Raw genomic sequence first — 72,089 nt, 5'->3', positions numbered from 1 at the left:
TATTACATTGAAAATAGTATTTTTTTCGTTCCAGCAATCTTACTTATAAGGTTTTGCATACGCAAATTTTACGAAATGCATAAACATGGTTAAAGGGGCCCGATGGTGTATTCAAAATAAAATAAAAATAGGACTTCTCTATTTTTTTCTATCAATGAACTTTATCATATACTTAATAGAAGAAAAAAAATAAAAATATGGAGTCACCGTTCATTTAAGCTCACAATCTGCCTTCGAAAGAAGCATGCATTTTTGATAAGGTCAATGTTAAACTAATAAGAGAAATAAAGGTATTATCGAAATATAATAAGAAATTAATTACAAAAACCACTTAAATTTTACAAATGTTAGTTAATAAACTGCTTTTAAAAAAATATAGGTCACACACCGATGAGTTAAAAAATAAAATTCAATTTAAATAATTTTTTTCACCAAAGGGAGATAATTTGGAGCTGTTCAATGATATAAGAAAAAAAGTCATCTGGGTCTTAAATGAAATGATTTTTTTGTTGATTTTTGTACCATATCGCATAGTAACAACTAATTGTATAATTATAAAATTTTAATGATAAAAAATGTTTAAATTTTTGCTGATTTTATTTGTACCCTCGAACTTCCTTAAGAATCAAAACTCACATACAGATTTTCAATTTGGACAATGAGTCACCTACTGTTCTAGAATTATGCAACTTTGTTACTTTGAAAATTGCTATATTTTTTCGTTTCTGCACTCCAAACTAAGTTTGCCTAGTGCAAAGGATTTTGAGTTCGAATTTGTCATTATGTTAGTTTGTGAGAAATACTCTTTATAAATTTAAAAATTGCAAAATTTATAAATGGACAATTTTAGAATTGTTTGTTAGATATTATGTCAGTTCCGATGTAATGATCACTAAGCTGATGATACCTTTATGAACTGATACTCTACAAACTAAGTACTATAAAAACAGAAAACAACACGTTAATTATTTCATGCGTCTGTGTTTACCTTTACCAGGAAAGCTTAAAGCCGAATATATGAAATCAAAGGATGTATGAGACCCTAAACAGTTGAATAGTTATATAATAAAAAAAACTTATGATATTGCCAAATCTATTCAAGGTAATTTTTGCTATATAAGGGAAATATTTTGACTTAGAAATTAAATAGAAGCGAGTGGGGTGGCCGCAACAGTCTTACATCAATTTGCAATTTCAATCAAGAGACAAATTCTGAAAAAAATGATTTCGAAATTGCCGAACCGTAAAACATTTGTCTTGTAAACATTCGCCTTAAAAAAAAACTTAAATAAATAAAGAAAGAAAGAGTTTCAATCGGACCATCAGATAACAAAAAAAAATTATGAGCATTTCATCTTCAAAGCATGGTGAAAAATTAAGTTTCATAATTAGCAAAACCATGAAAAGTAACTCGAATCGATCTAATTAAATAACAGGTAAACAGTCAAATAACATAAATACAAAACTCCAAGGAAAAATCAAAACGGAATGGATATCAACTGTGATAATTACGACTTTGGTACAGACATTCGTGTTTTTACGTGATCTCAAATTCATTGAAAATTAAGGCCAAAATCTGTACGAAAAAAGACCTTATTTTTTTCATCTTTCATCACGTTCAATTCAGATTATTACCACAATATTCTTGGATAATTTAGGATATAAACTTGAGCGACATATATATTTAATAAAATTCAATTGTTGGCAATCACGAGTCCCATTAGGTAAGTATGTCGTATTACGTACGTATTTCTTTTGATTGGAAATCTCTGTATACATATGGCCATTTTTAAGGTCCTTTTTGGTCAAACAGCTCTTCACCTGTTAATGTCATTATACATTCTTGGCATTCAAATAATCGGTTTTGAGCGCTCCTGTTGAAGGTAAATCCAGAAAAGGGCTTAAGACGTATGTAAGTTTGAGATTGATATGTTTGTGTTAACTCTGAAGAAAAAAATAATGGGGTCTGTTTTTTTTATGCCCCACCTACGATAGTAGAGGGGCATTATGTTTTTTCTTGTCTGTGGGTCCGTTAGTTCGTTCGTCTTTTCTTCCGTCCGTCCGTCTGTCCCGCTCAAGGTTAAAGTGTTTGGTCGAAGTAGTTTTTGATGAAGTTGAAGTTCAATCAAATTGAAACTTAGTACACAAGTTCCCTTTGATATGATCTTTCTAATTTTAATTCCAAATTTGAGTTTTGACCCAAATTTCACGGTCCACTGAACATAGAAAATGATAGTGCGAGTGGGTCATCCGTGTACTTGGGACGCATTCTTGTTATACAGGAAAAGGCAGAGACTAGTTTGCAAAACAGACCGTGGTAATTGTTTATAAACATAGAATATAACAATCCATTATATATCAAATCACAGGATTCAGAGGATGTATAATATTTAGAACTAATTTTCGTCGACTGACCTAATACCATCTGTTAAATATAAAAGGAGAATTAAAATAATGAAATAGGGTCAACATCATTTACAAAAAATAGGAAATATTGTTTTATATATGTATCTTCATGAAATATTTCCTTTAATAAGATATATTTTGTCCATAGATATTAAAAAAAATGAAAAAGAGAAAACATGATTTCTTTTTAGCATTTTGGATTTTTATTTACGCTGGTCTTTTGTACCAAGACACTGAAGGAAGACGTTGCCATACACCGAACGGGTATGTTACCTATACTTACTTACCGTTTTGTTTTATTGTACCATCGTTATTCAAATACTTCTTTCATAATTCACTGAAGTATTCCCATTGTTTTGTTTTCTTTTTTTTTAATGTGTCTCCCATAATAAATTACTAATACCTGATATTATCCTTTAAAGTTACGTTAAGTTATACGAGATTCACATTCAAAATGGTTTTGTTAGACACTAAAACATTTTCATTGAAACATAGTGTTATGTATTAAAGTTTACAGTTTGCTGAACCAAATTTTAGGTTTTAGGAATGCTATGCTTCTTTGCGTTGTTACTATTATTATTTTTTGCATCAAAATAAACAAAACAAGCAGAAACAGGACAAACAAATGTTTTTTTTAAATCAATTTTTCTTTAAGACCAGCTGATTTTTTTTTATAGAGGAAAATGATATTTTCATTTCGGGATATTTTGATGGGAGGTCTAAAACCGTACGGGAAGCTCAACACAAGGGTAATTTGGATAAGGAATTTTCTGATCCAACAATACACTTTGTCTGCTCCATGCTAATTTTCTTTTTTACTCAAAGTAAAGCAATTAGATCAGATGTCTTCTAATAAAATTGAGAATGGAAATGGGGAATGTGTCAAAGAGACGACAGCCGAAGGCTACCAATGGGTCTGCCTGCAGCGACAATATGCTGATAATATGAGATTTAAGCAACAAAAATTCATAAAAAAAACGTCTAAAATCCGCCAATCTCCAGCACATTCACAGGGAAGTCATGTCTCAATAAACATCGGTTTTAAGGGAAACAGCTTATGATGTAAAGTCGCCCATGTAAACAAAAATTACACCTAATTGACAAGGGAAATATAAAATTTCGATGTGACCAAGTACTAATACTGTCGATGGTGTAGTGGTTAGTGCATCGGACTACTAACACAAAGGTTCCTGGTTCGATTCCCGTCTGGGATGAACATTTCAGGGACTGAATTTTCGGCTCTCCCTTGACACCGTTTGCAAGTATGGTCTTGAGGAAACGATGATAGTCCATCGGAAGGGGACGATAAATGGCTGACCCGTGTTAAGAGAGAGCCATATCTCTTGCACGTTAAAGGCACCCTTGTAGATTTCGAAAAATAGCAGGCTAATGCCGCTACAAGGCAGCACTCGCACCCGCAAAGTGGAAAGGGATTAATATAAGTTGCAAAAATTGTTTCCCAATCCACTTCAAATAAATATGTTTAAACTAATACTGTCGATGATTCAACGAAATGAATAGAGCAGCGACTCTGTTCTTCCTGGGATTTAAAACACAGAACTATTTACACAGGAAACCGAACTATTGATCGAGTTTTTTTTAACGATGATTTGTGTCATCGGGATGATATACATCTACCGTCGGTAGGTTATGGAAAGGAATATATGGCGGATTTCTTGCCATTCTATTTCTCAAAATTTAAATATAAAAAGTAAGAAACAGCTGATGAATAATTTGATTTCAAGTTAACATACGACGCGTGGTCAGCTTTGGATTAGCAACTTGTTCTGTTTCCAGGAACAAATTTGAAATACAAATGTAGAAGAGACATCATTTATATAAAAATACTAAGCACTAACTATTTATTTGTTACTATTGAAGTTGATATGATGTAGACAGATATCTTAATAATTTACAATGTTTACGATGTACACAAATGGAAACTCAATATATTTTTTTTTATTACAACATTATGAAAATTTTATGTGTTGATATGAATCAAAGAAAAAAGTAAAATCACAAAAATACTGAACTCGGAGAGGAAATTTCAAAAAGGAAAGCCCCTTGTAAATGGCAAAATTAAAAGCTCAAACACATCAAACGAATAGATGACAGCTGTCATATTCCTGACTTGGTACAGTCATTTTCTGATGTGTAAAAATGTTGGATTGAATCTTGTTTTATAGCAAGCTAAACTTCTCACTTACAGTCGCATCAAATTCCATTATATTGACAACGATGCGTGAACAAAATAAACAGACATAATAGGCTAAACTGTCAAAAATAGGGGTACAATAGTCAACATTGTGTTATCACTTTAATCACTATAAAAACAAACAAATGTAACAAAGAAGCACAAAAAGGCAAACATCAAATTTAACAACCTCATTTTGCTTCTTTATTATACGATTTTATTTATCTATGTAAAATCAATTGTCCCGTTTAGCGCTACTTTTACAGAATTTCTTGATCTAACAGCAAATCATTTGATTCATTATGCGAATACATTTTTCTTGACATAAAACAAATAATTTGAGGTATATGCACACGAGTTTAATGCATATTCAATACCAGTAACACATTTTATTTAATCTTCATTTAAAATTGACAGTACAAAGTATAAATAAATTAAAAAAAACCCAATAAAAACCCTGTACCTTGTCGAAACTATAAAGCACAGTATCATATACAAAAACTGCAGACAGGTATAATTGCATGTAAAACACTTTCATGTATATGTCATAGATCAATTACACCAAGTGGTAATGATATTCCACTTCTCCCTACTCTCTCTCTTGAAAGGATAAGTTACTTTTCGTTCTCCAAAATCATACATTATGCCTTTAACTTGTAGACCTAGAAATATACATATTTCAAGTGTATTTCGTTTGGAGGTTATGTTTTTCAACAAAAAATCAGCATTCCTAAAAACACAGAATGTGACCCTGTTCTTCCCGACTTGTTCATATATTTACAGGAGACAGAGTTTCTGCATAAGCTTCTTAAAAGAAAGTTCACGTTTCGATATATAAATGATGATGGTTCAATAAATATTCCAAAATCCTGTTGGCTGTTATGAACTCATGTACTTCATTCAACTTGATAAGTCTATTACATTAAAGTATTTCTCATATTTTGACCTGCATCTCGAAATTGACCATGAATGTATGGTATACTTTACGACAAAAACGTTCATTTTAGTTGCTTTTCATTTCTTTGTGACACTATATTAATAGTACGTGTATATGGAGTAAACTTCCCAGTTGAAACACTATTCAAGAGCACCAATGTCCAATCATGATTTCCCTGATGGAGGTTGCTGTTTACAAGAAATCGACTGAACGAAGTATTCTTGATGGTAAAAGAAAAGTGATCTCTTCGAAAATTACGGACGCCAAGAGTTAATTGACCAAAATATCATACAATGATTACAGATGACGGCGGATAGGTTTTAAATGTCGTTTCCACATCCCCGTCTTCTATTTCAACATGTATTTATTCTCCCTTTGGTATCTTCCACACTATGTGTTATGGAAACAAACTATGTTTGACATGTTTTCTCTCACAACGTAGTTATAGCCCTCTTAATTAAAAAAATAAATTTAGATTTACACATTTGAATGAAAAAAGAACAACTGAATATCTGCCATTTTAACCAATTTTTTTTTATATTAATTGAACATCATCAAGATAGTCTTACGACATTATCTGATAAGGTCCTTGACTTGGATTAGTAAGATGAACATTTGACGGGGTTGAATGAGCATTTGCTTCATATTCCCGGTTGAATCTCGATTATTAGATAAAACAAACGTACATTAAAGAGGACACTATTTTAAACCAATACAGCTAATAAATCGATGTATGATAGGTAAAAACAAAAACCCAACAAAATTGCTAATTATACGGTATGAAAAATATGCTCGCAGTCTATTTTAAAGCAAACTAAAAGTATATAACCTTTGCAAAGTACCATAACATAAATACAAACTGTGAATTGGTCAACTTAACATGATTACAAACAATGGTACAAAATATGAATGATGTCTTCCAAACGGCCTCAGAGGGGATTGTGGAATTGAGTTGCATAAGCAAAAAAACCCAAACAATTGTGTAAACCTCGAGTCCTAGAAAATGACGGTTCAGTATGGTCAAAACATAAGATGAATAATAGCGCTATGTACAAAAGAGTTTGAACTGACGGTTTGACTACAAGCATGTATCGGACAGATAGATTGGCTGATACTCAGACGGACGGATACTATTACTAATGTTTCAATTGGACATTTCTCTTGTAGACAGATGTAATCTCTGTTATTTGTATTTCGGTAAAGTCGTTGGATAATAAATTAATGTAGGATTATTTATTTACAATACTAAATTTTATCTTACCTCCTATAAATTTATAAAGATATGATTGGTTAAATGACTTCACGTGGTGACTATGTTTATTTGATATAGTGTGTCCAAAAAATATAGGGTTAGTTACCATACATGGTAAGTCAGCATATGGGGTTAGTAAGGAGTTACTTTCCTTTCAAAAAAAAAAAAATGCCACAACCCTTTATAAAAACAACACGGTGTTAGGAAAAATCTGAAAGGATATTAAAGACGAAGAAATTGATGATGAAAGGTTGAATTTAGTTCATAAAACATAATTGAAGCTTACAAGTTGTTATTGTTGGAATAACGGAGTAACTTCCCTTTCAAAACAAAAAAAAAGAAATCTGAAAGGATTCAAGAAATTGATACATGTAACGAACGACTGAAATAAATTCATAAAACAAATTAAAAGCTAAAAAGTTGTTATTGTTGGCATTTGTTTTCTGTATAGACAAATGGAAGTAGGATTTTAATACTAAGTATTGGAGACTTAATCACTTTGATAGGCCGCTAGTCAAAATACCACATGTGAAGATAGTCGGTAAGATAAATTCGTTACACGGTGTGCTAGTGACCTAATACGATATATATGGGGACATATAATTTACTGACCCCATATATATCGTATTAGGTCACTTACACACCATGTAACTAATGATATTGAATGCATTATTAAAATTCTTTGAAGGAAAATAATTCCACATGATCTTCAGTGTAATTTAAAAAAGAATGTTCGTGTACATTGTAATGTACAAACAATGTGAAAAGAGCTGTTTCCCAGTTGTATGAAGTGTACTTTACAGTTAGTAAGATCTCAGATTTTGTCTGATGCTTGGTCCGTTTCTGTGTGTGTTACATTTTAGTGTTGTGTCGTTGTTCTCCTCTTATATTTTTTATCTCGGTTTTAGTTTGTTACCCCGATTTTGTTTTTTTGTCTATGGATTTATGAGTTTTGAACAGCGGTATACTACTGTTGCCTTTATTTACTCATCCTTGATAAATTGTAAACTATATACAATTGCAAAATTGCACAATTGTTATACGGACTAAATTGTAAGCCATATACAATTGCAAAATTGAATAATTTTTATACGGACTAAAGTAAATAAAACTTGTTATGAAAAATAAACTATACACTAATTGTTACATGAATGGTATTTTTTTATTTGATCGTCGTTTTTTTTAGGGGAGTGCAATAAAAACATGAAACAAATGATAATACAAAAAAAAAGGGGGCGAAAGATACCAGAGGGACAGCCAAACTCATAGATCGAAATTAAACTGACAAAACCATGGCTAAAAAGGAAAAAGACGAAACAGACGGATATCAGAACACACAACATTGACAATTTAAGACTAAGCAACACGAACCCCACCAAAAACTGGAGGTAATCTCAGGTGCTCCGGAAGGGTAAGCGGGTCCTGCTCCACATGTTGCAGCCGTCGTGTTTGGTATGTTATTACAAACCCGGCAAATAGTCTAATTCGGTGGGTTACATTCGTGAAAAGGGAATGGGATTGTAGTAACGACAAAAGGATTATATCCGATATCATCTGTGAAACGGTTATTCCATAACTGTCAACCAACTCGTGATGGCGTCCGTTAAATTTACGGAGAATGGTTTCAACTTCACCATTTGGAACTCTTGGTTTAATAGCTTTCTTGTGAGCAGCAAACCCTCTATAAAGGAAATCGTGATAGGAAATACAAGCCCTGAAAAAGTTTCTGAAAAACTAAAAGCGTTTTAACGTTTTGTTGTAATTTAGTTTTAATGATCATCTATCTACTGCAAGATTTAGATTTTTAAGTGAAAAAAATTGTTCTGATATCGTCGGATTTAAAAAAAAACAACATGACCGTTCATCTATTGTTCACTAGCTGAAATTTTAGGATTTAATTAAAGCCAGTATGTTTTTGTTACTTAAGTATTTTGCTTTTATTAAATAACATTTACTTATTTACAGAATCACCTGCTGTGTCCACTTCTACGAAAATTCAAAAAAAGAATGCAGAGGTGAGAAACATTAAAGGCAAACAGAAGACTCTGCGTAGACCAACCAGTTTATTTTTTGTTTAATTGAAGCACTCTGTCCATTAAATTGAATGATAAAAGCTTTGTAAATCCAGTAAACAACATCCTTCAGATATTAATAAAAAGATTTGATATAAGTGCCAATGAGACAACTCTTGGTCTTGGCTCACACCGAACATCAAGCTATAACGGGCCCCAAAATGATTAGTGTTAGCATTGATCTAATTTGTTATAATATCCCACACCAATGATATCCCAAACGTCATACACATATTCAAGTAACGACCTTATACAATTTCAGTCCGGCGGCTCTTTGTAAATAATTAGTTGTGAACAAGACATTGACAAGTCTTACAGATGCTAATATCGATTTGTTTTAAGTTGAATTTTTTCTTATTTTCTTGAGATGTTCAGATATCTTGTTTATAAAAAAAAAAAATCCTCAATTATCCTATTTTGGCTGTTGTTACAGCGTATGACGCTTCAGATAATATTGGTGTGGGCTATTATAACAAATTCAAGCAACTCCAACTTGAGGCAGCCATAATGGTAACCAGTTTTCCCTTTTCACTAGGAATAAAAATTTCTATAATGAAATTGTGTTAATGACACTGTGCATTTAAGTGATAATTTGTAATGCCCTCGTGCATGACCGTCCTTTCAAAGACCTTCAGTAAGTTTTCATTGAAGTAAGTTCACTCACAAGTACAACTAACTATGATAATTAATTTATTATTTTTGCATAGAACAGTTATAATGTAGCCACGAATTCTTAACTTTACAAAAAGGTTCAATAGGCCTAACGGTAGATAATGGTTCGCCTAATATAAATATAAAAATCATGTCCAGTAGGCGTTTTAAAACGTGCTCTTTTCGGATATTTTGAGTTGTTTTAGTGATGTATTTGTTTTGCGTGGGAATAATTTTAGATATCAATTTGACTTTTACTTAGTTGGTTTAGATGTGGTTTTTTTAACCTTTTTTTAGCTTGGAGTTTCGAACTTCAATCTTAGAATTATCAACATTGATCTTGAAATTATCAATATTAAACTTGGAAATTCCAAATTTTATCTTCCTACCCTCATTAGTCCCAAACTTATTTTTTCGACTTTTGTTAAATAAAGGCAACAGTAGTATACCGCTGTTCGATATTCATAAATCGATCGAGAAGAAAAACCAAATCCGGGTTACAAACTAAAACTAAGGAAAACGCATCTAATATAGGAGAACTACGACACACCATGAAAATGTAGCACACACAGAAACGAACTATAATATAATGAACTAAACTAACCTAGTGAATATCTGGATTGAGAACATCGTGACTTTTTTGAAAACTATTAGCATGTCAAAATGTCCTATTGTAATGTTTATATGTGTATTTCTCTGTCCGTACTGTTCTTGCATTTATTTGTACTGATATACGTAGTCCTGTCATGTTGTGTAATCGTTTTAGTTCTATGTTTAACATTGCCATAAAAGCGCGAGGTTTTGCTAGCCGCACAACCAGGTTCAACCAACCATTTTTTCTTAAAATGTCCTGGACCAAGTCAGGAAATGGCAGTTGCTATCTTATAGTTCCTTCATGTGTGTGTTGCATTGTCGTTTTGGTTGTTTGTGCACTTCAGTGTTCTGTTGTTAGGTTGTTTTCATCTTATAGTTGATTTGTTTATCTCAGTTTTAGTTTTCTCTAAATCGATTGATGACTTTCGAACAGCGGTATTCTACTGTTGCCTTTATTTGCTCACTGGTCTCGCTCTATACAAGTGGGAAATTTCAAAAATAAAATGACCATTCCAAAATTTGGAAACAAAATAAAATTAATCAGGATAGTCCTAATACGCTTCCGTCCACGGATAAAACAGAATGTTTAATACGATGTTTTTGAAAGTTGGGAACATATTATAACTAGAACTTTAACCGACGTTGTAACAATGTTATCCCACAACGTATGTAAAGTTGTGGGATAACGTTATAGTCAGTGCACAATGTCATCTTTTTACGTTGTCATGTCTTTATCATTACGTAATTATATGATACATCTATACGACCTTCAGAATACGTCGTGTGTTAGATGGAAGATGATAAAAAAGATCAAATATTTTTTTAAAATTAAAAATGTAAATGAATGTATAAAAAAGTCAAAACGGTCTCTAATTGTATAACATAGTGTAATAATGTGCAAACACACACTGTGAACAACATTTCACATCATCACAAATAATAATTTTTACATATATATTTTAATTGACTACATAATGTATTTTATTGTTTACATATTGTCTTGGTTAATATCCTATACCTACAAACTCACTGTATCTTAAGTACCCCGTTAAGAAAAATAATGCTTCGTCTTAATATACAGTATCTTGTATCCGATTCATTTAAAGTACAGACACGGATAAAGTAGGATTTATGTTTATGTGTTTGTTATTTTTTATGAAATTGGGGAATATAATGAACACATATATCTATATTCGATTGTAAGATGTAATAATTTCGTTTACCGTTTGGCATGATACATCTACAGGGAAGTAATGACGTTTCTAATGTTAAATGTTTTTTTAGACGTTATCCAAACTGCGACATATTTGGAAAATATGCAGTTTAGGATTGATCTTATCAATTAGCTTGAAAACGTGTACATTGACACATTTGTAAAGCAATGGCTTTTAACTTTATTATGTATGAAGATCTTTTGTTAAAATGTTAATGAACAAATCATCGAAGAGTAAAAAAGGCCAAACAATGCCATTCTTCCCTAAAAATATGAAATTCTATAAATAATATGAAAAAGTAATTTCCAAAGAATTGTTACGTAAATTAAATGCTAACTAATTGAAAGAAGATATCCCAAAGATTGTTGCAAAAAAGCTTTTCTGTTTATATTTTTAAACACGAAAGTGTTGTATGTCTGTCCAAAGTAATGAAATTTCATAGAAATAAATTTGTTGATTGTCTATAATTTCGGCCGCATTCTTCTCTGAGACAGAAGATAAAAAAAAATCAAAATATGTGTAAAAAATACAGTTTATATGCGCATAAATAGAAATACGTCAACAAAATGAAACATCATAATTGTACGTTTTATGAATAAAATATCCCATGTTCATAAAAAAATAAATATTTATGTGTTATCAAAAAAATCATTATTCATGAAAATCCGATATGTCTTCATTGAAATAAAAAAATAAAAATATGTGTTTATATAATAAAATATATGTTAATGTAAAATATATATGATATTTACATAAAAAAAACCTCACAATTCAATTAAAAAATTTATAGTAATTGTTTTATAAAACGCACGCGACAAACACATAATATAGCGTCAAGGTAAAAGAACAGAAGTTAAGAACATTGGTGGTTCGTGTTGTTAGGTGTTTACAGACCATTGTCAATCGGATATATGTCCCTGACGGTTTCATTTTTATCAAATGATAGATGTTTTTATTTTATATATTTATTGATGATTGATAAACAATTTGCATTTTAGAATGCGACATTGGATATACTTCGAAAAATGGTGCAAAGTGTCATAAATGTCCAAAGCCATTCTACGGATTCCACTGTGCTCACATGTGTAGTTGTAATGATGATCAAATGTGAGTAATAAGACACACTCGTAACTTCAAAGGGAGAAAGTCTATTTCTCTGTTTTGAAAATATGCCAACAACAGTAAAAAAGAATAGAAAGAATAAATCACACATGAATTGAGACAGAAGTACTTTCCTTAATCTTCCTATTTCTTATATTAACGACCATGCGCTTATATCATATTTATAAAATAGGAATGATAGACTTTTTCCTTTTTTTTTGTTAATTGTTTTTATTTTGCGGGCGATGTTCTATTGTCTACTTACTAAGAAGTACACAATAATCAATATGCGAGTGTTTGTAATGACATCTCAGATTAAAAAAACGTTACATTTTTATTATCACAAATATTACAGGAGGGATACAGATATCATATTTAGATTATGACAAACGTTTACTTACTGTTGCTATAAAAATAGAGATTTATTGTGGAAGTAGGCTTAACGATGCAAACATTTAATAACAAAAAGGTCATTTTGCATCAAACATCTTACAGTAATATTGTTTATAATTATAGAGTAAACATGTATAAAAAAATTTATTCGAAACTTTCTCCTTGGGATTTATAGACCAACTGTATGAAATAAAGATAAAATATGCTGCCAATGAGACGGCCATCCGCCAGAGATCAATTGAATGCAAGCTTGCAAGGAAACTTATATGTATGGGTGGATTCCTGTTAACTTTTACATCTACAAAATATATATTATATGCATGACTTGTGTTTTTGAGAAAGTTTTGATATTGTTGAACAAAAAGTAAAATCACTAAAATTCTGAACTCCGAGTAAAACTCTAAACGGAAAGTCCCAAATCAATTGGCAAACTCAAAAGCTCAAACTAATCAAACTAATTGATAACAACTGTCATATTCAGGGCTTGATACAGGCATTTGCTTATGAAGAAAATGATAGATTGAACCTGGTTTTATAGCTAGCTAAACCCCTCACTTGTTTGACAGTCGCATCAAATTCCATTATATAACTCTTATATCGGCAACGATGTGTGAACAAAAAACCCAGGACATAACAGGTAAAAATGTCAAAATAGGGGTACATCAGTCAACATTGTGGTATTATATTAATCACTATAAAGACAAATAAGTATATAACAAAGAAGCACAAAAAGGAATATAGACAAAGCACATTCGCAAAAAGCATAACAAGAATACAAAAAGTTACCATGAATCAATAACACAATGACGGGATGTATACAGAGCCACGTCATATGTTTCAAAGAACATAAAAGACTGTAAAAAGCCATACAGACAAAGCACATTAGCTAAAACGAAAGACAAGAATACAAAAATTATCATAGAACAATAACACAATGACGGTCACGTCAAATGGATATAACCAAAAAACAGACTAAACAGTAAAAGTAATATTCATAAAGACAAATGAAATAATACTACAATACGTTATTAAGATGATAAACAATGCCAGTACCCTGAATCTATACTTCAAGACTATCGTGTTTTATTTATGAAGTTGATACGGAATATTTATGAACAAGGTATTGGTACCTTTTTGCTTTTTTTGGCGGATTAATGAAAATTGCGAAACAAAATTCCGTGATAAGATATTAAGACCCTCCTTGAAAATTCAAAGTGACGCCTCTTTCAAAAACGGCAGCCATACAAATAAAAATCAGCATATATCACTTATATCAGATCAAATTTGTGAACTATTGTAAAAGTGTGTCGGTCTAGAACACATTCACATTGCATTAACATGTTCTCCACTCTTTATGTATACATTTAACTTTCAGCTGGAAATTAAACAGACATCCATCTATGAATTCACTGGTTGTTTAATTATTTTTGAAACGTTTTTGACAGAAATATAATCTTTTCTGATATTTTCTTTTTGCTTTCATTTTAAGATAAATATTTATCTTCTTGATCCCCGACATCATGTTATGATTGAAACTAGAGGCTCTCAAGAGCCTGTGTCGCTCACCTGACTCTACTTGGGTTTTTGAAAACATATAAAAAAACAAATTGGTTTAATATTGCATTCCATTCTGTGGTTTTCTAAAAGAAGACTTTTGTATGTATTTTTCATTGGGTCCTATGTTAAACTAGGTCCCCCGCTTGCAGCCATCTTTGAAGATGGATCGGCTACAAAGTAACAACACTTGGTCAGCACTCACAAGGAACATCCATGCTATGTTTGGTTTTCATTCCATTCAGTGGTTATCTAGAAGAAGACTTGTGTATGCATTTCACATAAGGTCCTATTTAAACTAGGTCCCCCGCTGGCAGCCATCTTGGATGATGTATCAGCTACAAAGAACAACACTTGGTCAGCATCTCATAAGGAACATTTATGCTATGTTTTGTTTCATTCCATTCAGTGGTTCTCTAAAAGAAGACATTTGTATGTACATTTTTTGTACTCCCATAGGGTCCTATGTTAAACTAAGTCCCCCGCTGGCGTCAATCTTGGATGATAGATCAGCTACAAAGTAACAACACTTGGTAAGCACCTCATAAGGAACATTCATGCTATGTTTCGTTTCATTCCATTCAGTGGTTCAATTTAAGAAGTCATTTATATGCATTTCCCGTAAGGTCCTATGTTACACTAAGTCCCCCCACTGGCGGCCATCTCGGATGTTGGATCGGCTACAGAGTAACAACACTTGGTCAACACCTCATAAGGAACATTCAAACTATATTAGGTTTCATTCCATTCAGTAGTTCTCTAAAAGAAGACATTTGTAAGTATTTCCAATAGGGTCCTATTTAAACTAAGTCCCTTACTGGCGGCCATCTTGGATGGTGGATCGGCTACAAAGTAACAACACTTGGCCAGCACCTGATAAGGAACATTTATGCTATATTTCGTTTCATTCCATTCAGTGGTTCTCTAAAAGAAGTCATTTGTATTCATTTTCCGTAAAGGTCTATGTTAAACTAGGTCTCCCTACTCACAGCCATCTTGGATGTTGCATCAGCGACAAAGTAGCAACACTTTGTCAGCACCTCATAAGGAACATTCATGCTATGTTTGGTTTCATTCCATTCAGTAGATCTCTAGAAGAAGACTTTTGTATGTATTTCCCATAGGGTCCTATGTTAAACTAAGTCCCTTGCTGGCGGCCATCTTGGATGATGGATCGGCTACAAAGTAACATTACTTGGTCAGTATCTAATAAGGAACATTCATGCCATGGTTAATTCCATTCCATTCAGTGGTTCTCTAACAGAAGTCATTTGTACGCATTTCCCATAGGGTCCTATTTAAACTAAGTCCCTTGCTGGCGCCCATCTTGGATGATGGATCGGCTACAAAGTAACAACACTTGGTCAGCATCTCATAAGGAACATCTAGGCCATGTTTGGTGCTATTCCATTAAGTAGAGCTCTAGAAGAAGTTCAAAATGTAAAAAGTTAACGACGACGACGACGAACGACGACGACGGACGACGACGGACGCCAAATAATGAAAAATGCTCACTTGGCCCTTCGGGCAAGGTGAGCTAAAAAGAATTCGACGAGGCGTTCTCATTATACATGATATTTGATTATCATTCACATCAAAACGCCTATGTTCTTTTAAAAGACAAACACAATTAGAGACCGTAAGAAGATATGTATAATTACCTCTTTCAATGATCGACAGTTTTGGATACGTTTCGAAAATATCTGAATGGCCTATAGAAGCTACTAATACACTGGCGTGAATTCAAGAAGGACGTTAATTCATCGACAAACAAATAATCAGCCAGTACAGCTAATGATAAAAGGTTTAAAGTAATTAATTATCATGAATTTATGTTTTCAGATGCGACCATAAAATCGGTTGTACAATCAAAAGGCATATTGGATCATCGGGTTATGGTGGAGGTAAGTTAACAGTAGATTTGCCGTATCTTCTTCTGCTGGAGACATAATTTTACAGGATGTGTGTGTGCGCCATTGTCTTTCCACTGTTTTTCAATGTTTTTCAATGTTCAACAATGAGTTCCATTCGTTTACAGTTCGTGATTAGAAAGAATTTTCGTAAATGTTAGTATTTGCCGATAATCTTTTCAGTTATACTTGCCTTGCAGTCTTTTGTCTGTTATTAAATTCAATATAATGTTCATTGGGTATGGCTACTAGGTCTTTGACTATTTTGTTCAGTGGTACAAGGCGCTGTTCTCAATTCCATTTTATGTGCTAATGTGGCGTAAAGCAATTTAATTTTACAAGAGGTTTCCATCCATGGTCTTTCATCATGGTATGACACTACTGATACGCTCATAGTCTTTGTATAAGGGTAGCTCTTCGTTGTATGCTCTCTATACGTTTAATATAAAGTAAAATCACAAAAATACTCAACTCCGAGGAAAATCCAAACCGAATGTTCCTAATAAAATGGAAAAAATCAAAAGCTCAGTAGATATAAGAAGATGTGGTATGAGTGCCAATGAGATAACTTGAGCTCTCCATCCAAGTCACAATTTGTAAAAGTAAACCGTTATAGGTCAAAGTACGCTCTTCAACACGGAGCCTTGGCTCACAACGATCAGCAAGTTATAAAGGGCCCCATAAATGACTAGTGTAAAACTACTCAAACGGGAAACCCAACGGTCTAATCTATGTGAAAAAAGAGAAATGAGTAATAATTATCAACCACATCTATAATCAGGAGCTACTTTAATAACATCAGATTCCTGACTTAGGACAGGTACAAACAAATGCAGCGGGTTTAAAAATTTTGATCAATGATGAAATGTAAATACAAAATCAATAAAATAAAGGCAACAGTATTATACCGCTGTGAGTTGATAAACAATTTAAAAAAACCCAACAATAACCTTGATAAAAAAAGCCGTCATATACAATAATATGACAGTAAAAAATGAGTATTTGCTCTATTTTGATTACTCATTTAGATTGTCCTATTGGTACATTTTCTGATGCTGGTCAAACCTGTAAAGAATGTCCGATTGGATTATACGGAAAGAATTGCTTAGAAGAATGTATTTGTCGAGATAACAAGCGGTAAGTTCGTGATACACTCACGTAAGAAATAACAACCGAGAAGATGTAGTTTTTTCTTGAGAATAGATATTACAAAATACTTGTCAATGAAGGAATCAGGTTTTCTGAAAATCAACTATTCAAGCGAATGAAAAGGGTATACATTCAATTCTGCGTCTCGGTGTCAGACCACCAACTTATTTACTTCAATTTAGTAGTCCTTCCCTGACAAAACAGTGCTTTTATGTCGTTTTTTACTTAAAGTAGCATACAAACTTGCAAAAAAAAAATGCTGGTTAAAGAGATATAGGTGTAAACCATTTGAGCTAAACTTATTTTTTCATGATTTTGCATGAAAAATTAAGTACTTGTACGGGTCATAGATTACTTATATAAGATTTCCAGAAAAATAGAAATTATTTTTGGTAGAAAATTACTGCCGAGCATTGGCGTTTCACTTCAAGACTTAAAACCTTAGTTACAAATTGTAAAATAGAAAGAACATACATGTACAATTCATAATATACCTGATTTCAACGACGCTGGGAACATTGAAAAGTTTTGTGGATTATATGCGGGTTTTGAATTGATGGTCTGACACCTTTAAAAGACGTCATACCTGCAATCAAGGAATTTCTTATTGCAACCTCTGTATAAGTGAAAAGTAAAATTACAAAAATACTGAACTCCGAGGAAAATTCAAAACGGAAAGTCCGTTATCAAATGGCAAAATCAAATGATAAAACACATCAAACGAATGGACAACAACTGTCATATTCCTGATTAGAAAATTGGTACCGTTAATTTTATTACTACCACTGGGTCGATGCCTCTGCTGGTGGACTTTTAGTCCCCGAGGGTATCACCAGCCCAGTAGCCAGTACTTCGGTACTGGCATGAAAATACGGATTTTTTGTGTTATTAAAATTTGCTGTTACAAAATATTAGAAATTATTTTAAATTAAGGAATGTATCTCCCTCATGCAAAGCTCTGATCCCTTTCACGGATTTGGCTATACTTTTTGGACCTTTTGGATTATAGCTCTTCATCTTTTATATAAGCTTTGGATTTCAAATATTTTGGCCACGAGCATCACTGAAGAGACATGTATTGTCGAAATGCGCATCTGGTGCAAGAAAATTGGTACCGTTAATTTTATTAATCTTATTCATCTAATTAAAAAAAAAAACATTTAACTCTAGAAATAAGGAAAATAAAGGCATCTCTGAGGTGTGTTAAATGCAGACATGAAAAAATTGTTTAAAGAATTTACATTTAGGTTATGAAATTTTTATAGATATATGGAATCGAATATTGAGACAGATCAATTAAATGTTTGATGTGATGCTTGACAATTTATTCGAAAATCTTTGTCAATGAAACAAAAATTGAAAAACTAACCTGACTTCCAGCATTGCAAATGTTTGTTAAATATAAGATAAGATAAACTAAGATCCGATACTTTTATTTAAGTACAGCATAACTCAAATATACAACACATTTTTGACGGAATATAAAAACATATACATCACATAGAAACAGTCAAAGATATAATCAACCTGTAATACAAAGTTGAAACTCACACATAGCATGTGTAGAAAATCCCGCATTCGGAGGTGGACCAAGGCTGGCCCCTAAAAAAATTGTGCACTGGTTCAGTGAAAATGGACTTCACACTAAAATTCGAAACATCTAAATATATATATGTAGGACTCTAAAGTCCGATGGGAACGCTAAAGTCCGATGGTCTTCGCAAAAGTGCGATGCTTACACAAGCTAAAGTGCGATGGTCCGCGAAAGTATAGACGTACGGAACGTAGTTGGATTATGACGTTAACAGTCGTTTATACTAACTAGAAATTGAACACGCCGGAAAACAAATTACAAATATTTTTAAACTAATTGTCAATGACTTAATTAATTTAAACCTAACCATGCTTTGTCGGCTGAAGCAAAGAGATATATTTTTGTAGCTGGAAGAACTAGTCGACCATTTTACTATAGACCCTTCAAATAAAAACTTATATTCGATATTCGCATGAAATCCGGTATCCTGCTTTTATTGGGAGCGAGCAGATACATTTGAATCATGGTTTATATTGCAGTTTACTTTGCGGTTCCCGTTAAACATATTGTCGCTTTTATTAAAAAGTAACGTCGGCAAAATAAAGGTACATATCTTATGCGTAAATTATAAATTGTCCGCTAAAACATTAGTTTGTACATTGTAGGAAAATACAACAGAACATTGCATTTCTCTCACATTTAAATTAAAAACAATTTGAACAAATGTATATTACACAATGAACAAATTTTGTATTTGTAATTTACAATGACGACTTTCAGGGGAGATGTTCACATTAGTGATAGACTGTGTGAACGGCAATGTACATCAATTATCCAAATATTTGATACGCCCGAATTAAAAAAAAATCATATACAGGAAATGTAGATTTTTATCACACCTAAACTACCATTTTAGCAATTATAATGTAGTCGTTCTTCTTAATTAAGAAACAATCACTAAAGCCTACCGGTAATAATAAAGCCTATCACAAATGTTATTAAACCTTAGCATACTAGCTTTTGCAAAAAGGCTAACTATTTTATCCGTGGTCTTTAAAGTTTTAAGCCCTTTAACATTACCCGTTTGGTCCATCGCACTTTAGCGTGATAAATCATCTTACTTTAGCGAGCAAACAGCCGTCGCACTTTAGCGTAATACACCATCGTACTTTAGCGTAGACCACCGCATTTTAGCGTGACCATCGCACTTTAGAGTTCCATCGCACTTAAGAGTCCTACATATATAAGTCAGAAAATTACACCCAACAGTGTTAAAATTTGATTTTTAGGCTGATTTTTTTTTGTACCGCATAAGCACATCAGACCGTATGGGATAATGATCAAATTCATTCTACAGTCACTAAAACAAGTATATTATACAAACAAGTCTAAACAAGTTACAACCATACACTATATATGCCCACTGCATCTCAGTGTGTTTGAGATACAGAGCTAATACAAATATGTATACATAAGTCTGAAAATTTCCCTTGAGTTCAGTATTTTTGTGATTGTACTTTTTACACCCAACAGTGTAAGAATTAGATTTTTTTACCGACTAATTTTTGTCCCTCAACACATTTGATACAGTACAACACCAATTGCTAAGGCTCATGTCCAGAGCTCTAAACCACACGACCAGATCTGCTATATAAAAATATAAATTCAATAGTCGTAGTGTTCCCATGTCATTTATCTAAAACTTTCAAATTTTATATTTTAGTTGTGATAACATACATGGCTGTATTGAGTCAACATTTGACACTTCAGGCAAAGGTAGGTTCGTTTGCTTTGCACATATTCCATAAGTAAACCCCGTCTAACATTACTCACATTTTTTATCCTATACACAAATACATGTACAGGAATTTGACAGTTGTTATCCATTCGTTTGATGTGTTTGAACTTTTGATTTTGCCTTATGATTACGGACATTCCGTTTTGAATTTTCCTAAGAGTTCAGTATTTTTTTGTGATTTTGATTTTAATTATTTGGTACCAATGCACAGGGTTTATCTTTAAAAACTAATTGTGCAAACCATAAAAAGAAATTACATTTCTGTTGTTCATCATATATATATTTTTCATGAATCCATATTATTAACTGAAATGCTCATGAAGCAGTTTTAGACAATTCACACCTAAAACAAAATTTGAAAAATCTATTTTTTCTAAACTCTAAATATATTTGTGCAAAAGCTTATTTTTTTTTATTTGAGTGAAACCTTTTTTTCCCCTTCAATTTCTTCATTTTTTTGCTGATAAAAGAACTTTGTTCAGTTAAACATTTTGAAACAGTCCTATTTAACTTTTTTTTTATACAACAATTTGTTTGTAATACGTAGATTTAGATTTAGATTTGTTCGTAGATTTAACTTGATACTGAAAGTACGTTTAATGTGGTAAAGCAATCATATCTAAAGTTTCTTTTTTCAATAATCGTTCTTTGAAAAGATTTGAAAAAGATTGAACAAAACATGAACACTACCGAAAGAAATTGTGTCCTCATTTGCTCCGGACGGATAAGAAGTCCCTTCTCACCTAGTGACCACTGTCGTGTTTCACCTGATGGAATTCTATTGATAAGTTGCATTCAGTACTATGTAGTATTATATCGAGCGATGAATTAAAGATTTACAACAGGTGACACATTTCTATAGCATAATGTGCAGAATTGTAAATCGGAAAATTATTAAAGATATTAGGAAATTACTATATCGTTTATCATTATTTTTTTTCAAGGGAAAGATGATATTAATAAAGTCGCATTTTACGCTGGAGGTGCTGGTTTATTAGTAGTAGGTATTTTTATTGGAATGCTTTTTACTGGAGTCAAGAATAAATGTTGTTCCCGTCAACAAAGAGCGTCTGAACAGAAAGGTGACGAAAGACAGTTACCAGCAAAGGGATCAATAGAAATGAACACATACGAATATGTTGACGAGGAACAAATGACAGAGCAACACCATTGTACTGTTCCTCCTAGTTTGCCAGTCCCAAGAAAGTTTGAACAGCATCAGTGTAGGAAAGCTTTTGGTAACAATTACACAGATGTATTAGATGGTCAAAATGGTATTCCAATAGAAGATGAAGGATATCTTAATCCTTATCAAGCGATACAACAAGCGAACATTTACCAACATGAATACAGAGTGATTGTTGCTAATAGTACCAAAAATAAACAAATTGATGAATACTTGAATCCATACAACTCTCTTGTGAAACATGATAAGTCTGAAGGTCATGAATACAAAGATTTGAAAAACGCAAACTTCAAATCGGAGTTGAAAAACTCTTGCAGTAATAAATTTCAATCTTATGTTTAAACAAAAGAAAAAATGGGTTTGAATATGTTTCAGCATGTGCATATTACATTGGTTTGCATTGCAGGAGCAACTGCCTCTGTATGGATTTGTGCCTTCCCTTAACAATTTCCCTGGAGAAGATGATCTCATCAATAACATCTTGACCCAGTAAAATCTTTTAGTCTATTCGAAATGGATTTATCTAAACTCGAATCTTATACATCCTCGGATTTCAAATGTTTGGCTTTGAGCGTTCCTGATATATCTAGAAAAGCGCATCGCACGCATGAAATTATTAAACACGTTGTTTCTTTTTAATTTTTTACATCACTGGGTCGATACCTCTGCTGGTGGACTATCAGTCCCCGAGGTAATCATCAGTTCAGAAGTCAGTACTTTGGTGCTGATATGATTTAACAAACCTTTCTTAAATTGTCCGTTTACAAATTTTAAAATTATTAAGAAACAAAGGTTTTAACTCTCTTAAAAGGCGATCGGCATACATGGTATCAATCACAGGGACTCGTTATGCAAATAAAAATGTTGTTCATCAATTTTTTTCAAATCCTATTTGTAATTACGACAAATAATTATCAACAAAACGTTTTCTTAATTTCGTTAAACCTAGATGCATCTATTTACACAGTGTTATGGTCTCTCATTTGCGTATTTAATGCAATATAATGTTTAGGCTTCAAAGTCAACAAAGTTATTATCTTCATATAGCTAAATTGCCCTTATTTAATTAAAATTGGTCAAAATATAATACAGAAAGACATAGCCACACCATTGAAAAACAATAGTTAGGTAGTATTGTTTTTTTAATGTGTTTAAATGATTCGTCTAATATCCGTCCAATTTCAGACATGTAATTTTATCTTTTTACTTAAGGATTAATATAAGGATTACTCCTATAAATCAGATGTTCAATATTATCACTTAGGGCTTAGCTATTTTCTATGAAAGTCAAAGGACATGTATGTGTCCTAAAAATCTTAAATGAGAACCCAAGAATCTAATTCTAGTATTCTTATTTGAAACATTTATATGTTCCTGTTTTGTTTCTTATGAAATCTTTTTTCTTGGCAGTAAAAGGAAGCTTATATTATCTTATATGATTAGTAAACGGGTGTTAATATGTTAAAAGACGTCTCCTCCTTTCAAGAGTGGTACTGGTATATACCGAACTTGCAGTCGTCGGATACACGGCCTTTCTTCACTATGAGGTATAAAAATAAAGTAAGAAAACGGATAACAACATCTCATCCGTATATTAAATGTTCGTTTTGTATTGTTGTGTCCGCTTTCTTTCATTTACATTAAGGGTTTGAGAATATCGCACACTTTACATTCTTTGATGACTCTAACAGGTAAGTTCTCATTTGAGTTACAACAATGACAGGTATAGGCACTGTCAATGAAAGTGTCCTGGACTTATCAAAAGTGCCTGTAATGTCCGTTGTGCAAAGGTTTGAAAAATTATCCATCAATGCATTTATAGCAATGCTCTCCGGATTATTAAATGTATTACTGTAATAATAAAAAAAACTTATAAACTTTTGATGTTCATGCTGAATGTTTATGTTGTTTCAAGAATAGACGGATAGTGCACCCTGCTGCTTCGTTTATATCATCGAAACATATTTTAATATACCGTTCGTAAGCTGCATATTGCACATTCCGAAATTCATATTTGTATTTTTTTGTTACGTTGACAGTCGGAAACCCGGTAGAAATAGAACAAAAGAATCGAAGCTCTTTGTTAGAGAAGGCGAGAAATGTTTAACGTAATGTTTACCATAGTGACAAAATTTTTAAAAGTTAATAGAAAAAAACAAAATTACAATTTTCTTCTCAATTACGAAGTGTTTTATTTTAAAAACACCATTTGCATAAGTTTTCAATTTATTTAATACATAGTTAAGCAGACAATTAGATATCAAGTCGACGACATGGGTATCTTTCAAGTTGGATGAAGAAAATAGCATAACCTCCGATTTAATTTTTTTTTTACCATGGACGGAAAACAAATCAATCTATTAATTCAGTAATTTTCGTTTCTGCCCTTCCATTATGTGACTCAAGATAAAATTCAAAAAAATGGGTAACAATTGTATCGAAAAGAAAAAATCGAGTGCACCTTTTTATGTTAGGGCGTGTTTGAGTTGAATATTTTGTCTTGACTTAGTACAAAGCAAGAATATTTCATACATCGTCTCGCTTCAGATTCTATCATTTTTATATATCAAGGCTACAGGTTGACTTTACGCCACATCAATTTAATTTCTTGTTCTACGGATTTTTGGACTCCAAAATTAGGGGCGAGCGAGCGATTTGAAAATTTTAATAAAAAAAAAATTTGATTTGCAAATTTTTGAGGCGAAGCTTGAAAAGTAAAGGCGAGCGATTAGAATTTTTTTTTGTAAACATAAAATAATAGGTTTTGTCAATATTAAAACTTGATTTATCACTTGTACTTTGACATTTCTTTAATTTCTGAAGTATTTTTTCCCTGTTCACCAAGAAATAATTAAATCTGGTGTATATAAATATGTGTGACTGACAATGAGACAACTCTCCATCCAAATCATAATCAGTTTGGAGCAACCCCTTAATGTTATAAATATCCCTTTAACATGTTTTATGAGGGATCAATATAAGTTATAATATATTTGCTTGTACAAAAGGGCTCATATTTTCTCATAGAACTATATATCTATCTGGTATTAAATGGTCAAAACATGTCCAAGAATTTAGTAATATTCCTGGACTTTAACCATGTTAACACATTTACTTTAACAGTTTAATATTATTCAAAATAAGTGGACCCCTCTTTTAGAAAAAAATTAAAATATGATGTAACTCTCCTCTTTTTGAGTACAAAATTCTAAGTGTTCAAAGGTTTTGTATAGAAGAACTATACAAATCCTTGGTATTTCTATTTTCTTTTCTACATCAGTAAAATGACCCCTTGTCCGAGGGAGGGTTGTTCTCAACCTGATAATAACAAACACAGGTCAAAGTACGGCCTTTTACACAGGGCTTTGATACAGATCAAACAGCAAGCTATAAAGGACCCCAAAATTATTAGCGTACACAATTCGAACAGGAAAGCCAACGATCTAATTTATATATCCAAACGGGAAAATACTAATGAACAACATCAACAAACGATAACTGCTGAACTCAAACAGGACAGGTGTATACACATGCAGCGGCTATGGATAGTTTTGTTTCGCCAGCATACAATATAATTGCAGTTGAAGGCAAATCCTTCAGAAGTTCTTTGTACTTTATTCTAACAATGAACATTATTGATAGGGAATATAAGTAAGGGGGAAAGAAACCATTTTTTTGTTCTTCACGGAAATACCCGCTGTTATAACTTTTTATCGGAGCACTCCAGGTTTCATGCTGAAACTAATATTCTCACAGATATTTACACAGTGTGGTGGGGTGCTTTTATGTTTAAAATCGTTATATACAGGTTATACTGTGATTTAACAAATGTTGATATCTTTTTATAATAATTACAACAACAACAAAAAAAACGGTGCGGGAAATGGACATGATTTTAATTCCGGATGCGGGAAGCGGGAATATAAAAAAAATAAAAAAAATCTGTTTTGAAAAAAATAGGTGCGGGCGGGTCCGTCGAACAAGGGATCAAATTGGTGTGGCCTTATAACATAAAAAATCACAGTACTAAAAGTTGCAATATATGGGTTAAGTGAAATATCTATCTAATGAATCACACAAATAGAGAAGGTGTGTTCGAATAGCTTTTTTTTTACTGAAAGTACTTGACGACAGTCTTTCAAGTTGGATGATGAAAATGCATATCTTCGAACAATTATAATTTTTTGTGTGTCATAACTAGGGTTTATAGTCTTTAACCACTAAAAAATCTAGTCTGCCCTTCCATGAAATATTTAATTAGAATTTTTTTAAATGTTTATGAATTTTCGAAAATTCCACCTGACAACCGATCAGACAATAGTTTTAAGTTGAATCAATGCAGACAAGATCAGTATCTGATGCTCATTAGCTAGTTGATACATTTGTCTTTTAAAATACAACTGACATTTAAGGATCGTAATGGTGCAATGTGGATAAATTTATCGGTTTCCAAGAGCAAAATTAGGAGCGCGTCATCCCTACAACGGCTTCCATTTCTACGATTGTGAAAATGAACTGGCGTAATGGGGAGATAATTTTGACGAAGTAGAATCGTGACGGTTGATACGAGTCATAACTCATTCATCTGGATTGTCAATCTTCAGGCCAAGGTTTACGCATTAACCCTTTCTCTTGCCAAGCTGGAAATTTGCTCAACGAAAATTGGTAAATGATCAGAAGCATTGCACTCCATCCGGCCAAAAATATGTGATTCAATAAAGGCAACAGTAGTATACCGCTGTTCGAAACTCATAAATCGATCGAGAAAAAATCAAATCCGGGTTACAAACTGAAACTAAGGGAAACGCATCAAATATAAGAGGAGAACAACGACACAACAGTAACACAACATTAAAATGTAACACACACAGAAACGAACTATAATATAATATAATATAGAGTCTGCGCAAATTTCAACATCATTATGTTTGGCTGATACTCGCTATGCACTATATGTTTGGTTAAGCAATTGCAAGTAAGTCACGTGTACGTTTACCTTCTAAAGAATCATGTAGGCGAGAATCCCTGATCTGGTGGATTCAGGATTTTGGCCGCGAGATAATATCTCGCCTTTCTCTTTTTTTTTTAAACACCAATAAAGAAATTTTCGTCTTAATATGCTTTGGAGGTACTTATGCTATCGGTCAACCAATCCAATTATTCCGGTATATAAGTTATGCTCCAACTTTTATCAATTTCACACAAATTTTGCAGGACCGCATTTGCTGTCGCATACGACGTTGGAGATGACGGTGGTCTTGCCGTTACCAGATTCATTTACTTCATTATGTAAGTCCGTTACGGGTAATCACACTGGAATGTTTATTAAAAAACTCATCATATATACCTGGATTAAATTTTGTATCTACGCCAGACGCGCGTTTCGTCTACAAAAGACTCGAATCCAAAAAGGTTAAAAACGCCAAATAAAGTACGAAATTAAAGTGCATTAAGGACCAAAATTCCTAAAAGTTTTGAGAAATACAACTAAGGTGATCTATTCCTGAGGTAGAAAAGCCTAAGTATTTCAAAAATTCAAAAGTTTTGTAAACAGTTAATTTATAAATATGACCATATCAATGATAATTCATGTCAGCACAGAAGTGCTAACTACTGAAATGGTGATACCCTCGAGGAATTAAAACTCCACCAGGAATTTATGCTACCGGTCAACCAATCCAATTATTCCGGTATATAAGTTATGTTTTAACTTTTATTAATTTCACACAAACCGTTAGATCTGCCGGACCGCATTTGTTGTCGCAAACGACGTTCGAAATGACTATTGGGTCTTTGCGTGAAAAAAATCAGTCGGAATTTGATTGTTGTGATTGATTCCCGAATTTTGTCTCTTAACGTACTAACTGTGTTCTATTCCTGATTGCAATAAGTCTAGATTCACCTGCATAGTGATGCTCTATACAATTTAAACTTTGTGTTGTATTACACTTAACAAAGAAATTGTAACCAAGAACTTCATTAAGATATGTCTTAGGAAACATATAAATGAAATAGCTTCAGTTGTAGTTTAAAGTCAATCACTGCATTTGTCATATGTAAGTCTACATTTAGTGTACTGCACTGATATCTTAATCTTGTCTGCAGTCATTTAAATTTTCAGGACCCTTTGCCACAATATATGGAGGTCCAATGTCCTTATCTTATTGTTTAAATAGTGGAATATTTGCTCTGTTTCTTTTAGTTGGATTTGAATTATTCCAGTTTTAGACAGTAGATGGTATGAATGACTTTTGAGTTATTCGTAGTCTACTTCTAGGTGGTATATATTTTCATTTTTTTAAGGTTGTATCAACTGACGTCATATGTGACTGAATTTAGACTGTCGATTATAAAGTGAGCACAAAATTTTACCGTGCATTTGATAGAAAATTGTAAATTTTCGTTTACTATGTCGCTTGTCAATTGAATTAATATAATACACATAATTGAATCTCGTTTAAGTCCTTGTTTTGAAACCGAAGGCAGTTTCATAACAAATATGGATTTACTTTACAAAAACTATTTCTCATCGGTTTATCGAAAAATTTACCCTGTGAATCTACTGGTCGACATCCTTGCAGGCTAAAATGAAAATCATAACTTTTAAATTATAAATGAAAACTTTTTTGGTACTATATTAGCTTTCATATGTCGCAAAGTTCAAATCCGCGGTTTCTAGCTCAAAAGACATTTCTTTAATTATTTTAGTTTTCCATAATGAAGAATAAGTCATGTTACATTCAACTGGTATATGACAAAAAGTAGGATACAAAAAGTAAAATAACCGAGGAATTTTCAAAACGGAAAGTCCATAGTCAAATGGCAAAATCTAAAGCTCAAACATATCAAACGCATTGATAACAGCACGGTATCAACCTGTAGTCGTCACTTCTGTGTTCACATGAATCATCATTGATATGATCATAATTATAAATCAAAGTGTTTACAAAACTTTGAATGTTTGAAAAACCAAGGGGTTTCTGCCTCAGGAATGGATTACCGTAGCTGTATTTTGCAAAACTTTAAGTATTTTTTTTTATCCTCAATGCTCTTCAACTTCGTACTTCATTTGACCTTTTTGACATTTTTAATTCGAGCCACACTGATAAGTCTTTTATAGACGAAATGAGCGTCTGGCAAAAGTATAAAATTAAATTTCAATCCTTGTATCTGTGATGATTTAATTTTCATGTGCAATCAGGAAATATTTGTAATCTTTGTTTTTTTTATTATTTGTTTTGTTATTGCATTGTTATCTAGGCTGTCTAATTTCAATTTTCAAAGAAGAGAATATATAATAGATTTAGTGTTTGTTTATTGTCCAAATATTTGTCAGGTTAAATTAGGTTGCTGTAAAAAAGAATATTTACAGAGTAAACATGACAATTATATATGATAAAGCCTTTTTCACCCTATATTTATAGTATAGTCTGAACACATCGATCTCGAGTGTATTTGATTACAGAGAAACAAATATCGATTCAACAAAAAAAGTTTGTACGTGTTATGTAGGTAATACAAATTATTCGGGAAATAAACTTATGTTTAAAATAAACTATAATGACTAAATATGGTATGGATGTAGTCTTTATTAAAAATCATATAAAATGAGATCATGGTGCCCTCATCATATGACAGGATTTTTACAAAACTTAAAACTTATTGTGTATGGAGAGTCAATTCCGGTACGCTTTAAGTCTTTCCTATTGGACTTGACAAAACAATATTGTTTTTATTAAATTTCTAAATAAATGTTTAATTCACATGGACCTCATATATTTCCTGTCCTGCCTTTGTTTTTAAAATTGCTATTGTACCGGATAGTTGAATTTCATAAAATCATAAATAAAATAGAACACAAATGCTCATTGACATACATATATTTTCTTGTGTTTATTACATTTTCTTTTTTTTGTATGAGATGTATAGTTATAAATAGCCTATGAGCATATATATTTTATTAAGATATTTGACAATCAAGCTTTTAATATTCAAATTATCTTATTACATGTTGTTTTCAAATTAAAATTCTACTATTTCAAAACAATGTCAGGATGCCATATACAAGAAAAAAAAACTTGGTCTTATAGTATTCTCAAAATTCGATTATTTTTTCATATGTTTTTTGTTCTTGTTTTTTTTTGTTTAAAGAAGTTTACTTATATCTTCTCGTTTTGTAACTTATGAATAGAGTCGTAAATAAGTTAATAACCTATCAACAATATAAACACAAAAGCCAACCAGTGGAAAACACCCGTTGTTAAACCACCTACACGTATCTAAAAATAGTTATAATACTTTTGTTTACAGCCATTTAGATTTATTCTATATGCCCATTTAAAAATTGTCATAGACATAACACCATCATGGCACCATCTTTGGCACCATCTTACGGTGTTTATATTTCACAACTTGTTCGCTATGCCCGTGTCTGTTGTGACGTTTTTGATTTTAACGAACGCAACCTATGTATTACTGGTAAATTATTAAACCAGGGATATCGTTTCCATAAATTACGTAAAACCCTTACTGAATTTTTCCATAGATTTGGTATTGAAGTTTGGTTGTACCTGTAGAAAACTTATTTCAAACGGGATAGCACATCCTCATTTTTACGGAAATGTTGTTAACCGTTCCCGGAAATTTAGAAATGATCATGTAAACTTGTCGCTCCTTTAAATAAACTTATTTTAAAAGGTTATCTATTCAACACTGTAATAAGATCATTGAATATTGTTTTTATTGGTATAAATATTGAGTTTGTTATCAGTAAAATAAAAGCTAACTAAATAGTACTAGAATGTTATATACATATACATATTCATGGATCTACAATCTGTCGATACCTGTAACTTGGCATTGCACAAGTTCATGTTTTTCTCTGGCTGTTTATGACGTCTTTACACTAAATCCATTGGATGTTGGATGTGTACGGATTGGTAGTTTCGTCTTAGATGCATGATTTTTTATTAGGTTTTAGTGGCTTTGAACTAGATGTCAGATAACTGCGAGTACTCTCAGATCTGTTCATTGTGTCTTTTTGTCGGGATGTATAAGTACCCGGCCACGTCCACTTGTATTTTTGTCTATCTGATTTTTATAGTTCGTTCTTATGTTGTACTGTTATACCACTGTCCTAGGTTAGGGGGAGGGTTGGGATTCCGCTAACATGTTTATCCCCACCACATTATTTATGTATGTGCCTGTCCCAAGTCAGGAGCCTGTAAATTCAGTTGTTGTCGTTTGTTTATGTGTTACATATTTGTTTTTCGTTCATTTTTTTTTACATAAATAAGGCCGTTAGTTTTCTCGTTTGAGTTGTTTTACATTGTCTTATCGGGGCCTTTTATAGCTGACTTTGTGGTATGGGCTTTGCTCATTGTTGAAGGCCGTACGGTTATCTATAGTTGTTAATGTCTGTGTCATTTTGGTCTTTTGTGGATAATTGTCTTATTGGCAATCAAACCACATCTTCTTTTTTATATAGACAAATAGTAAAAATTGTGACGTAGTCTGATAGAACAAAAACACTAAGACATAGGTTGAATTTAACACTTTTGATAAATTGTCGTAGTAAGGAATGGTCGAAATTTTAATACAATCTTAGATAATTCTGATATGTTTTGATATGAAAATCGTGTCTTCCTACGCTTATTGTTTTGCTGTTGTACATATAAATTGAAAAATGTTATAGATACGCTGAGGACCAACGGCTTTGTTGCCAGACAAAATAAGGCGCTGTTGTCCAACTGCCCCAGTTTGTTTGACAAAATATCCGTTGGACGTCTGAGTAATCTCGGATTTAACAGACATAGCTATATCTGTCATTAATATAATTAATATAAAACCACATAATTAAAAAAAAATGAGAGATTTATCTTATTTTGATGAAAACTCCATATCCCGTTGTTAGTCTATTAACATGAAATCAAAACTCTTTTGTTTGAGAAAACGAGATCCAGCGTTCGAGACCAAAGTGGTGGTACTGGGATTGGCATGCTAATACAAATAAGGAATGGACTTAAACTCAATAGAAGACAAATTTGAAAGTATAAATTGGAAAGATAAGGTGAAAAGTCTTGGCATTTATTTTGGCCTTAACAAAAAAGAATGTGAAACACTTAATATAGATAGACAGTTTGAAAAATCAGAAAGGATACTAAACGATTGGAAGAAAAGAAAATTGAGTATGATAGGAAAAATAACTATAATTAAAACACTAGTTATTCCCTATATAACATATGTTGCTTCATTGATAAATCTAAGCAGTGAAATTATAGGTCAATTTAAAAAAATCTTATTTAATTTTTTATGGGAGGGTGGTAGCGAGAAAGTTGAACGCTCAAATTTAAGAAAAGATTATATTGAAGGGGGATTAAAAATGACAGATATTGATGCATACATTGAGGCTATTAAAATAAATTGGGTTAAAAGATTAACTGATGAAACTTGCGCTAACTGGAAAATCATACCTACCTTTTATCTTAGAGAGTTTGGAGAAAATAATTTGATATTCAAAATGAATCTTAATTCTCATAAGTCACTAGAAAACCTTAAAAACTTACCTACATTTTACTTTGAGATTTTGAAATGTTGGATTAAAAATGGAGGAGGGAAGACAAAAGAACCTGAAAATTATAGGGAAATAAGAAAGCAAGTTATTTGGGGAAACCAATATATAAAAACATGTGGCAAAAGTTTATATTATAGTCATTGGGTAAAGGAAAACCTAATTTTTGTTAATGATGTAATTGATGATAAAGGAGAAATTTCTCATAAAATATTAGATAAACTTAAAAAGAAACAAAATTGGATCGCTGAATTAATTTCTCTTCGAAAAGCTTTACCCGAAAGTTGGATCCAAAAATTAAAGAGTAATATATCAAAACATACTAAAATCAACTTAACACAAGACATTAAAATGTTTTGTAATGGATTGTATTACAATATAGACAAAATTAATTTTAAAGAAACTTATAAAAGAGGGACGAAAGATACCAAAGGGACAGTCAAACTCATAAATCTAAAACAAACTGACAACGCCATGGCTAAAAATAAAAAAGACAAACAGAAAAACAATAGTACACACGACACAACATAGAAAACTAAAGAATAAACAACACGAACCCCACCAAAAACTAGGGGTGATCTCAGGTGCTCCGGAAGGGTAAGCAGATCCCGCTCCACATGTGGATTATAATATTATAATCAGGTCAAATAAAGAGCTCCCAGTGGGTTTTTGCTCATGGAAAAAACAACTATCAGGCGACAATGTCATATATTTCATCAAGAAAAATCTATCTTTTACCTTTCTATTTTTAAAAGATAATAGATTAAAAATGTTTAGATGGAAACTACTGCATAATATTTTAGCTATTAACCATAATCTGTACCGCTGGAAGGTAGTTAATAGTGAAAACTGTGAGATATGTTTCAAACCTGATAGCTCTAATCATTTTTTTCTTTGAATGCACATGGGTAAAAAATTATTGGAAATTATTACACCAAATATTTATGTATCTTAACATTGGTCAACATGTTTTTTGTCTGAAAAATCTTGTAACAGGGTACAAAATTGAAGATGTTGAATATTATGTACTTAATCATATTATAACAATTGTTTGCTTTGTGATTTATAAATGCTTTTATTTATCAGAAAAGAGAACCAAATATGTGAATATGATGTCAGTCCTAAAAAACGAAATTGATACACAAATTTTATATCATCCGGAAAATTCCTTTTTGAGAAAATTTCAAAGAAAAATTTTAGAAATTTGATTCTCTGTCTGTCTTGTTTACATTTGATTGACCTAGATCTTTGAGAATCACAAAAAAAATCATTCAAAAGAAGAAAAATTTCTAAACAAAATTGCTCTTTAATTTTTTGTTTGAATATCAGATATAGTATATTATTCAATGGTTAGTGTATTTGAATGCTAAGATACTATCTAAACAACAATCATAATTCGATTATACTGACCTCTTGATCTGATCGAAACCATGCTCTCTCACTTTCGATTAATCGGAAACTAAAAGCTAAACAAAAAACGGTCAAAGTTCCGTTTTCTTTTTCATTGTTAATTAAAGTAATGCACACATGTTGTAGACAGCTATTACTCTGTAAATTGTAACTACCACGCAATACTATGTAGAATTATCAAAAGATTGCCAATGAAATCCCCTGGTTTTATTGGTAATTAACCATACAGGGCAGAACCTTAGTGCAATTGTTGTAACATTAAGGGGATTTGTTAACAACTAATATAGTGAAATAAAATATCTGAAGTTGAAAAAAACAAAAAAACAAAAAACAAATAAGGAATTGGTTATTGGTGCAATCACTTCTTGTTTAAAATACATTGCAGGTTTCAGGGGCAAAAGGAAAAAGTATTTGTTAAGGTCAGAATAATGCATAAATATTGGTGAAAAATTCACTTCACTCATTTTGTTGTTCCTATTATGAATAAATAGTTCCATCTATGTGTCAAGCAGCCAATAAGCAATCATCACCATTGAAGAAAACAACTATATCAAATCATATGTGATATTTTTCAAGAGCATTTTTTAAATACATACACATATTAAATTTCAATTATATTCAACACATTTCATTTACCTAAATAACATAATTCTTCTTGCTAAACTGCATCTGCTATATTAGCTTCCTTATTAATATGTACTCATGTACATGTATGACTTTAAATGAAAATGCACAAAGTCAAAGATTATTTGACGAAAAGAATCAAAATTATACTAAACTGAAGTGAACCAAAAAGTTGGGTATGGTACATACTGTACAACAGGCACAAATACATCAAATTATATGCATAACAGTACAGGTTTGTTTCTCCTCATTCTTCTTTGAAGTAACCCAGTTGTAATATGAACATAAAATTCTAAATCACATAATTAAAAAAAAAATATTTACCGCTTGATCATCTTGTAGAGCACCCGCCTCAACAAAACTCATTTTCAAGAATTATATACATTCAAAAAGATTCGCTCGCTCGCCCCATATATTATGGAGCTTTTGTCCGAAGAACTACAAATTAAATTGGTGTGGCCTAGGAGTTTAACTTACCCTCAAATTTTCCATAATCTGTAATTACCGTAATGGCTTGTAGTTGTAGATGCTAAATTTTGTTAATTCGACTAAATCAACTACCTTTAATGTAATATTTACATGAACTTTGGTGTTGAAAAAATCGTTAAGCGAGAAAAAACAAAACAATAATAAAATAGTAAATAGTAAAGTAGTGAGTAAACAGATAGGGAAGACGAGAAGAAACAAAACAATTCAAAGTTAATGTCAGTAGATATAAGTCAAATTACCTCCTGTAGATAGATATTTTAAAAACAGACGAAAACACCATTCAAATAGAAAGCAGTTGTACATTCTAAAGCAAAAATGTCTTCTTGAGGAAGGAGTTTGTTCTTATTAAGAAAAAAAATGTATTCAAATATTGTATCTTCTCAATTTGTAATAAATTGGTCGAAAAATCAAAACCACAAAGTTGATGTAAATTAAGGTAGTAAATGTACATAATGTACAGGGGAAATAAAAAATATATAAATGTACTTCATTCACTGTGACACAGTTAAACTTTATCATCTTGGAATGTGGTAAATTGAGTTCCATATACCGAACTTGAGTAACTGTCCTTTATCTTCTTTTGGACTCCGGAAGGTCGAGGTAAACCCATTAGGTGAAGGTGATTGTAACCATATGTGTTATATTGGCCAAAGTTGTCCTCTGTTTCTATATCTGTTCTCTGTGGGAGAACTTGGGAGTCACGGATCACTGCATATGGATCTTCGTCCTCTTCGTTATCGCTGTCAAATTCATATTCGTCGACCTCTGTTCTCAATCTCTTTAACTGATAAGTACCATATATGTTGGTTTTACGTTCATTGGGTTTGTCTTTATCATCTATATCAAACAAAAATATTAGAATTTTGAATATGCTGACGATCGAATATCAAATACTTAATTTCTTTATAGACTGTACTTAATTGTATGTATGATACTTTACACGACATTTTATTTCGTAAACCAGGAATCAGTAAAGTTTATGACCCACCACCCCTAGCCCTACTCGTACATGTATGTTAGAATTTTACATGTTCTAAATGTGCAATGCACTTTTTTCATTTTACTTAACTTTTAAAAATATTTAATAACATATAACCACAAGCACTTGTCTCTGAATTTCCCCCTATATAACTTAATATAACATAAAATACTTAACTCGCATTTTTTTTGTCACCCGTCTCGAAAAGCCGTTATATTACAATTTCTCAGGGTTTTTTCTTCTTTCTTTTTATTTTGAAAGGAAAAATTATCTAATGGCAAGAGTTTTGAACATCAATTAATTTGAAGGCCTAAGAAGAAAACCCAACACATAATTGATTAATTAAATTAAAAATCCAGCTGATTTGAGTCAAATTGACCTCAAAATTTCTATACACACAAACAAGTCAATTCTGAAATATCTCAAAATGTTCGAAAAGAGCCCAAATGTTAACGTATATAGGGCATAATTTTTATATTTCTATTCAGACTTAATTCATTTTGTTAACCGTAAGTGAACCATTCTTTCAACTTACTGTTATAAATTCGTGGTTTCATTACATGTTCAATGCAAAATCAATTGAATTACACATAGTTTTAATAAAAGCTTACTGAAGGTCGTCAAGCGATAGGACACCAATTCATAAGGGCGTGACAAATTGTCACTAACATCTAATCAGCTGTTCCATTGTACAAAAGTTGCCGTGGGATAATGTTTGAACAGTGTAAATTACATTGTCATATTTTTATAAAAATGTCTTAGAACATCAAATGTCAATTTACTGTTTGAAAAAAGTGTTTTGTAACCGCTGAGAAAAAGTTGAGTGAAAGAGATGTACTAAAATGATTTTGAACGAGCGTCATAAAGTTTGGTTTAATATACAAACTTTGATCGCTTGAGCCTGACAATGTGCCTCCGACAGTCATTTTCCTCAATAAATGTCGTTTCAAAAAGTGAAATACCAAACTTAAGAAAATTTCAAAACGGAATTTTTTATGAAACGGAAATATCAAAAGCTCTAACACATGAATAATGTGACATGTAGAGTGAACGTCAACTTTACTGCAATTTAGCGACAGAAATGCCCAAAACAACATGTATAGGATAAAAAAAATTAGCATCACCAATGGACAACTGTCTATACAATATGACAAGCTCTAAATAAACAAGAGGACACTTTCTATGTCAAAGATTTTCTAGAAATAAAGTCAATTGTTTTCATAAACATCTTTAGAGAGACTTATGAAGTCAATTTGTTTTCAAAGCATCTTGTAATTTGTTATCACCATAGTTCAAGTTAAAATACAGAACAGCTCCCATCAAAATAAATTAACAATTGAACGTATTGTGCTAGTTATATTTTTCATAAAAGGGTTTAAGATAGTCATTTTAACAGAAAATAAATCCTTTCGGTCTTAAATTTAGCTGGTTACTCCCTTCTTCTAAATTGACCTTTAAATAATTCAATTGTTCTTATTATCTTCTTCAGATTTATGCGCCAAAGCCTTATGTTTTTTTTCCAAAACTTACAGCTTATTCCATCGCGACCGTACACGAATCTGATGCATTGAAACTTTTGTCATATGTTTATATAACAAACTTATGGATGGAATTATTAACGCTTTTGACAGGATAGCAAAATATATAAAACATACGTTTGCATATTTCTTTCAAAGCACTCTTTGTTCCAATCATCTGACTTTTACTGTAAAATATAATAATATTATGTTAATAATAGGTGTAAGATCACCAATTCAAAATCTGGTCAACCAAATTTTGCAATTTTCACAGCTTTCTCCAACATTTTCCTTATGTTGAACTTCATAGAAACCAGGTATATTCTAAATTGTACATGCATTACGCCTTTCTTCGTGTTTAACGTCTTTTAAGAGAGAACCGCCTTTCGGAAGACAAGTACTACAAAAATTAACCCCTGGTTTTCTGGAAATAATAAATTAGTATGCTCTGGATCGCATTTATCCTCATATTTGTATTACAAACCTATGGGCAAGGAAATGTTGGTCCTCAATGCTCTCCAACTTCGTACTTATTTTGGCCTCTTAAAAAAAAATATACGAGCGCAACTGATAAGTTTTTTGTAGTCGTAACGTGCGTCTGGCACAAACACAAAATTTCAATCCTGGTGTCTATGATGAGTTTATTCAAATTGCTCTAAATATATTTCTCTTTCACCAAAAGGTGAATTTCTGCAAATTTGTTGGTTATTTTAAATAAAGAATGATGTCAAAGGCACTATTTTATGTCACAGTAGGGCTACGTTTACATACTTGCTAAATTAGAGGGAGTAAACTGGTGGTCTGACATCTATAAATGATTTAAATTTATGAATATATGAAGTAAAATTTGTAAAATACGATGTCATATTCATGAAAAAGGTTTTACAGTTTACATAATTTAATGGTTTTAGAAACAATTTTCATATAGCTATCCTTTTCTTCATTTCATGATATTAAAATGAACAGTTGCACAGGAGTGTACTTTTCAATTCATGATCGATCACATTTTTAGCCAAAGAATGCTTACTAAAAATTGAACAATAATGGAATTGTTGTAAAATTAATTAAAAATTCTGAATATACATACCATTTGAAAGCAACAATCACTATTACAATGATGAGAGATAAGGCGGCAACCGAACTGCTAAGAATCATAGGCCATGTTTTTGACCTGCCTAAAATATTCAAAAAAATACAGTGGAATATAAAGAGGCTGTTAAAAATTGCATACATGCCATGGCTGATTGTACAAAGTTGATTAAACAGGGGCATGTTTATTGTTGCAGTCTTAGGATTAGGATATGTCCTTACACCATTTTTAAGACACATATCTTATTCCTAAGTAAGTTTATTTGACGTGTCACGATTCGGGATTTCCCCTAGGAACTGTACTAAGTTTTATTAGTTCATCTATTTAGGTGTCATAAGATATAATTTTTATATTTGTTATATTTGTTATATTTGTTATTCTCATAGGATTTTATCTAATGCTTTGTCCGCTTCTGTGTGTGTTACATTTTAATGTTGTGTCTTTGTTCTCTTATATTTGATACGTTTCCCTCAGTTTTAGTTTGTTACCCCGATTTAGTTTCTGTCCATGGATTTATGAGTTTTGAACAGCGGTATACTACTATTGCCTTTATTTATGACATATTTTATGATGCTTACTTTGTATCTCAAGACCTCTTTTTATTTGGACCATTGATATTAATGTTTTCAGAAGAACATGCTGTGAGGCATCTGTAAAGTCAGGATTCTTCCTTTTGTTCGTTTTTTTATAATGATTATACTTTCGTTTATTAATAATCGTAAAGCGGGTGTCAATACTAAAATATTTTAATCATATAAAAATAGGAAGATGTGGTATGACTTGCAATAAGTCAGTTCTGGACCCAAGAACCAAATGACGTAGAAGTTGACAACTAAAGGTTATCGTACGGCAAACATCTACTATGTATATGCATGAAAGGTGCACTATATTTGCCTTTGAACTCTGTTATGTATGTTAAAGTTAAGATGAACTATCAAATTAAAAAGTTGTTTATAATCACTATAATAAAACTGATAATACTTTTTAAAATTATTCTATCATAATGTTTAGAATACTATTACTATATCCACTATTTATTGTTATGCATTTTATCTTTATACATTTATATATATTTTTATTTTGCTATTTACTTATACTTCAACACTAAAAACATCAGTTATTCTGGTAAGATAAAGAAAAACTTCCCCTTATAAATCGTAACATATTCGAGGACAGCTTTGATAAATACGACTGAGATTGATCGGAAGAAAACTGACAAGTGAAACACTTAGTCCAAACTTGATTCCTGAGATTGTTGATGAAACTATTTCCAGGTCCCTGGACTTTTCGTATTCAGATTTAAGAAACTGTCAATATTTACTGAAACGCACTACACACATATTCAGCTTCACATTTCACATGATTTAGATTTAAAGTTGATAAACAGTTCATAGATGATTTTCGATTGGTGAATTCTTAATCAGTCTAATTGATAGTACTTTAAAACATAGTACCAACTTATACTTAAGCAGCTGCAAGGTTTAGGTAGATATAAAACCAGGTTCAATCCACCATTTTCTACATAAGAAAATGCCGTTACCAAGTCAAGAATATGACAGTTGTTATCTATTCGTTTGATGTGTTTGAGCTTTAGATTTTTGCCTTTGTTTGGAGACATTCCGTTTTGAAATTTCCTCGGAGTTCAGTATTTTTGTGATTATACTTTTTACATTTCAAGTATAACATAGGAAGTTCTATCCTTTAAATTTTCGTTTATGTTATTGTATATACCCGATTGTTGTTCATCTCGCTGGGGTGAAATGTCAGCATCATCTGAAAAAGATAAGAACATGCATTACAAACTTAGCTTATCACGAATTAATTACAGAGATCATTACAAATCCCTGATTATTTTCGTCGTCCTCCATGGCGTTATAACATCGAATCCCTGTGATGTGATTTAATTTTATTCAGTTTCTGATGCTTCTTTTGTTTAGTATTAATTGTTTTTGGCTTTTAACTATCTTTCAGTACTAGTAACTGCGAGTACCCTCAAATCGTGTAAATCGTGTAAAGTTAACGCAATTTTAATGCAGTTTTTTTTTATTAATTTTTAATGATTTCTTATTTTGTAGTATATCTCGTCTAACTAATGCTTTGATAAGTATTTAGTATGAAGATAAATTTTCTATTCTGTACTCGTACCCTGAAATACAAATTATTTATTTTGTGAAAATTAGTATATTTCATTTTACCTGTGTACGTTATATTATTTAACGGCAATGTATTTTTTATTCAATTAGGCAATTTCAATTGCTATTTTATAGTGTGTCTTATATGTGGTAATGTTGCACTACTGATTAAGATTAGGGTGAAAGTTGGCGCCTGATAAATCTTAAAAACCCGCTGCATTTGTTTGCACCTGTCCTAAGTCAGAAGCCTATTGTACAGTGGTTGTCGTTTGTTGATGTGGTTTATAAATATATTTCGTTTCGCGTTTCTCGGTTTTAATATTGATTAGACCGTTCGTTTTCCTGTTTGAATTGTTTTACACTAGTAATTTTTGGACTCGTTATAGCTTCCCGTTCGGTTTTAGCCAGGGGCCGTGTCAATGAAAGTATCCGAAGACATGAAACAAAGCTATCTTAGGACAGTCCTAACTACGATGGTCCTACGACCATCCTAACTTGTTTATTTAATCAATAAAATATGTAGTGAATGAAATCAAATAGATTTTGAACCATTTCTTTATATATTTTTTTAGGAGGGGGGGGGGGGGGGGGGTCTTATTTGTTATGAAACAAAAATACACAAAATAAAGGTTTTTATATATACTAATAAAACCATAATATAAACTGTTAAAATGAGAGAATAAAATTCTTTAAACGATTAAATTGATTGAAACTTTTTAGAGGCTATCGTCGTGCTGCAATTTTACTATATAAACTAGTTTTGTACGTAGGTCCACTCGATTTCAATTCGAATACTGAATCAACATGAGCAAGAAAAGATCTCCAAATTTTTCCGAAATCGAAATACAAATTATGCTGGCCGAAGTGGAAAAACATAAGGGAATGCTATTCAGCAAGCTGTCAAATGTTGCGACAAATAACATTAAGAAGAAGACATGGGATAGTATCTGTACAAAGATGAATTCTTCAAATACCCACCACCAAAGAACAGTTGAAGAAATTCGAAAGAAATGGACAACATACATGAGCAACACAAAAAAGAAATTGTCACACAATAGACGTGAGGCAAGAAAGACAGGCGGAGGTTCTCCCTCAGAAAAAATTTCCTCCATGGAAGATTAGGTGGTAGGAATTATTGGAGACACGCCTATAGATGGAATAGACGGAGGAATAGATACAACCTCTTTCACAGAAACGTCGATGGATTTGTCGATGCCGTCATGTTCATCTTCAAGAAGAAGCTCCTACTCTTCAGCAGATGAATCAGGTAATTTGTTTATTTTCTTATAGTTCTTGGGTAAAACAGAGCGAAAAAAAGGGGGGAGGAGGTGGCGACATGATTGGTTCGACATGCATATCTTTGCACTTTTTCCGCTCGTAATATGCTTGTAATGTGTGCCACTGATTGTGATCATCAATTGTGATCTTTTCAATATTTGAAATATATCAAATAACCATCTGTTTTGGATTCAACTATTTGATAATCCACCGGAAAAAAGAGACGTGGGTGTATATAGACCACAACATTACACTCACACGCGCGCACTCCTACACACACACCAACACACACACAGTAATCGCCAAAATATGTCAATCAACGTTTAATTTATTCTTTTCGTGCACTTTGTCGACTCAAAAGAGTGTCATTATGAATTAACTTAATGTTTAACTTTCTATTTCAGAACCATCAATCAGCGGTGCTACTATATAATAGAGCTACCCCTACCAGAAATATTATCACCACTGCATCGACCATGGAAGATAGTAGTTCTAAGCAGCTGGTTCAAATAGAGAAAGGAAGGCTGAATATTGAAAAAGAAAGACTTCAGGTAGAAAAGGATTCAGGTAGAAAAGGATTCACTGAGACTGAAAGAAGAAAAGATGGGACTGCTGAAAGAGAGACTTACCGTTGCAAGGAAAGACTTCGCGTATAAAAAGATAAGCTATCTTTTGACCGCCAACGCCTTCAGCTGGAACAAGCCAAAGAACAGTTGCGTTTGGCCCAACTTGGTATCAGTTTGCAGATTCCCGAAAACTCAGATCGAGCCAGTGATCACGAGTGATAAATAGCTTTTTCTATCATATTGATAAAATATTCTTTTTGTCATAGTTCAATATTCAATACTCATATAGTTATCATTTCAGTAGACAATTTACCTTATTTCCTTTGACAACTATAAGTATACAATGATAATTTCCATTGAAAACTATAAGTTTACAATGATAATCGCTATACTGGTTTGTGTCGCTCAATCTTCGCTTTTCTATTTTGTGTTTTGTATACTGTTATTTGTCTTGGACATTTTCTTTTTTTTTTTTCGTTTTTGCCATGTCTTTTGCAGTTTGTTTTCGACTTGTGAGTTTGAGTGTCCCTAAAGAATACCTTTTCTTTCTTTTAAACCTACAACTTGTTAATTCCTTTGTACCACCAAATGAAATGTTATTAATTGGTTATATGTCTGTGAGATAGTCGTCAATGTTTCAGAATACAATAATAAATGCAATGAACAACCCATAAAAAAGAAAGATAAATTTGTTTTTATTAATTGTTGAATCTGTTATTTATCAATCTAGTACGAATAACTGCACCGTCGTTTTGATTACCAACATATTGCTGCCCACCAATGTTTCCTTGATCTCTTGGATTATCGTTTCCTGGAGGCAACGGAATTCTATTGTTAATACACATGTTGTGTAGAACAACAACAGCTACAATAATGTCACAACATTTGACTGGGCTGTACAACAATGTTCCTGCAGTGGTATCGATGCATCGGAACCGAGATTTCAACACACCAAAACTTCTTTCAACAGCACATCTTGTTCTCATATGGCAAGCGTTGTAACGTTGGTCCTGTCTAGTTGTTGGGTTTATGACTGGTGTTAGGAGCCAAGGCCGAAGTGGATATCCACTGTCCCCAAGAAGCCATCCATCGCTTATGTACCCGTTTTCAAACATTTCACAAAGCCTTGAATTGCGCAATGCAAATGAGTCATGTTTACTACCAGGCCACTTTGCTACTATGTTTAAAAACTTCAAGTTTGAGTCACAAACTCCCATTACATTAAGCGAGTGGTAGTTTTTTCGGTTTACGTACAACTGTTCATCAACAGCTGGACTTTTGATTCCCACATGAGTTCCATCAACAGCACCAATAACATTTGGAAAATTCGAAATGTCAAAAAACCTTGCTTTATCGCTTGTAGAGATGCTGGATCTGTGGGCATCGAAATGTATTGATTGCATACATTTTTAAAGCATTGGGTGACGTCACGTGTAATAGTAGAAACACTAGCTCTAGAAATACGATGAACATCAGCATTCACTAGTTGAAAGCTCCCAGTCGCATAAAAGCTTAGGGCTACCATTAATTGTAATGACACAGGAAATGCATGGGACCTTTTAGTCGGCCTAGCGAGCTGATTCTGGAACATTCCACAAAGTTCTAGAATCATTGGTCTTGAAAGTCTATATTTACCTACAATATCAGCATCGTCCAAATAGTCTAATGGATTGTCTCTGTCCCTAAACACTCTGTTTCGGCGAATATTATTCTCTCGTCGTCTTACATGAACATACACAGCGGCCATATTTGTTGTTTTATTTCAACTTAGGATATCATAACTTTTAGGACTATCCTAAGACCATCATAAGACACCTATTCGTATATCCTAGCTTTAGGACCAAATTTAGGACATATCTTAACTTAGGAGACTTTCGTTAACCTGACTTAGGACTAAGACGTGTCCTAAGACCATCCTAAGACACGTCCTAGTCCTAAGACCGCTTCGTTGAAACGGCCCCTGGGGTCCGTGAAGAAGGTCGTACTTTGACCTAAAATTGTTTACGTTTTACACTTTGTGATTTAGATGGAGAGTTGTCTTATTTGCATTCATACCACATCTTCTTATTTCTATTTACTGTGTGTTGTAATGTTCTGAACTGAGAAGAAAGTGCCATTTGGAAATTAACGAAGAATAATGTAGTTAAAAGTCCTCATGGCCTCTCTCTCCCATAGCTATTACTTCGCATCTGGAGTTATGTTTGGTTTACAATATTTAGTTGTTATCAGTCCCTGTCCTTTACTGAAAATGAAAGAAAATCGAATTCCGTATTTCATTTCCAGTTTCGACGTAATCGATGTATTTAGCATGAATGATAGATAACTACAAGTATCTCTCTATAGAAATAATGAAAAGTCGTAGATTCCGATCAACAAGAAAACCTGCACCTGATGCAAAGAATATTTTTTGATGTTGCATTAGAATAAAGAAATCAGAAAAATATTGTGACAGTCGCCCTGAAGAAGGGCCTCTCAAAGAAAGGGGTGAGACATAACTCAAGTTGACTTACTTCCACCATCAGTCGTTGGCCCTTGTTTAGTACAACCGATTTGATGATCGCATCTGTAAGAAGAAGAAAACACAACGCATAAAATTAGCAGAATAATTTGAGTTAAATGTATTTCATTAGTTTGGTGGTTGCTTTAGGTCCATTTATTTTACAAATAAAATTATTAAGATTAAGGAGAATAGCTAATAAAGTATGAACAAAAACATTTTTTCACCTCCGGCATTTTGTTAGGCAGAATATTCATCTACGTCCTGGCTAGATTAAAGTTATGAGGCTATGACATTTAAATCTATAGAATCCTCCTGGCCCGTCTCAAAAATCAAAACGTGGTCCAATATTTAGACTAATGCAGTATAATAACCACACGGGTGTCATTCGGTTTATCGAGAGAAATGATCGTGAAAGAATATCTAACGGCGGTCAAGTATTGAGAGACGATCGTGAAAGTTCTGGTAACGGATCGTGAAAGACATTTAATGTAAATTCTAGTTCAGAATCTTTGAAAAAATTGCTTAATTTTCAAAACGCGGAACAAATCCGAACAAAAAATTATGTCTGTCAAAATGGTTTAACTTCCTCAACACAACTGTGAAATAAGATAAAGAAAATATCCAGTACTTTATGAAAAAACACAAAAGGCGCAATGCATGTCTATGAAATTAATTACAAATAACATGCTTTTTGTACCAATAATGGACAAATTTCAGTTTATCATGATATATTTGAAACTTAATCTTTGGTGTATCTGATAGTATAGTAAAATTAAAGTATGTTCTTCCCTTAAAAGCATTAATTTGTATATGAAAACCTTGAATTTGTTGAATTTCCATCAAAATTGATCGTGAAAGATCAAGCAACGCATTATTTTGATCGTGAAAGATAATGCGTGACCGTCACCAGAGTTAATACTAGTAGTAAGAAATCAGTTTCTCTATTATCATTTGATAAACCTGCAACTGGTTGAAGCCTGTATCTATTTTGATAAGGATGACCATTAAAGCTATTATTTTTTTCTATTCAACACTTTACATCGAAAGTTAAAAAACAACAACAAATACGTGTCTAAATAAGTGTGAAAGATTCAGCTCTGAGAATCGGTCAAGTGCAATATAGGCAGACCGATACTATTTAGCCAATGATATGGATATCCAACGTTTAAACCAAAATGATATCCAGCAAACAAAAAATTACAGCAAAGCAGCATCTTTCATGAGTAATTTGAGATTGAACGATAACCAACATTTTGTGCAACAGTACTTTCTTTAGTTCTTGATATACAACGCAGATGTGGATTGCTTTGACTATATACTACATACTATAGAATACCAGAGCGCAAATCCTGTAATGTCTCGTCTACTTTACTTATCATAGTATATTTGTTGAACGTCTATAATATCAAGGGTTTTATTATAAGTGTCAAATGCGCTTAAGATTGTCAATGGTTCATAAAAAGAGTTCAAGGTCAGATGAACCATGCCATACAGATCTCTACAAATATCCCGTACACCAAATAAATGTGTTCCGATCCTTACAGTGCCTTAGAAACTGACAAATGTAAAAGTTATGCTTGGACAATTAATTCGGAACATAAGGTCAAAAGTATATGAACCCTGACCGACAGCCAGACATAGACATCTTACTATCATTTAATATATCAAATACAATTGACGTCATAATGGTCATATATGAAACATGCAGACAAACATGTACATGAAATACCTTGGCGCTATATAGCATACAGGTATATATCCAAAAGACTACACAACATAAAACGAACATTGCCGAATGATGCATGATAATGAGCTCTATGTTATTTGAAACCTTGCAGAAGTCGAAAATGTACAACTTACAATCATAACAACAGACAGTTATCCTAAAGCTTAACGAATCCGCGATACGGACTTGACCACAAAACTGAATCTTCAGGTAGCAATACACAGGAAAAAAACTTAAAATTGACACTCATTAATTTTAAACACCCTCTTTCCCCTCCTGTCTAACAAATAAAGCTTTCTATGTGTGTTATGCATGTATATATTTATAGAAAGAAAATCTTCCATAGATTTGATTTCTAATGGTCATAATGGTAAAATATAATCCCTTTTGGGTATAACCATGGCAACAATCTGCATTTCTTAGATACAAAATATAGCAAAAAAGGGGGTTGAACTGTCACAAAAGTCTCCAAAATTTGGTCTAAAGAAAAATTTCAATCAATTACAGTGACACCTTTCCTGAATCCATAGGTTTATATCTATCAAGTGGTCCACAAAAAAAAATCATATGCATTTCTACTCGTTTTTCCATAAAATTGAATTTGAAATGCTTAAACCTATTGAGGATGTTGACCTATCTAGCTTTTCTCAATACCAATAACAAACATTAATTATTATATAGTTGAAGAAAAATTTGAACGTCTTCGTAGCATCAGATCCTTCACGATCCTTTTCACGATCTTCAAAAATGCGGTACGTGATCTTTCACGATCCGAAAAATCAATTTTTGTGTAAATAGTTCTTTATTGATTAAGTTTCAGATTATGTTTATACAAAATAACTATGAGAACCGTTTGATTAATTCAAATAGAATGCCCTTATTTGGATAAAAGTAGTTTTTCTAGTCGAATTTGAGAAAAAATCATGTTTGTTTACATTTTTTATGTCATTAAAATGTCGAGAAGCAATCTGCCTTTTGTTGTTTTGTAATAACTATGTACTTTTAAAACTAGATATTCTCACATACTGATCATAATGTTGAACCATTTTGACAGACAATTTTATTTTGTCGTAAATTTGTCTGTGTAATTAATTAAATTAGAATATTGATTGACCTTTCATATGTCTTCTCGATTAAATGTCTTTCACGATCCGTTACCAGAACTTTCACGATCTTCTCTCAATACTTGACCGCCGTTAGATATTCTTTCACGATCATTTCTCTCGATAAACCGAATGACACCCGTGAACCAGGTAACATCGGACAAGCTTTAGGATAATCCTCGTTCAAATTTCGAGGGCTTTTCCTCTATATTAATTCGTAGGATCTTTTTATGACCGTAAGACAGGCAAAGTGTATTTATCCGAATAAAATTATTTGAAGTCTTTGGTTATCGAAAAAAAAATAGTTTGACCAACTTATATGACCTGAAATAATATAAAATTAATGTCAAATTTTAAATTTGATTTTCCCATTTCAGAGTTTCTCTCAACGTGTTAGAATCATGATGTGTCGTTATGCCGGCGTCATACATTAGCGTATATACCGGCGTGCACAAAACGTACAGAGAAAATTGACAAGTCGGTATACGCTAGTAGCACGCTAGAAGAACGCTAAGCAATCGTAAGACGCGCGTAGCATAAGTTTGAAGTACGTCGAAATACAAAGGTATACGCTTCGTTGACGCTTCAACTCGAGGACATTTTTATGCAGCATTAAAATTTCATCCAGCCCAAGCGTGTGTCTAGCGTATACCTGTACTTTACACGCACGTAATATATACGCTACAAGCGCGTTGAAAACGCTACAGATAAGTTTGAGACACGTTTAGGGCACGTTGTATACGCTTCAAGATCGTTCGACTTTAACTAAAACGTATGCAGGTGTGTTTGTAACAAAGAATTAATTTTCAAAAGAACACTAATTGTTCTGCCAAAATTATTTTCTATTTAAATTTAATAAAATAAGTTTAATCTTGTATAGGTCAATATGGCGCACTACCTCAAAGCAAAGATAGTCGCCTTCAAAGTAATATATTTATTTTATTTTCTTAAATGGACTTTTTTCTTAAATTAAATTACTTATAATATAATGAACTAATTCCAAAAAGTTAGTTACCATGGCGTAGTTACCAGTTGGTAAGCCGTCCACTTAAACATATAACCGTAACCTTTAATGTGCATGCAGTTTGGTTTGAACACGACCTTATATAAAGAGGTAGATGTACAGATACGCGTTAGTGGACAATCATGACGTCACCAGTTTTTAAAATCTTATCATTTTTGAAATCAAGGTACATTAAGTGGGTGGTGTCACAGACTTAGATGCAGCTTTGCAAATCAACAATGGATTGTTAAAATATTATTTAAAATCCAAAAAAAAATCATTCATCTCTTTTATTTTTAGAAATATAACTGAATTAATTCTTTGAAAATAGATACATAATTGTAAAGAAAGCTCATCGGGGCCTATTATAGCTGACTATGCGGTATGGGCTTTGCTCATTGTTGAAGGCCGTACGGTGACCTATAGTTGTTAATGTCTGTGTCATTTTGGTCTTTTGTGGATAGTTGTCTCATTGGCAATCATACCACATCTTCTTTTTTATACATGAAAAGTTCTTTAATTTGTCTTAACCTTCTTGCTGTCGGAGAGACACATGTGTCCACACCGACTGATAAGGAGGGACACATATGTCTATGTTTTAATTAATGCAAGTTTCTCACCATTTTTGTTCTTCTTAAAAGACCGAAGATTAAACAGTGTAATATCTTTCTTCAATCACAACATGACGTCATATATAGAATGATGTCAATGTTGGACATGTAACGTCAAAATTGTCGAGCGGTCGTATTTTCTGGCACACGAAATGCATCCATGAAAACGTCTGGCCGCAAGAGGGTTAAATGATCAAATCCTAAATAACACTCCAATGCTAATCAATTGATGTGTAGTCGATGCATACATTTTTGTTTATTTTATTTGAAATAAAAATAAGATCCCGACAGTGAGTTTATTTTTTCATCCGTTGAAAAATTTATCTTAAACTGTCGTTTCCTTGTATAATTTATTATCTTTTTATTAACACATTTAGCAAAATACATTTGTGTGAAAAGCTGTTGCTATTAATGACCTAACGTGTTTTGCCTGCATGTGGATGTACTTCTTAACTCACATTTGATCATCCCTGCAACTACATTTGTAAGCACAGTGGAATCCGTAGTATGGCTGTGGACATTTAACACACGTTGTACCATTTATGGAAGTATATCCCGTGTCACAATCTTAAATACAAAATCATTTTATGAAACATTGATAAATATATACCCTTTCATTCCACTCTCATAAAAACGACATTTTGCCAGTCTATTTATACTATTAAATACTATTATATGATTTTCAACGTATACAGTGCAAATAAAATCAATTTGATCAAGCAAAGCTTTACGTGACGTTTTTGAATTTGTTAATTGAAACCAACGATGGCATGAATGTTCCTTCTGAGGTGCTCACCAAGTATAAATTGTTACTTTGTAGTTGATCCATCATTCACGATGGCTGCCAGTTTTGACTTCGTTTTATAGCATAGAACCCTATGGATAATTCATACAATGTTTTCTTTTTAAGAATCAATGAAAGGAATGAAACCAAACGTGGCATAAATGTTCTTCATAAGGTGCTGACCAAGTTTTGTTTCTTTGATGCCGATCCATTTTCGAAGATCGCTGCGAGTTTTGACTTCGTTAACCATACGACCATATGGACAATATATACAAATGTCTTCTTTTAGAGAATCGCTGAATGGAATGAAACCAAGCATGGACTGGATGTTCCTTATGAGATGCTGACCAAGTGTTGTTAGTGATAATTGACATTTTTCTATTATAAAAAAGGGACTGAGCCTAACCATTTGTGTTGATATGGAAAGTAGAGGAACATAGAATAAATGTGTAAATACTATGAAGCTATTCAATGTGTTCAAAGTATTTAATTTTCAGAGAACTAATTGTGTGAAAAAAGGGAGTTTGTACCGCAAGGAGCCGTATCACGAAATAATTGCCGGGGTATGCTTATTTACGGATAAAGTAATCTCACGTCGTACCGCAAAAATATATGTGAAAATGTCGCAGCTTCGAAACGAGACATCATACATATCCAAGTAAGCCATATGGACTGAGCAAAAGAAGAAAACGTTACCATAACCGCCTCAAGAGAAATAATAGCGAATATTGATCAAATAGATCCATTATCAAAGATTTCCTAATCGGGGAACTTCGTTTAACATAGGACGCTATGACCAATACATAAAAATGTCTTTTTCAGCATAACCACAGAATGCAATCAAGCCATCATGGCATGAATGTTCGTTTTAAGGTACTGACCAAGTGTCACTACTTTAATTTGAAAGATGACCGTGTATTTCAATTCGGGATGTAAGTCTTAAAATGAGGCGGAGATAGCTGTTCTTTAATTTCTAGTTTCGGGGGATGTATTAATGGATCCAAATCAGAAATGTTTGGATTGTTAATGGAAATAAAATCATCAATATATCTGAATGTGAAATTAATTACCTGGCTTCTTTTATTGTTTTTTTTTACAAGTGTTTTAAGGAACTCCGATTCTACGAAAATAAGAAGACGTTGGCAAGAAGAGGCGCACAGTTCGTTCCCATAGGAATTCAGAAATTTTTTTGAAAAAGTGTTCCTCCAAATTCAACAAAAATGTTGTCAATAAGAAACTCTAGCATACGGATCACTTGTTCCTCTGTGTAGCATGTTTTACCCTTTTGTTAATAATAACAACATATGCCGTATGGTATCACAAAGTAATAAACTTATAGCGTATGCTACCATTTTTATGTTGAAAAAATGTTCTTTTAGACGCTTCACTTGGGGAATGTTGGTATAAAGGGTTGAAAAATCAAAAGTTATGACAGAACTAATTTCAGAATAAGATTGAGATTTGAAATTATCCCGAAGTTCTTTAGCGTTTTATTTATAATCCACATATTTTAATACCTCTACGAGAGTAAGCAATTTCACAGTATTTCTGAAGACCCTCACTGCGGACAGAAATTATGTCAATCGAATAGACAATTCTCTAGTCGAAGGTGTAGGTGATTCGGCAATGTGGCCGTTGTTGGTATGGAATTTTGTGAAGCATATGTATCCAATACAAACAATGTTAATCCTTCGATTTGTTGTTCTATTTTATATTCATTGAAGTCATGTCATATGATATGTTTTTATATGTGGGACTACCTGATTGTTCATTTACAAGACACTCGTAGTAGTACGATTTACTGCAAAGACAATAGTTATTGTCCACAGGAATAACTAGATACTTATCGCGATGAGATGATAGACATTTCACAGCCTCTTTGTCTCTGAAAACGGTTCTTGGTCGATCATCCACACAGTTTTTAACTTAGGAATGGCCATGAATGCGAAGTTATTCAATATAACATCACGCATTGATGACGAACATTCAGGAGGCCTAGCGAAGCCTCGGAAAAGGAATTTGATATATATTTTTTTGTCTTTTATTTGAAAGAGATGCGAAATGAATAAATAAGTGCATACATTCAAGCAGATAATAACTGGGGAGTTCCGGAATCAAATTTGAGATATTCCAAAAAGGGTGCAATACGTGGTATGCGATACGTAGTATGCAATACAGGGTAGATGATACAGACTGGAGTAAATAACCTTTATTATTAGATATACAAAATTTCTGTATTTAGTACTGAAATATGATGACTATAGATCACAACATGGCATTTTTCATATCAGACCTTATTTGCCTAGCTAGGTCATGATATTAACATCCCGAGGAACCAACAGGCTCGATGGATGATTTTAACCATGGGCTGATATGAAAAAATTACATGTCATGTTCTTTTATCAAATACTTCAGCAGAAGACATACTAACAAAAAAAGTTTTTTCCTTTAACTTTAAAAAATTCAGTAATTGTATTTAAGGTCTTTCCTTTTCAAAAAAGGAAAGACCTTACTGTATTTCCTCTGATAATCTCTTTTCGCTAAACGTTGACAAAGTTAGCAGCCTTAACCGTAAGACGTGTCGTTTTTAAGTGCACACTTTGTATCGGTGTCTCAAATACCTATACGGAACTCGCCCTGTGAGTAGTAAAATTTTGTCGGTCCGGAGTCCCCCCGTTAAAACCTTGTTGTCATTTAACATCGCCGCGATATAGCCTTGCTGTGCTAATGCGGCGTAAAGCAACCAATAATCAATCGATCAATCATTCAAACACCGTAACCGTAAAATGTGGGGAAAAAAACGAAGGGTATAATTTGTTCGGGACCAGACAGGGGCGGATGCAGGAATTTTCGAAAGGGGGGTGCTAACCCAGGGCACCCAGGGCAAAGGGGGGGGGGGTGCAAAACATATGTCCCGATACAAATGCATTGATCGGCAAAATAAAGGGGGGGTGCGCACCCCCGGAACCCCCCCCCCCCCCTGGATCCGCCACTGACCAGACCCATGTTTTATTGATAGGGTTGTGCGCAATTGAAATAAATATTGAAAATTAACGTATGTCGGTTGGCCACCAAAACCGAAAGTCGTAGCCACATTGAATCTTACCAATGATCATCAATTCATGTAACTTTGAAATTTGCCTCAAGTTCAAATTTATATGTTGACCTTGACCTTTGCCGTAACACCTTGTTATGGAATAATCTCCGAGAAACCATTTTACTTACAGAAGTTTTGAATAGTGGAAAATGTTTGGGTCATTAATGCCAAACTTTTTTACATTTCGACTGAAGAGATTTGACATTTCCGTTACGGGGCATAACTCTCGTTAAAGGTGTTTGAACTATTTAATCAAAGGTCTTAGACCCATAGGGTGTTCGGCAATGATATTATGAACCAATGACCTAGGTCACAAAGTCAAAGCTCATGTTGCGGATTATATGTTTTTGACCATTTTTGAAGGATTTTTAGTGTGTTTTAAAGCTTTTTAAGGTTTACCTTGACCTTTGATCTAACAATTTTTCATTGGATATCCCAACTAGAGGCTCTAAAGAGCCTGTGTCGCTCATCTTGGTCTATGTGAATATTAAACAAAGGAAGCAGATGGATTCATGACAAAATTGTGTTTTGGTGATGGTGATGTGTTTGTACATCTCACTTTACTGAACATTCTTGCTGCTTACAATTATCTCTATCTATTATAATGAACTTGGCCCAGTAGTTTCAGTGGAAAATGTTAGTAAAAATTTACAAATTTTATGAAAATTGTTAAAAATTGACTAAAAAGGACAATAACTCCTTAGGGGGCCAATTGACTATTTCGTTCATGTTGACTTATTTGTAAATCTTACTTCGCTGAACATTAATGCTGTTTACAGTTTATCTCTATCTATGATAATATTCAAGAAAATAACCAAAAACAGCAAAAGTTCCTTAAAATTACCAATTCAGGGGCAGCAACCCAACAACGGAATATCCGATTCATCTGAAAATTTCAGGGCAGATAGATCTTGACCTCATTTACAACTTTACCCCATGTCAGATTTGCTCTAAATGCTTTGGTTTTTGAGTTTTAAGCCAAAAACTGCATTCTACCCCTATGTTCTAATTTTAGCCGTGGCCAAGATGGCCGGGTCACTGGACACATTTTTAACCTAAATACCCCAAAGATGATTGTTGCCAAGTTTGGATTAATTTGGCCCAGTAGTTTCAGAGGAGAAGATTTTTGTAAAAGTTTACTAAGATTTAAGAAAAATGGTTAAAAATTGACTATAAAGGGCAATAACTCCTAAAGGGGTCAACTGACCATTTCGGTCATGTTGACTTATTTGTGAATCTTACTTTGCTGAACATTATTGCTGTTTACAGTTTACCTCTATCTATAATAATATTCAAGATAATAACCAAAAACAGTAAAATTTCCTTAAAATTACCAATTCAGGGGCAGCAACCCAACAACGGGTTATCCGATTCATCTGATAATTTCAGGGCAGACAGATCTTGACCTGATAAACAATTTTATCACATGTCAGATTTGCTCTAAATGCTTTGGTTTTTGAGAAATATGCCGAAAACTGCATTTTACCCCTATGTTCTATTTTAGCCATGGCGGCCATCTTGGTTGGTTGGCCGGGTCACCGGACACATTTTTTAAACTAGATACCCCAATGATGATTGTGGTCATGGTTGGTTTAATTTGGCCCAGTAGTTTCAGAGGAGAAGATTTTTGTAAAGGTTAACGACGACGGACGACAGACGACGACGGACGCGGACGCCAAGTGATAAAAAAACTCACTTAGCCCTTTGCGCCAGGTGAGCTAAAAACGATTATACTTACAGACATAAAAAAAAGTGAAAAATAAGTAAACTTCTTCTAAATGTGGACAAATTAAAGAATATTCCTCAGAAAAAACTATATGTACATAAGTTGTATAATGAAAACTATCCATTTAGTTATAAACACATATGCATATTTTTTTTAATTTGAGGTTTCATATGACTTTAACAGTTTAATTTTATTTTCATTTTCATTAATATATTTTCCTGATTCCTCATATTTGTTTCTACGTAGTCATGTTTTTCACTAACACGTACCAATGAGGTTTATTTCCGGAATTCTTCAAATCTAATGAATAAATATATGTACAATTTAGTGTAATTGTTTGTTTTGTTTTGTTTTGTTTTTGGTTTTTTATGGGGAAGGGGGAGGGGGAAAATACTCAAAATTTACTGAAATGTTTGATATTTGCTTCTCTAACAATCTCTATCGGAATATTTTTGGGGATGGATAATTTTCCAGCATTTGAATATTGATTTTCTTTTTTTTGTAATTTAACTGTACGTTTTAATTGGATAATTTACAATTCATGTTAAGAAGTAATTATATATAAATTGGACCATCTTTGAAAAATAGAAAATAGCGGAAATATCCTCGTTAAGGGTGTCTGAGAATCCAAAAACTATATATATATATATATATATATATATATATATATATATATATATATATATGTACGTCTGAGTCAGTGACAACCCTACAATAATATATAACTCGTCTAAACATCAACCCAACAATGTTAGATCTGTAAATTTGCTTTCGCAAATTTTTGGTTCTTCCCTCGCCGGGATTCGAACCCATGCATACATAGTTTTTGGATTCTCAGACACCCTTAACGAGGTTTATATATAAGTGGTTTATATATATCATGCACAAACTGATATAGGTTGAGCATGAGTGCCCCTCTGTTGGAAATAAAAACATACCTCCACCTAATTTTAGTCAACTGATGAAGAAACATTCAAAACTATAAGACTTGTCAGTGTCTATATATAGCTATTCACCATCGCCACTGAATCAGTGATATATGTACACATAAATACATGTAAGACTAAAATTAAAGTACATATATAAGACTAAAACTGACATTCGGTCTTTACCTTCATTCCCAAAGTCCTGTTCAAATCTGATACATGATAAAATAAAAATTACAACCAATGAAATCAAAGGCGAATTAAGAGCCCCACCCCCCCCCCCCCACCCTTGTCTGGAAAAATATGGTTGATTATTTAGAGAACCACTGGAGCATGACCGGAGTGGGCCCTCTCTTATGCAGTCAGTGGGCCCCCACTTATGAAAGTTTCTGGATTCGCCACTGGAAATATCCCTCTAATAGACTAGTGTTTAAATCCCAGTTTTCTAATATGGTAGGTAGGTGGAACCTACAACTAAAAAAATTGATTTTTTTTTTTAAATATTTCAAATGCATGTACATGTGATAATATAAATTCTCCAAATTTCACTGTATTTTCCCTTTTGATGTTTTTCAACTACAGCCAGTTTGGTGTGGGTTGATGTTTGATAGTTGTACATGTTATATATCGACATGAGATTTGTTTATATACCGGTACATAATACTTATTTCCCTAAATTCAAATAAAATAGATGTGAGAAATTAAAGGAAACCATATGCAAATATTAAAAAAATTATTTGCATTTGTTCTGTTGATTGATAGTGGTACACATATGAAGAAATGGTGAAATCACTTATATATAGTTCTGATCAAAAGTTTCATGATAAACATGGATGGTAAATAAGTAGTAGGTTGTTTGAAGTTTGCAGCATATTCAACTTTGAAAATCTTTTTCAGGTCTACAATCCATATAAAAATCTGTATATATCTGGTATAATTTCCAATGAGACAGCTTTCCAGAGGTTAAAATAACAAAGTAATTATAGGCAACCATACAGCCATAAAAAGTGAGAAAAAAAACAGTCTAGACATGTTAAGTAAACAACAATTAAATTAAGAAAAGTAATGGCCTGATTTGCAACTTATAAACAACAGGTTTGGAACCCTCCCGCCAAAAAAATCAAAGAGCAGATTGCTCTGAGGGATACGATGGCCGTTGTTTCATTGACACATGTATACCTGTAGCTGGATAATATTATTTTCAAAACTTATTCAACTGCACATGTAAAATAGTTACAAAATAGCCAATCCCGGATAAAAGTGTATGAACAATGCAATTAGGCATATTGTGTTTTATTTTTGTACTATCAATTCCAAGTTAACTTTCCACAGCAGTCACTGAGACTCAGAGTGAGAGAAGGTATTTCACTTCGTATCTTATCACCTATTTTCCTACGTTAATTCTAGGAGGAACCCCTTTCCTAACTCTTTAAATATTTAATTTCGTTTCGGTCAGTGATCATGACTCCTTTCAGTACAAATTTCTCGGTTTAAATTGCGATCGTTTTTAATATAATACACTTTATTGACAGAACGAGCTAATACTCAGGGTATTGTTTTGATTCAGAATTCACGGAAGTTACTTCCGGAAGGGAGACAACTCGAAACAATAATATGGAAGACTCCATTTCGCCTGAAGGGGTGTTCTACGATGTGGACTATATTTATTTTAATTTAAATGATGCATATGATTAAAAATTATGCAACAATAATAACCTTCAATAGCAGACATACATAGAAAAGATCCCATGAGTTAATAAATAGTTGACACAGCATAGGTTTCAGACACAGAATGAATGTGGTCTAATGAACTTATAATATTTTTTTTGCCTTTGAGCAATTCACTATGCTGTTGAATATTAATCTTCTCCAAAAAATTTGTTTGAAGAAATTTTCTTTTTATTTATGAAATCTGAAATGAGAAAAATTTACCCCCCCTTTTTTTCACATTTCCCTTTCCCTTTTTCCAAAACTGATCTCAATTCAAATTTCTAATGGAGTTTGCAACAATAACTACTCATTTAAATACATCATAAAATATTAAAATGTAATAAAATAGAACCGATGCTCCGCAGGGCGCAGCTTTATACGACCGCAGAGGTTGAACCCTGAACGGTTGGGGCAAGTATGGACACAACATTCAAGTTGGATACAGCTCTAAATTTGGATTGTGATTAAATAGTTGACACAGCATAGGTCTCAGACACAGAATGAATGTGGTCTAATGAACTTATAATATTTTTTTTGCCTTTGAGCAATTCACTATGCTGTTGAATATTAATCCTCTCAAAAAAATGTTTGAAGAAATTTTCTTTTTATTTATGAAATCTGAAATGAGAAAAATTCACCCCCCCCCCCATTTTTTTTTCACATCCCCCTTTCCCTTTTTCCAAAACTGATCTCAATTCAAATTTCTAATGGAATTTGCAACAATAACTACTCATTTAAATACATCATAAAATATTAAAATGTAACAAAAGGTGCTTGTTATCACTGAATGGTAAAGATTGTTTTAATTTATCAGTTGGTAGTAAAAGTGAATATACATTGTATATTGTATAAAACAATGATTTAAGTTGACTCAACTACTATTCTGGACAAAGAAAGATAACTCCAATCAATTGAAAATTTCTTGCTATTGCACAATATTGTGCAATTAGATATTTCTGGCTATTGCGCAATACTGTGCAATTGAAAATATTTGCTATTGCACAATACTGTGCAATTAAAGATTTCTTGCTATTGCGCAATACTGAGCAATTGAAAATTTCTTGCTATTGCACAATACTGTGCAATTGAAGATTTCTTGCTATTGCTGAATACTGTGCAATTGAAAATTTCTTGCTATTGCACAATACTTCATATAATAATTTTGGATCCTGATTTGAACCAACTTGAAAACTGGGCCCATAAACAAAAATCTAAGTACATGTTACGATTCAGCATATCAAAAAAGCCCAAGAATTCATTTTTTGTTAAAATCAAACTTAGTTCAATTTTGGACTCTTTGGACTATAATGTAGACCAATTTGAAAACGGGACTAAAAATTAAGAATCTACATACACAGTTAGATTTGGCATATCAAAGAACCCCAATTATTCAATTTTTGATGAATCAAACAAAGTTTAATTTTGGACCCCGATTTGGACCAACTTGAAAACTGGGCCAATAATCAAAAATCTAAGTACATTTTTAGATTCAGCATATCAAAGAACCCCAAGGATTCATTTTTTGTTAAAATCAAACTAAGTTTAATTTTGGACCCTTTGGACATTAATGTAGACCAATTTGAAAACGGGACCAAAAATTAAGAATGTACATACACAGTTAGATTCGGCATATCAAAGAACCCCAATTATTCAATTTTTGATGAAATCAAACAAAGTTCAATTTTGGACCCTTTAGGCCCCTTATTCCTAATCTTATGGGACCAAAACTCCCAAAATCAAACCCAACCTTCCTTTAGTGGTCATAAACCTTGTGTTTAAATTTCATAGATTTCTATTTACTTATACTAAAGTTATGGTGCGAAAACCAAGAATAATGCTTACTTGGGCCCCTTTTTGGCCCCTAATTCCTAAACTGTTCAGACCTCAACTCCCAAAATCAATCCAAACCTTCCTTTTGTGGTCATAAACCTTGTGTCACAATTTCATAGATTTCTATTAACTTAAACTAACGTCATAGTGCGAAAACCAAGAAAATGCTTATTTGGGCCCTTTTTGGCCCCTAATTCCTAAAATGTTGGGACCAAAACTCCCAAAATCAATCCCAACCTTCCTTTTGTGGTCATAAACCTTGTGTTAAAATTTCATAGATTTCTATTTACTTTTACTAAAGTTAGAGTGCGAAAACTAAAAGTATTCGGACGACGACGACAACGACAACGCAGCCAACGTGATACCAATATACGACCAAAAAATTAAAATTTTTGCGGTCGTATAAAAATTAATTAATTGAGTGGGGAATCCAGAGCAACCATTCAATCGAAAACCCCTTGAAGTCAAGAAAACTATATGCATGCTCATAATTTCCAAAAAAAACCTGGAGCAAGAACGTATATTAAATGTTTATTAAACGACCTAGATAGTTCTCTATTTCTTTATGGAAGTGCAATCTCAAATATCAGTTTCATAACGGTAAAATATAAGAAAAACTCCACTTCAGTTCTTATATGACAGAAATAGATTTATCGGAATTCAGAGAACTCTTGCATTTTATCAAAACTGGGAATTCCCTCTAACGTGTTTCTAAATTTATAAAAACACTCAATATAAATACTGCTTAATTCTGATTTTCCGTGTTGTTAAAAACACGCATATAAGTCAAGGGAATTACCAAACATGAAGATTATGAAAAGAACATTATAGGAAAGTTGTTAAAGTTCAATCCCTTTGTTTGTTTTTACCTTTAAAAGCAAGACAATCATAAGAATCTGAGATGTTCCTTAATGTTTAGAATAAAACGATTGACGTTAGGGCAATGCTCTGAGCCACCGGTATAAGTCTACAGATTGCTTGAAAGCAATCGTATCCCAAAAATTGTTCCAATGAAGATAAAGGAAGATGAAGGCAAGCCTGGAGGGGATTCGTTACATTTGGAACAACTTTTCTGAAGAATGGATACGTATAAAAATTAATGTATGTAATAAGATTGCCAATAAGACCAATGTTCAAATGATAAAGCAATTATAGGCAACCATTCAGCCTTCAAAAATGAGGGAAACTGTCCCAACATGAAAAGTATGCATAAATACAATTGAGAAGAGTAATGGCCTGATTCACAATTCCACTAATATAAAACAGGTCGGGAACATCTACCCTTCAAATAAACCAGATGCTCCACAGGGCGCAGCTTGATACTACAGCAGAGGCCGAACCCTGAACAGTTGGGGCAAGTATGGACACAACATTAAAGCCTGATACAGCTCTGAATTTGGTTTGTGATCAAATAGTCAAAACAGAATAGGTTTCTGACACAGAATGAATGTAGTCTAAGAACTTAAAACATTTAATATTAAATTGGACTTTTACCTATTGTGGTTCTTTATCCAAAAATCTTAATACATGGTTTGAGGCACTTGTCGCAGAAAAAAACCCCTATATATAGACTTAGGGGTCGATCATTTGATATTCTGGGGGAGGGGGCAGGAGGATTTGTTTTTGATCGGTTATTTATTTTTTAATCTAAGAGGTCAAATTATTCATTTTCTGCACTAGTGAAGCAAGATTTTTCATTTTCATTAAAGCAAGGGACTGGTTATTCATTTTCACAACTGAATTTATGATATTCGAAAAACATACAATTTTTAAATGATTTGTTTATTATAAACAACATGTTTGTGTTTCCTTTAAATTTTTATTTTTACATTTTTTTTTGCATGCCGAATGCTATAAATTTTTATTTTGACATTTTTTTTTGGCATGCTGAATTGATGTGCACGCAACTGCGTGTTGGCGTATAGGGAGCTACGCGCCTGAATACAGTTTAATTAAATATATTAAATAACTGGGAATCCTCCACCTTTATAAGTAGAGACAATCCATAACCTCAGAAATATTAATCTTAAATTTATATAAATGAAAAGTAAGCTTCCATAAATAAAATTCAACAATGTTTCTTAAAATTGGTAAAAGTGGTATAGTCATACCCCAACATGTTGACCATAGATAGACAAACAATTCACTTGCACTCGATTCGCATTTTAACTATGTGATTGTTAATGTAAACCGTTTCAAATGTGAATTAAACTAATTCAAATTAGTTAATGTCAATCCAATTCAAATTAGGTGTGAACTCAGTATGATTGTCAGGTAGTTTCAAACTGAAAGATACTTTTAAGGGAAGGGAAAGAAAAGGATAAAACCATGTGTGTTACAAACACTGTTTATTCAAGTCAGAATCCTGGATCTCAATAGTACTTTCATAATGTCAAATAAAAACATGAATATGATAGTTACATACAATGCTACATGTATTTAATACGTATTAAATGACATTTATTTTAGTGATTGGTAATTAGGAAAAATCTGAAATTCAGGTGTAAATTGAAACAAACAATATCACTGAATGCAGTTTCTAGTCAAGTGACCAGCAAACATGGAAATCTACCTTTTGAATGAAAGGAGAACTCTTACATTGAAAATGAATGATGTAAATCTAGATTCTAATAATAGCCGAAGGAAGCTCACATTCACAACAGTTAAAGCATTGCTGAATTAGTGAACAAAGCATTTTTCTCATAAACTTGAAAATCCACCTATTACAATGGAAAAAACCTGAATTTTAAAACGAATTTACCCGTATACTTCACTAAGAATTACATTTGAGCGCAAGGAGATCTTTATTTGTGAATCGGTTTATATAACCCCCGGATGAACTCGGGGTCGTATTAACGGATTTTTTTGCGTTGCTTTTAAATCATTGAGGCCATCTATTTTTATTACGGGTTTACTCATTTTTAAATCGGAATTATAGAAAAAATGGAATGTTGTTAGCAGAATCAAAACAGAAATGATGAACACTGCAACATTTTCAGCAAAACATAAATAGGATGGAGGATCTGTGTATTCACATTATTTGTAAAACTCTTCTTATTCCTGTGAAGCGTGATCAAGCGTGTGCTTTACATCGAGGCTTTCTATGCTTATCATCGACGCCACAGTACTTCAACCAATCAGACAACGTTTATTTGGGGCATTCGACCTATTTTAACTCAGATTTTGGAATTTTTTAATCGAAATTATAGAAAAATGGAATATTGTTAGTACATATAAAATAGAAAAAGATGAATACTATTAGCTAAAGCAAGTTTGGATGGGGTTCTGTGTATTTACATTGTTTGTACAACTCTCCTTACTGATGCCATATTTTGGAATTTCCGTGACCTAAATGGTTCGCGAAAATTAACATTTTTATATATAGTATAGTAACTATATATATATATATATCTGTCTGTGTGTAGTGACAACTACAAATTATACCTTGTCCATCGGATTTCTTATGATTAAGAAATACCAGGCTTTAGAATATGTATAAAGTGCCTAGAAAATCAACCTAACGATGTTAGAGTAGATTTGATTCGTTACTACCTCCCCGGCGCCGGGGCTGGAACCTGTACTTTATTTATATATATATATATATAATAAAAACTATAACACAAATTGCCATTGGGAATTGGGAATTTGTGTTATAGTTTTTATTATACATGGGAATTTGTGTTATAGTTTTTATTATACATGGGAATTTGTGTTATAGTTTTTATTATACATGGGAATTTGTGTTATAGTTTTTATTATACGTGGGAATTTGTGTTATAGTTTTTATTATACAATCATTCAGAGACTTTACATATATATATATATATATATATATATATATATATATCAAACGTCTGAATAATAGTCAACGATTTTTCCCACGTGGGAGCTGGATCGTTACAAGTAACGATACATATACACAATAAAATAAATTATATAAACGCCTAAAAAGTGTACATAACAACACCAATGATATAAAAAGGAACTATAAATGTAATTATTTATAAATATTTCGGATAACAGATATCCTTCGTCAGTCAGATTCTGATGTTAAATGAATCATCTTTAAGTCTTCTTAGATTAAACTTTTACTAAATCTTGAAATTTATACAATAAAAAAGGCAAACCGAACATCAGTTAAGACGCTTGCACCATTCTAAAAATTTGTTGAATATGACATAGGTTATATGACTAATTACATCAGAGAGTTCACATATATGCTTTAAATAAAAATAATAATGTGCGATGTGAACTAGCACAATGTTAAAGCTTTAACGGTGTCGATATTATGATGTTACAAGAAAGATTGCGTCAATAAACAGCACTGAACGGTCTAAATTTCTAAATATTTCAGATTTGACAACTGTAGTGTAGTTACATTAGAGTCTGCGATGTTTAAAACAAACGGCCGTTAAAATATAATAACAAATTTTGACTAAAGTAAAATAGTTGGACGTGGCTTGGTACTTATACATCCCTCAAAAAATTAAGCAATTTAAATTGTTATATTCAACAGATTTATTTTAGAGATGAGTAAGGTAAAGAAATAGAAACGGAGACTGTAATAATAAGTAATATAACCCAGATGTGAAGCACTGCATGGTGTCGAACTACATCTTTTCATTTATCCCATTTGGTGCCAAAGTTGTTAATTTTCTAATCCAAAATCTTTCCCGAGTAAGTCTATCCTCCCTAGACCAAGCAGAGTTGTGGTCAATGATAGTAATGGTCAGTCGATTGAGATCTGCCTTAGTCAGAACAGCCGTTTCACAAACGAATGAACGGTCATCGTAGCGACTACCAATGCAAGCCAGACCTCCCTCTTAGTCGACATTTGAGATCCCCTGGCCACGCTAAGGCAGATCTCAATCGACTGACCATTACTATCATTGACCACAACTCTGCTTGGTCTAGGGAGGATAGACTTACTCGGGAAAGATTTTGGATTAGAAAATTAACAACTTTGGCACCAAATGGGATAAATGAAAAGATGTAGTTCGACACCATGCAGTGCTTTACATCTGGGTTATATTACTTATTATTACAGTCTCCGTTTCTATTTCTTTACCTTACTCATCTCTAAAATAAATCTGTTGAATATAACAATTTAAATTGCTTAATTTTTTGAGGGATGTATAAGTACCAAGCCACGTCCAACTATTTTACTTTAGTCAAAATTTGTTATTATATTTTAACGGCCGTTTGTTTTAAACATCGCAGACTCTAATGTAACTACACTACAGTTGTCAAATCTGAAATATTTAGAAATTTAGACCGTTCAGTGCTGTTTATTGACGAATCTTTCTTGTAACATCATAATATCGACACCGTTAAAGCTTTAAAATTGTGCTAGTTCACATCGCACATTATTATTTTTATTTAAAGCATATATGTGAACTCTCTGATGTAATTAGTCATATAACCTATGTCATATTCAACAAATTTTTAGAATGGTGCAAGCGTCTTAACTGATGTTCGGTTTGCCTTTTTTATTGTATAAATTTCAAGATTTAGTAAAAGTTTAATCTAAGAAGACTTAAAGATGATTCATTTAACATCAGAATCTGACTGACGAAGGATATCTGTTATCCGAAATATTTATAAATAATTACATTTATAGTTCCTTTTTATATCATTGGTGTTGTTATGTACACTTTTTAGACGTTTATATATATATATATATATATATATATATATATATATATATATATATATATATATATATATAGGGACGGAGGTTGGGATATGGAATCAAATGTAGCGTTAAATACGCTTGGACTGAAGCAATAAAAGAATGATAACCAAACTAGTAACCTGAGGTCTATGATCGATGTAAATTACATCTTTGGATAATCGACTCTAAATGTGATGTCAGAACACAAGCATCATTCTACGGTGGAAAAATTAAATTTTAGCTTCTTCATACCATATTATTTGGAATGTTATAGGTTTATTGTTTATTGTAGAGGTTATATCTATGTCGATGTTTCTACCATATCCCTAACATTTCGACGAAAGAAACATTTTGGGTAGTAGAAGACACGTAGGTCTCATATTTGAGAGTTTTGAACAATTAGAAGACAATGAAAAACTCACACAAATTACTTATTTTTGTAAAAGGAATATCCCTTTACAATTTGGCAAAATAGTCTTGTTACACATGTAACAAAAATAATTTGTTTGGAGGTATCTGTTCCCGATCACTATCACGTCCATATGCCATTTTTTAAATATCGAATGCAATCTAATACTGACGGTTAATTAATATCAAGATATACCTCTATATTTTTCTCACCTATGCATTTCTTTTCAGCATCTTCATAGTAATGGACGCAGCAGACCTTTCTTTAAAATACAATATTTTTTTTTTAAATCACAATGTAAGAAACTTGTTATCTTTTCGATTGTATCAGAAATGTACAGCACACACATAATTTATGACTTCTATATTTGACCTACTAAGATAAGGTGTAAATCATGTACAACATAAAGTCGCTATACCGCACGATTAAAAAAAATCGGTTCAAAGTCATTACAGAAAAAGTCTATACATTATAGTTTGTTGGACTAAATGTACATGATAGTTTTAACTTCGAGTTCGGGATTTTTATTACTTTACATTTTCGATTTATAACCGTGAAACATTTAAGAAATAGTTAACCATACAATGGCATGAACCTTTCTCACGCCTGGTAAACCATCTAATCTCAACCAAATGTTGAGACGGAAAAAAGTATTCTGGCACTTCCTGTTGAGCTATTCTGGTTCAAAATATTCAAAATAAACACAGGGTAGGTCGACTTTTCGTCAATTTACAGAAAATCAATGCGTTTTTTGTAAAATCGGAGAATGTCATGCCAGAGATATTTGAATTACAGTTTGTCTCGTGTATAACACAAATGAATGGGATTTAAAATGACATCGTAATGACTTTTCTCTAGCAGGTAAATATGGCCAGCGCAGTCTGCTATTGACAAAATGACAGTGATATCATTGATAAACTAGCATATATATTAGTAAATTAGTATTTTTCTAAAACATTATAAACATAAAATTATAGTTTGTTCTTTTTCTTTACTAATATAATTTCATTATGCTAAATATGTTATAAAGTATGTCATGTTGAGATTTTCTGGTATCGGTTGAGATATTCTGGAACAATGTTGAGATCTTCTGGTGAATGAAATTTTCAACTGTAAAAAGGAAGATGTGGTATGTCTGCCAATGGGACAACTGTTCACAAGAGACCGACATGACACAGACATTAACAACCATAGGTCACCGTACAGCCTTCAACAATGAGCAAAGCCCATACCGCATAGTCAGCTATAAAAGGCCCCGATATGACAATGCAAAACAATTTAAACGAGAAAACTAAAGGCCTTATTTATAAAAAAAAAAAATATAACGAAAAACAAATATGATTCAATATTTAACACATAAACAAACGACAACCATGTCTAATGTTAAGAAATATTTCCATTCCCAAAATTTTTATTTTTAATAAAAAGTAATAAAAATATTTTTATTTTCTTTAATTCTATAGAATTCATGATACTTTTAACCCCAAAATCTTCTATATTTTCTTATCAAAAAGTGATTAAATGTTGCAATTTTTTCAAGTTCTCTAATTAAGGTTTACAGTTTAATACTTATAAAATCATTTAAATAGTTATAAAAACACCTATTGTTCTTAAATAAACATCTATTGAAATATTTTTGTTGGCATTCAAGGAATAGGTAACATATAAAATGTTGGCATTCGAGGAAGACACCTTCTTTGGTATCATTACTATTTTTGACTCAACTTCTTAATCATGATCAGGCAAAATTATTGACTTTTTATTCTGACATTATTTTTTTTCTTATTCCTATTCCACCCCATTTTTCGGCATATTACACGTCCGTTTTATTTGGTCATTACATCGCGGACTCCTAACGGATGCAAAAATTTTGTAAATGTAAAACTTTTGTTTATCCTTTCGGCGTTATTTCGAGCTATCTGGTAAGGTGTGACCACAGTTTTTAGCAGATATCGCATGCTTAGCATAGACACACACAAACGTTTTTTAGAATTTAAGTTGACCAGGCCAGAGTTCAAACTAACTATCTCCCACAATTTACCTACGTCAAATCCAGTTTTAAAATATTTCAAAAGAAAACTGAATTAATATTCAGAAATGGATAATCATTAAATTCATTCATTTCATCAAAAGTTATTCTCATTTAAAAAATTGCAAAGGAGATGTACATACAATGGAGATTACCCCTAACTGTCATAATCTGAAGGAGAACTGTTCTAGCGGACAAATGTGGAACTATCTCCTGACACTTTTAAGACAGTTCTAGCTAGAACAGTTCTAACAAAGAACTGATTTGGTCATTAGTAACTTCTATACCTAGAATCGATTTACACAGTTCAACCTGGAACTGATCCTGACAGTTCCAAGGCTAAAAAAATCTTAGTCTCGATCATTCAGCCGCTTTATTTTTCAAATATGCGTCTGGGTAATCGAGACTAAAAAAATCTACGACTAGAACAGAACTGCGACCTGATTTCGCCACGAACGCATCACGATTGTTTTGAACATGTTTAAATTAATAAAAGTTGGCTACTCTCAACACGAATACCAAGACCGTAACACGACCATACTGCACTACGATCGCCAATAGCATTATATTTTTAGAGATCGTAGTGCGATCACGGCCTAGTGTGACGGGGCCCGGGTTATAATATAAATGTTACTGAATATTACCAAATATTAAGGATTTGCCCTGAATGCAGTTGTGGTGAACAAACATCTAAGTTATAATTATTTCAATACAACACCTGTGATTACACTAAGTTGGACGTCACTTAGGGAGCTACCATTTGATTTTTAGGGGGGGGGGGGCTAGGATAACAAATTTTGTCCTGCATTTTTTTTAGTTGTAATCTCTGTCCTGCCTTTTTATTTTTCACTCTATACGGTCCTGCCTTTTTTTATTAGTTTATCCTGACTTTTTTTACCTAAATTGTCATCCTGCCTTTTTTTTTATTTGCAAAGTGTCTCATCCTGCCTTTTTTTTTTAACTCAAAACTCCTGTCCTGCCTATATATTTCAAATTTCATCCTAGCCCCCCCCTCCTAAAATCAAATGGTAGCTCCCTTATAGTACTTACAAAGCAATTTTAAAATCGAATCATATTTTTTTTGCGATAAGTATTATAATGACAAAAATGACATCTTTTACTCATATTTAAGTTATCACCACCTTTTACATGAAATAATGTGTACGATAAAATAAACCTAGAAAAGGGGTCCTGTTCGATTGTTTAGTTTTTAACTATTTTATTTCTTTATAAATGAACGCATTTTCGGCATTAAATAAATTTTGATGTCTGTTAGGAATCGAATTCATCCAAATCATATTAATAAATAACCATTGTAAAATAATCTTATTTATATTTGTAAGGCATGCATTTTTCTATCGGCAATGCTTAAAATTGTATCTGAGTGTATTAGTACTGCAACTGACATCGAAAAAGACGCTTAGTTAACGAGTTTAATGGTCCGGAATAACACACGGCTGCAAATTGTTTTAAATGATAGAATAATATCTATATTTTAATTTCCGTCGGGTCGTAAAAAGTTTCTATGGTCACATTTTTGTATTTTATCCCTTTAATGGGGTACCCCACAATTTACGGTTTTGGGTAGTTACCTTAAAATCCAAAAATATATTTTTTGGTTAAATTTCCCGCTATTTTCGTAAATATTTTCTATGCACATATCATCAAGGATCATCGGAATGATGAAGACATAAATATAATACCATCTCCAAGTAACACTTTCAAACTTAAAGTTAGCTGTTTTTTTAGGAAGAAATTTAACGCGTTTTTCTTTGAAAACGAGAAAACATATGATTCAAAAATAGTATTTGACATTTGAGAGGACAAAACATATTATTGCGATACTGCATGCAAATTTTGTTGGGCAAATTCCAAACAATTTTGTCAAAAACTCAAAAATAAAAAAAACATTTGTACCTTTTTTTATTACGGAAATTTCCTATCCGTCAATCAGCTCCACCATTTATTTTTTCCTTCACCATCAATTTGATAGTTTCGATGTGATTATGTAGATTTTGTAGGAGAAGTTAATTTATTTTTGATTGATTTGAATATATATAGTAGTTCTTTCGTGTATTTTCTGTAAATAAGTTATATTTTTGTTAATAAAATTTTGACTTTATATAAAAGTTAACCAAATCCTTCGGATAAGAGGTTTTTCCGGATAATGACTATAGTTGACATTGTGTGAAAATACATTGTATGTCAATGTTTAACCTCAGAGCAATTAATATGCATGCAAGTGGTCGGGGGAAAAGTACTATTGAAGATTCGCAGAGATTTGGTGTGTGACAAGGTGATGCTAAAACCAACTTCTCTTAATTATTCTGCTTTCCGTGGGCGAATCATCAGTGATGTTATGAGACTTGCACCAGAAGGCAAAATTGGTGCGTTTTAAAATTAGATTGATTGATTGATTGTTGGTTGCTTAACGTCCAGTGACAAATATTTCATGCATGTTCAGGACGAGAACAAGTTAACAATAAAAACAATAGGTAGGTTTTGTCATAATAGAGGCCATTCGGGATGATGATCGGGAAAATTTAGACTGCCACTGGAAAATGATGGTATATTGGATTGGGACAGAAATTTTCCATTGCAACAGGCCACCTTCGGACTCCTCAAAGAGTTGATGCAAGGGTTTTAACATGCAAAGAACGTGAAACTCCTTTTACACGAGGCAATCAGCCGAAAAATGCATCTTTTCCCGATATGTCACAGTTTGACGTCGCGAAAATAACATATTACGTTAGCAACGTCATTACCTCCCCTGTAACTGTATCGTATGCCCTTAATTAACGTCCCCATTATTACCGGACGTGACTGCGAACTTGATACATCCCGCACAGCCAAACGGACGCCCCACTTCGTTTTACTGCCGGTCGGGAGAAGACCAAGTGACCACATTTCGTTTCCCCAGTCACCCTTGGAGAACTTTAAATTAGAAACAACAGAAATCCATACATGTGATCAAACTGATCGACATGTATCCCCACAACCTGACACTTTTATACGATCTCGCGCTCAGTTTCTTCCTTGTAGTTTGGATATGAAAACAGGGTTTTTATGTAAAAGACAAACCTTTAAAAAAAAAACCCCAGAAAACTACGCAAAACTGAGTCCTCTAAACGTGTTGACAGTCTTTTAAGTTGTGCTTATTAATTTGAGTAATCATTTATCCATGCATAACAAAGTACTTATTGAAGTCAACACCTGTGCAATTAAGTAAAACAGTTACTGAAAAATTAGAATTTGAACTTGCTGTCAGTTCATTAATAACGATTGTTAGTGATGTGATTTGTTCTTCCATAAAAAAGAGTCTTTCTCATGTAGCACATCCTCTATATATACCGATCAATTTTACCCAAGATTGTCTCTGATGCTTACCAAACTGCCAAACTCCAGAACTACATGTAACTAGATATTGTGACACCTTACAATTCAGACACAGTGAGGCCAAGGGATATGAAATAAAGAGTTAAGCTCTGAACTCAATTTAGGGGATGCCATATCTGCTGCAGGAAAATTGAAGTCTATGTTAAGACTTTCAGAATTACACCAAGGTGTGTCTGAAAATATTAAGGATACATTAAAAGAAGAACAATTACTTCACCCTGCCACCAGTGCTCTTATGAGCTATGTCCTCGTTTTGGTATTTCTATGGAAATGCATAGCTTGTTAATAGATATCGGAAGATGTGGTATGAGTGCCAATGATACAACACACCATCCAAGTCACAATTTATAAAAGTAAACCATTATAGGTCACGGTCCGGTCTTCGACACGGAGCCTAGGCTCAAAAGTTCATTTGTTAGTTAATTGATAAAAATAACACAAAGGCGCTTCTGAACCGTATATTGTCCCTAAAGATAACAAAAATTCGTAAATGGATGGCTATTTCAAAATCAATCGTTTCTGTAGCAACATTCGCCCCATTACATTTTGGATTGGCAGTGGAGATACATCATGCATATGCATATGGGAATATGGGTCACTAACATTGATCGAAACTTTGTACTCACATTTCTTTTGTGTTTCCTATGCAAAGGTAAGACTATATCTGACGAGTTTGACCGAATCATGACGGTATTTACGCTCCAGATAGCATTTGTACTCAAAAACTGTGTTTGCTTTGAACAAACTCTGTCCTACGCCGAACTTGTTCTTATAAAAAAGGAAGTGTCTTGTAATGCTAATACGCGTACTGAATCCGCATATGATGACTAAGAGATTGATTCATGTCCCTATTTTATGAATACTTGAGCTATTGTGTGTCACTTTTAAAAGTTATATAAGGACCATGACGGATTTTTTTAGGTCTGACCTTTGACCTCAATTTCACAAAATTGTGACCACTCTGG

At 32.7% G+C, this 72,089-nt stretch overlaps 2 protein-coding genes across 2 annotated transcripts; one reads left to right on the top strand and one right to left on the bottom strand.

Moving 5' to 3' along the window:
* The first annotated feature begins 17,310 nt into the window (after window positions 1-17,310).
* On the top strand, window positions 17,311-22,374 carry LOC143068267 (uncharacterized). Its single transcript, XM_076242189.1, has 3 exons — window positions 17,311-17,415; window positions 20,685-20,737; window positions 21,704-22,374. The coding sequence occupies exon 3, from the start codon at window positions 21,778-21,780 to the stop codon at window positions 22,285-22,287; it is 510 nt and encodes a 169-aa protein (XP_076098304.1). The 5' UTR covers window positions 17,311-17,415; window positions 20,685-20,737; window positions 21,704-21,777; the 3' UTR covers window positions 22,288-22,374.
* Window positions 22,375-35,532: 13,158 nt separating this feature from the next.
* LOC143066471 (uncharacterized) lies at window positions 35,533-65,956 on the bottom strand. The gene is made up of 7 exons (XM_076239388.1): window positions 65,912-65,956; window positions 50,002-50,110; window positions 45,111-45,163; window positions 40,356-40,397; window positions 38,622-38,709; window positions 37,673-37,722; window positions 35,533-35,875 (listed from the first exon to the last, which is right to left on the bottom strand). The coding sequence occupies exons 5-7, from the start codon at window positions 38,687-38,689 to the stop codon at window positions 35,544-35,546; spliced, it is 450 nt and encodes a 149-aa protein (XP_076095503.1). The 5' UTR covers window positions 38,690-38,709; window positions 40,356-40,397; window positions 45,111-45,163; window positions 50,002-50,110; window positions 65,912-65,956; the 3' UTR covers window positions 35,533-35,543.
* Between the last annotated feature and the right edge of the window lie 6,133 nt (window positions 65,957-72,089).

The sequence above is a fragment of the Mytilus galloprovincialis genome, chromosome 3, assembly GCF_965363235.1.
Source record: "Mytilus galloprovincialis chromosome 3, xbMytGall1.hap1.1, whole genome shotgun sequence".
NCBI lineage: Eukaryota > Metazoa > Mollusca > Bivalvia > Mytilida > Mytilidae > Mytilus > Mytilus galloprovincialis.
This window is presented reverse-complemented; position numbering and strand designations above follow the sequence as displayed.

Coding starts and splice junctions, on each gene's coding strand:
- LOC143066471 (XM_076239388.1), bottom strand. CDS start 38,689: ATGATTCTTAGCAGTTCGGTTGCCGCCTTATCTCTCATCATTGTAATA. Junction 37,723..38,621: donor GTGATTGTTGCTTTCAAATG/GTATGTATATTC, acceptor TATATTTTACAG/TAAAAGTCAGATGATTGGAA. Junction 35,876..37,672: donor TTTGAAAGAAATATGCAAAC/GTATGTTTTATA, acceptor TGTTTGATATAG/ATGATAAAGACAAACCCAAT.
- LOC143068267 (XM_076242189.1), top strand. CDS start 21,778: ATGCTTTTTACTGGAGTCAAGAATAAATGTTGTTCCCGTCAACAAAGA.